The sequence below is a fragment of the Mytilus edulis genome, chromosome 5 (genome assembly GCF_963676685.1).
Source record: "Mytilus edulis chromosome 5, xbMytEdul2.2, whole genome shotgun sequence".
Classification (NCBI taxonomy): domain Eukaryota; kingdom Metazoa; phylum Mollusca; class Bivalvia; order Mytilida; family Mytilidae; genus Mytilus; species Mytilus edulis.
In genome coordinates, this window is record NC_092348.1 from 10,351,345 (window position 1) to 10,423,433 (window position 72,089).

A 72,089-nucleotide genomic window follows, 5' to 3' on the forward strand; every position below is an offset into this window, starting at 1 on the left:
AACGTGAATAGAGGAATTTAAGGGAGTATTGCAATGAAACAGCAGCCAACCGAACAAAACAAAACAAAAACCAAACATCTAGAGGTCAACATATGGTATAGAATAATACATAAATTAATACACGAGTGTGTACAGTACATGTACCTGTATGTCATGTTCTAAATTACCGAGTCTTTAATTTTAAAAGCCGTAAAAATTATCAACAGTCCGTATAAATCACTTTTCTTGAGATATTTCTTACTTAGACCACACACAAAGAGATGTATTTATGATTTACATAATTTTATTTCAAAAAACAAAATTACCTATTTATAGGTAGCTCTTTACAAACAATATTTATACATCTGAAAAATGTAGCCGGAAAGCAGCGATAACGTCGAAAAAGTCTGCCAGCGACGTCGTGCAATTTAGCGCAATCGTTGAGATCACAAAGGGGGACGTAATTTTTAGGATAAATCGCGTTTATCATAGAATCCAGCACGGTGACATATAATTTTTATTTGAGATTTGGAGTAAAAATGACATTTTCAGAAACACTTTATTTCCATATTTTTTTAATTAAGAAAATACCATTTTGAGCATCTGGTCCGCAAGATCAAGCAAGGCTTGAACAATTGCATAGTCATTCGTGTAGGTATTATTTTTTTTACTTATTGTCACTTATCACAACTTCAAATTGAACCCGATCTTAATAATTTACGACGAAGAATATTTGATCCCACAATTTTATAACATTGCCTACCTTTTTTACAAAATTGCACAAATCCCCAATTTTCAGCCTCAATTTTCTCGAAAACGAGCAAGGTGACCTATGTTTTATTTTGTGTTTTATTTTATAACTCGCCAAGGCCTACAACATATTTCAAAACTATAAGAATGACATTATATCGAAAAACTGTATCGGATGCCCTTAAGGTAAGGTTTTGTACGTTAAGTTTATTCTATGCAGTTTACATGTCCTACGATGTGATCATTGACCTATAAAACGGCGTCTTTAAATAATAAATTTCAGAAAAAGAAAGAGATGCAGAGAGGGGTCAAAGTAATTCCAAAAAGTCAAGGGGGAAAAGCTTCGCTTTTAGAGATGTGCGATCGATTCAGTAGATTTGCAAACACAATATGCGTTATTTTCGGAACGCCTTATTAAAAGGGATATTAAAATATGAAATTAAAACTGTAATGCAGGAAGTGACTGTACAACAAAGAAATGACACATTAATGGTTAAACCAATATCTGTATTAAAAAAAAGATTTCCTTAGTATCCTCCACGGTGTTTGATATTTGTGTTTGCTCTTCAACTTTGTATTTATTTGGCTTTTTAACTATTTTGATCTGAGCGTCACTGATGAGTCTTATGTAGACGAAACGCGCGTCTGGCGTATAAAATTATAATCCTGGTACTTTTGATAACTATTTACACCACTGGGTCGATGCCACTGCTGGTGGACGTTTCGCGAGGGTATCACCAGCCCAGTAGTCAGCACTTCGGTGTTGACATGAATATCAATTATATGGTCATTTTATAAATTTTCTGTTTACAAAACTTTGAATTTTTCGAAAAACTAAGGATTTTCTTACCCCAGGAGTAGATTACCTAAGCCATATTTGGCACAACTTTTAGGAATTTTTGATCCTCAATGCTCTTCAACTTTGTATTTATTTGGCTTTTTAACTATTTTGATCTGAGCGTCACTGGTGAGTCTTATGTAGACGAAACGCGCGTCTGGCGTATAAAATTATAATCCTGGTACTTTTGATAACTATTTACACCACTGGGTCGATGCCACTGCTGGTGGACGTTTCGTCCCCGAGGGTATCACCAGCCCAGTAGTCAGCACTTCGGTGTTGACATGAATATCAATTATATGGTCATTTTATAAATTTTCTGTTTAAAAAACTTTGAATTTTTTGAAAAACTAAGGATTTTCTTACCCCAGGAGTAGATTACCTTAGCCATATTTGGCACAACTTTTAGGAATTTTTGATCCTCAATGCTCTTCAACTTTGTATTTATTTGGCTTTTTAACTATTTTGATCTGAGCGTCACTGATGAGTCTTATGTAGACGAAACGCGCGTCTGGCGTATAAAATTATAATCCTGGTACTTTTGATAACTATTTACACCACTGGGTCGATGCCACTGCTGGTGGACGTTTCGTCCCCGAGGGTATCACCAGCCCAGTAGTCAGCACTTCGGTGTTGACATGAATATCAATTATATGGTCATTTTATAAATTTTCTGTTTACAAAACTTTGAATTTTTCGAAAAACTAAGGATTTTCTTACCCCAGGAGTAGATTACCTTAGCCATATTTGGCACAACTTTTAGGAATTTTTGATCCTCAATGCTCTTCAACTTTGTATTTATTTGGCTTTTTAACTATTTTGATCTGATCGTCACTGATGAGTCTTATGTAGACGAAACGCGCGTCTGGCGTATAAAATTATAATCCTGGTACTTTTGATAACTATTTACACCACTGGGTCGATGCCACTGCTGGTGGACGTTTCGTCCCCGAGGGTATCACCAGCCCAGTAGTCAGCACTTCGGTGTTGACATGAATATCAATTATATGGTCATTTTATAAATTTTCTGTTTACAAAACTTTGAATTTTTCGAAAAACTAAGGATTTTCTTACCCCAGGAGTAGATTACCTTAGCCATATTTGGCACAACTTTTAGGAATTTTTGATCCTCAATGCTCTTCAACTTTGTATTTATTTGGCTTTTTAACTATTTTGATCTGAGCGTCACTGATGAGTCTTATGTAGACGAAACGCGCGTCTGGCGTATAAAATTATAATCCTGGTACTTTTGATAACTATATGCTAATAGTCTTGTCAAAATAGCATTTGACCTAAAAAAAAATTGCATCAGAATTTGTTTTTGTATTTTTCGATTCCAAATGGCTTTCTTTGTAACATACTAAAAGTGTACCAAGATATCTGAGTGGGAACATGGATTTTTTTGGTGAAAAATAGCAAAATTTGACAAAAATAGCAAAAAACTGGGAAAAGTTTGTTTAACATTCATTTTTTATGATAATCATTTCAAATAAAAAGTTTTACAACTGTTTATTCAGTGTTTATGAAATGAAATAAAAAAAAACGTTTTTTTTTTTTCATAAACATGAAGTTTTAGGTAAAAACATCCGACTTTTGTTGGAATTTGAGATTCACATAGAGTGAATTGATTACCAAAACAGACAGGAAAAATATAAAAATGGTAATAGAAGTTTATTTGATTTTTCAATAAAGACAAAAACCTTTATTTTAATCATTCCAAAACTTTACATCAATTCCTTATTGTGTAAATAATGAGTTTGGGTACAATATAGCAAAATCAATCAAAAGTCGATAAAAAATGGAAAAACACCAATTTGGAGTTTAAACTGCTTTTGAACCACTCCAAAATAGAAAAAGGGAAATCTTGATATAATTATAATCAGATCAAACAAAATTTATTGTAAAACAAATGGTAAAATGACTGATTTTAGGTGAAAAAAGCTAAATTTGTCAAAAAATCGTCAAAAACTGGAAAAAACTACTATGCATATTTTTCAGAAACCATTTTTTTCGACAGACTCATGGTTTGGTGTCGCAGTTTTGTTTACAGTTGCATCTAATAATGTCAAGGAGCTTATCAGGTGTGTGGAAGTTACATCAAAATTGGATAAAGTTTTCTATGTTTGATTTCCCAACCATAGTCTGTAGAATGTACATGATGTATGTCAACTTCTTCTGATAACACACTCGAAGACTATGAAATTGCCCTGAAACTGATGTTGGTGGTAAACTTTTCACCGAAACCAATATGTTTCCAGTAATTACTATGGATTTTAATTTTATCCAGAGAAGAATGTCAAGTCCTTCGAGAGGAAGTCCTCCATGTTAACATGTTAGAGCTTCTTCTCCTGCTTTGGTGGATCTGCTTTAATGAAGCCTTATTCATGAACACTTGATCTTGATATTTTTGGTTAAGTTTTTTAAATAGAAGTCCTTTGCCTATTTCAAAAATCCTAGATGATGAGTTACAACCTGTTATAGAATTACAAACATCCTCCCAAAGATATATGTTCCATATTTTTATTTTGTCAGATTTAAAAATAACCTGTTTGCACTGTTGATTAACATGATGAATAAGTAACACTAGTAGATCCGTATCTTCACCATTTACTATGACTACTAAAGACAAAGCACACTCCAAAGCTGTTTGCACAATAAGAAGATCTGCATCATCAGTCACATTCTATTTAGTGTTATTAATTAAATTTATCATTTGATTTTATAAACACTGTATAACCTGTTGTAAAACTTTTTATTTGAAATGATTATCATAAAAAATGAATGTTTAACAAGCTTTTCCAAGTTTTTCACTATTTTTGTCAAATTTTGCTATTTTTCACCTAAAAATCCCTTTTCCCACTCAGATATCTAGGTAGACTTTTAGTATGTTACAAAGAAAGCCTTTTATAATTGAAAAATATCAAAAATAATTCTGTTGCATTTTTTTTGTGGTTGGACACATTTTTCATCTATTTTGACTAGACTATAATGTTTGTTGTATTGTATTGATAAATTAACAAAACTTCATTTTATATTTGTTTCTAAGATTATAATGCGAGCAAAGACAATTTCTTTTACACCTATCATCGATTGAACTTTACAAAATAAATTCCCACATCGGCAACAAAAAATAATCAGACGCATATAATTTTGAAGTAAGTTATAGATTGCATTTTTATCAAGGAAAATAATGAACTCACACAGGTCATTATTTTATGCCTTGGAGCATATTTCATTGAAACATGGTATCGTCTGGGTTGATTCTGAAAAAGAATGACCTATGGTTCTGAAAGAAAATAACTCCATATAGGTATATAAGAAGTATGTACTAAATTCCGACTCAATTGGTGGATCCATGTCAAACGAGTGACGCCGCCATATCAACGTCGGTTTTGCAAAATAAACAGTTTGACTCGGCAATTTCTCTTTTTGATTTAATTAAAATTTTATATTATTATTCAAAGCCTGCCATGCTTCAGGTGATTTTTTTTTTTATATAATCTTAAAATATTTATATTTTTGTCCAAAATTGTTGTCCCAAAATTCTGATGTTGTTTAATATTGTCACTTGATATTTTCTCTTTTTCGTCCATTACTGACGTTATGTTCAACTCGGCTTTTCATATCTAAGTGAACATTGCTGAAAAAAATATAAAATTACTAGTCAAGTAGATAAATTTTTGTGAAAACAATTGATTTGATATTTGCCTACAGGTTTCAGCAATATTCAGTTGAAAATGAATCGTCCAGATGATTTGTGATCAAATGACATTTGAAATATCTTCTTGATTTCGTCGAATTGACAATGTCTGAAACCGTTGATTGGTGTGTTCAATTTGAAATAATAAATGACCAAGTTTATTTGTTCCATTCACGTTGATTTACATTTCGTCGTTTTTTAGTCGTCATTTCGTCTAATAAGTATGATGGCTTTCTTCCTCTGATATTTTTTTAATAGAGATATTAACCTTGACCTGAAATTTAGAATCGATTCTGTTAACCTTATCGATCCTTTAAATAAAGTTATTCTTAAAGGTTACCAATTCAACACTGTCGTTACATCTTTGAATATTGTTTTTAATGGTATTAATATTGATTTTGTTATCAGTAAATTAAAAGCAAACTAAATATTAATGTTATATACAAATGCACTTTCATGGATCTATATTTTTCTCTGACTGTTAAGGACGTCTTAACACTGAATCCATTGGATGTTACTGTGTCCTGATTGATAATTTAGTCTTAGATGCGTGATGTTTTTAATCAGTTGTTGTTGAATTTGAACTAGCTGCCAGTAACTGCAAGCAAATCTTTACCTAGTTTTTTGTTGTTGTAGGGATGTACAAGTACCCGGTCATGTTCACATGTTATTGTTATATGTCTTTGTTTCAATCTTATTTTTATAGTTCATTCTTATGTTGTACTGTTTCACCACTGTCCCAGGTAAGGGGGGAATTTGGAATCCTGCCACATTCTGTTTAATGTCCGAAGTCATGAGCCCCTTTTTGTAGTGCTTGTTGTTTGTTGCTGTGTTACAAATTTGGTTTTTGTTCATTTTTTTGTACATTAATCAGGCCGTTAGTTTTCTTGTTTGGATTGTTTTACATGTCTCATTTGCAGGACTTTTAGAACTGACTATGCGGTATGGGATTTGCAGATTAATGAAGGCTTGGTGAACTAGGTGACCTATAGCTGTTATTTGGTTTGAGTCATTTGGTCTATTATGGAGAGTTGTACATAAGTGGGATATAATTACGAAAAAATTAACCTTATTACCCATTTTGAAATCATTTCTGTAAATCTTTCGTGTCAGTGTCAATACCTATTCCGTTAACAGAATTATGTTGAACACAATGTGATTCAGATATCTCCTTAATATTTATCTCTCAAATAAGTTATGATGGGCTAAGAAAAAAGGTATTTGTTAGCAAAATTGGTACATAAATGTTTTCTTTCTCTCCTTCATGGAATAAATGATTTGTTTTGATCTGAAGAGTTAATCCTTTTAAACTGATTTTTATAGTTTGTTCTTTTGTTGTACCGTCATTAACACAAACAACCATAGAAAAAACATGACATTGTACCATGCCAAAATAAAGGTAACAACAGGTTGTAGAACCGTTAATGTGCCTATGTATGTGTATATAACAATTAATTAGTATGATTTGATTTATTGATTACACAATCTTGCATATCAATAAAAAGAGCATGAAAGAGAAGCATAGGATATCAAAGGTACATTTGAACTCATAAGTAGAAAATAAACTCACAACGTCAAGGCTAAAAGAAACAAAAAACAAACAGACAAACAACAGTATAAAATACACAAAAAAGCAAATATTAAGCAAAATGAACCTACCAAAAAACTGGGGTTAGCAGAATCTGCTTCAATTGTGTATGCCTTGTTTTAAGGTCATGTTACTATTAAGCCAGTGATTCGGTTGGTCACATTTGGAAAAAAAGGGACAGGATTGTAGATTGACATTAAGAGCATATCAGTTGTCAGCTGTGAAACGACTGTTCCTAAACGGTCAACCAACTCGTGATGGCGTCCGTACAAATAAAAAAACGACTATTTCAACTTCTGCACAAAACATTACTGAAACAATATTTAAAGATTTAACTACAGTTTCGAATTAATAACAATTTAGAAAAAGTGTATGAAAATAGTTATCAAAAGTACCAGGGTTATAATTTAGTACGCCAGACGCGCTTTTCGTCTACATAAGACTCATCAGTGACGCTCATATCAAAATAGTTATAAACCAAACAAATACAAAGTTGACGAGCATTCTGGATCCAAAATTCCAAAACGTTGTGCCAAATACGGCTAAGGTAATCTACTCCTGGGATAAGAAAATCCTTAGTTTTTCGAAAAATTCAAAGTTTTGTAAACAGGAAATTTATCAAAATGACCACATAATTGATATTCATGTCAACACCGAAGTGCTGACTACTGGGCTGGTGATACCCTCAGGGACGAAACGTCCACCAGCAGACGCATCGACCCAGTGGTGTAAATAGTAAGTAATGGATTAATAGTTCACCCAGATTGCACCTAAAAGTTCGGTGTCAGTAAACCAGTTTCTGAAAAAAATAAAAGTGTGCTATCCTGTGTAAAATGAGTTTGCAACCAAACAAGCACACCAAATTGTAGTATATATCGCAAGTAAAAGTTATAAGTAACTTCTGATAACGAAATACCTTTATAGTTTACCAGAAAAACATAGATTATATACATCGAAATCCAAACAAATCACCAAAGCTGTCTGTGATATTAGTTTTTGACTTGTTTAAATCGAGAAGGATGTTCTGTTCCTACTGCTGACATTTTTCACTTTAGATGGTTATGTACATGTGTTTATATTTATTTTTAAGTCGCTGTATCTGTTTTGATTTGCCAGCGACTGTTATACCGTTTATGTTATTTTAATGAATATAGCTAATGTTATCTTAATAATAGAAAATCCTGGTATTTTTACTTTGTTGGTGTCGTCGGGTTGCTGTCTCGCAGTTGCCAATATTTGTAAGGTACATTATTAAAGAGAAGGAATATGTATTTATAATTTCGCATTATTTGAATAAAATTCTTAACAGCCTTAGCCGATCCCACTAAACTGCTACATTGGTTTGCTGTAAGAATCGACCTCTTCATCCTATCGATTCGCTATATGGGTATCAATGTGATGTATATCATTAAAATACTCAACGCTGAAATAGCCATCAAACTGATGCCGACAAACAAACGATCACAACAGTTACCACAAGGATCATTGTAAGGGAAAGGTTGACTTATAACAACTTATTCTATAGTTATGTATTTTAATGTGTCTATACAAATCTATCTATATATATATATATATATCTTCATGTCTTATATATCATGTACTGTAGTACGCCGCTAGATTAAAACTGACGAGGAAAGGTAACACACGGCCAGCGAAAGCTCTTTTTTGAGCCAAGGTGGTCGTGTGGTCTAGTGGGACGGCTGCAGTGCAGGCGATTTGGTGTCACGATATCACAGTAGCATGGGTTCGAATCCCGGCGAGGGAAGAACCAAAAAATTTGCGAAAGCAAATTTACAGATCTAACATTGTTGGGTTGATGTTTAGACGAGTTATATATATATATATATATATATATATATATATATATATATATATATACAACTCGTCTAAACATCAACCCAACAATATAAGATCTGCTTTCGCAAATTTTTGGTTCTTCCCTCGCCGGGATTCGAACCCATGCTACTGTGATGTAATATAGGATGAACGGATCATATAAACCGGAGGGAAAATATGATACAAGCCCAAACGAAAAAATATAAACGAGTCTAAATTGAAAACTACGTTCAAGCCTATGATTGCGTTGGATAAAAACAGCAATTTTTATACGTGTGAATGTAAAACAAATTTCGTTGTAGAAGGGTCTAAAAACAGCACAAACAACATTTTCCAAAAGACCAAAAAAGTGAAAAAGTATATTCAAACAAAACTCATTTGACTAACAGGTCGAACAACTGATGTTCTTTAACCCTGCTGACTGCCATTGGCGATTGCCAAATAAAATTGATCACAAGATGTAACAAAATGGATCTTAATATAAATTTAATACTAAACAGAATAAAAATTAACTTGTAGCCACGATGTTATGCCACAAACATACGGTGTCAATATTTTTTTAGTACACAAGATCCGGATTTCGACAATAAATGTCTCTTCAGTGATGTTAGGGATCGCAACGGTATTTGGAAGGCCATATAAAAAGTACCCTCATTTTTAGAAAAAGTACCCTCATTTTTAAATAGACTCTTGAATTTTAAGAATCAATATAGGATGAACGGATCATATAAACCGGAGGGAAAATATGATACAAGCCCAAACGAAAAAATATAAACGAGTCCAAATTGAAAACTACGTTCAAACCTATGATTGCGTTGGATAAAAACAGCAATTTTTATACGTGTGCATGTAAAACAAATTTCGTTGTTCTAAAAACAGCACAAACAACATTTTCCAAAAGACCAAAAAAGTGAAAAAGTATATTTAAACAAAACTCATTTGACTAACAGGTCGAACAACTGATGTTCTTTAACCCTGCTGACTGCCATTGGCGATTGCCAAATAAAATTGATCACAAGATGTAACAAAATGGATCTTAATATAAATTTAATACTAAACAGAAAAGAATTAACTCGTGGCCACGATGTTATGCCACAAACATATATATATATATATATATGTATTTTAGCATTGGTTTCATATCAGACCTCTTTTTGGCCCTAGGTTATGATTTTGACCATGGGCTGAAATGGGGTCTAATATGAAAAATGACATTTTATGTTTTGTTTTATCGTATTCTTCAGCAAAAGCTATACAGACTAGAAAAACGTTTTCAAAAATTTATATAATTCATTTTTTGCATATTTACCGGAAGCAGGTAATATATAAACTGGAAGCAGTTGATATATACTGGAAGCAGTTGATAAGAAAAGTCATAACACAAGGCTTTGATAACTCTTCAAATTAAATGAATAAAGATATATATACAAATTTGTTTTTTTTCAAGGGGTACAATTATACCATTGTTTTCTACAAGTATATGATAAATAATAGTACAACGCAGAGGCTTACTTACGTATTGGTATGTGTTGTAAGAAATACTTGTTGCTTTATTCGTTTATATCATATGTTTCCTAATGCAGCTTATAAACAACATATTCGTCTCATGCATATTATAATAGGAAATTCTTTAGTTAAAATCACTCTTGAATTAGACGTTTTTAAATAGAATAATGGTAACAGGATAAATATGAAAGAGAAAACAAAATGATATCTACTCTGCAGAAGTTAATTGTTTCATTTGTGTAAAAGTAATAAGCTAAAGTCGTCTGATCATCATGGTTGTCTTCCGACCAATATACCCGTGGTTCGCCCAGTAATTTTCTATTTGATCATCGTTCAACCAAGTATTTGAACCTTTTTTGTACCACCATGGTCCGTTGGATATTGCATGATTATAACCACCACTGTTGTCACGATCTGTTGCTGAGAATTTTCCAGATGACTGTCGTTGTAAAGCGTCACCTTGTATGAAAATAAAATGGGATTGTACACATAATTCTGTTACATGGCGAACAAAATTTATTGTTTTGCTTGACGTTTAGTGTGAAATATTTTATGCATATTCAGAACGATATAAAACTAGAGGCTTTTAAGAGCCTGTGTCGCTCACCGTGATCTATGAGCATATAGAACAAAAGGACATACATGAATTCATGAAAAAAGTGTTTTGGTGATGGTGATGTGTATGTAGATCTTACTGAACATTCTTGCTGCTTACATTTATATTTGTCTAAAATGAACTTGGCCCAGTAGTTTCAGGAAAAATTTACCAAAACTTGTCAATTTTACGAAACTAAAGATTGACTAGGAAGGGCAATAACTCCATAAGGGGTCAACTGACAATTTTGGTCATGGTGAATTATTTGTAGATCTTACTGTGCTGAACTATATTGCAGTTAACAGTTTATCTCTATATAGAATTATCAATTCAGGGGCAGCAACCCAACAACGGGTCGTCTGATTCATCTAAAAATTCCAGGGCAGATAGATGTTGACCTGATGAACATTTTAATTCATGTCAGATTTGCTCTAAATGCTTTGGTTTCAGAGGTATTAGCCCAAAACTGCATTTTACCCCTATGTTATATGTCAAGCCATGTCGGTCATCTTGGTTGGCAGGTGGGGTCATCGGACACCTTTTGTAAACCAGGTTACCTTAGTGATGATCGTACCCAAGTTTGGTTAAATTTGGCTTAGTAGTTTCAGAGGTGAAGATTTTTGTAAAAATTTAACGGACGACAACGAACGAAGGACGACGGACACCAAATGATGAGAAAAGCTCACTTGGCCCTTTGGTCCAGGTGAGCTAAAATGACAACAGAAGACAAGTTTTACAAGATAGGTACACCTGGATGAAAGGACATAACCTTGAAGAAGATCTTATTTAGGAAGAAGATACCAAGTGAACAACATTTAACGTATGTCAAAAACAATATCATGGCCAAAGAAGCATTAAAATGTCTGCATAACAGTACTACATAGGTATATGAAGATTCAGCTACAAGAACCCTTCTAAAATAAGGAAAGAAATCAGGAAGGGTATGTAACTTAGGTCAACCAGTGGACTCGTCATGTTACGCCTGGCAAGTACTGTGACTGACAAGTTGTTAGACACAACTCATCTTCAAGGCGTAATAAATTTATTGTTAATGAAAACAAATCAAAGTTTGTTATCTTGTCAGTTTCAGAGAGTTTTTTGTTTAAATAAATAACGGTTTTTAACAAAGTATGATTGGTCACTTCCGGAAACAAGATATACGTTTCTGTATGGATCAGTAGTTTTTATAAAGCAAAGTGGTTCTAACTATTTCAATCTGTCTTTAATTTAGACGGGATTACGTGCGTAAAGAATAGAGAAGTCAAATATTTTGATACTATTACAGGAGAGGGATCCTTGTAACTGTAAAGTATCAACATTTGCTCCACACATCCTCTAAATTATGTTGTATAGATAGATTTCAAAGATAAAACGTATTTTTAGCAAAATAGTTCCTACTCAAAGCTGCAACTTTTCAATATGTAAAATATTTGGGTAGTTTTGGTATCAAATGAAGCTTAAAGTAGTATGGGAATCTAAAATTAAAATGATAGAATTTGTTCATACTTTGCCAAAACGTAGTATCTATTGATACATGGTCAAAAATATAATAAAAATGATAGGTCACCTTGAATTTTCTTAAGCTACAGGTTGTGATAAAATGACACATTTTGTATGGATTATACAGGAAAAAACATAATTTTGTGATTAGAAACTAAACAAAATGATAAAACTGTGAAATGAATTAGGAAAAGATAGCTTTCAGACAATGCTTTGAGAATATCTACAGAAAAGATAGGATCACCGTAAGTTTTTTTTCCGGCTATAATAAAAGATAGGAAAATTTCATGAAGATTCCTTCAACAAATGCATTGATTTAGAGTTAACTCCCCTTAAAATACCAATTTGAAAAAAAATTAAAATCACAAAAGATAATGTACACTTGTACAAATATTAATACTTATAAGTTGTATTCCTATAAAAGGTTCTTTAAAATGAAATTCGAATGAGATATCTGGGACAAGACCCCTAAAGGACCTTGAGATGAGGAACACAGATTTTTGACTCTCATTAAAAAATTAGTCCGCCATGCATATGTGGGAGCTGTGATTTTAAAAATTGACATAAATAAACTAGGACTGGTGTTTTATAGAGCTGATGTGATGTGAAAAAAAGTATACAAAAATAAACCTGATCAAAAAATTACAAAGGACATATTTTTTAATGATTTTTATGGTCAGAATTTTGGGATTATTTCCTGTGGAGAGTGACATTTTTCACTATCTTTCGGGGTTGGGCACTTGACGGGAAAACGAATCACACTTGCCACCCCGAAAATCGCACCACATGTGTCCAAGTGTCTCAGCTTCAAAACGAGCTATCATACATATCCAAGTTTACGATATGGCCTGAGCAACAGAAGAAAACGTTAACATTATGGCCTATGGAGAATCTAATGCGCATATTGACCCATCTTGTGACCTTTAATTTCAAAGGTGATGGAGTGTTTCATGGCTCAGTGACTACAATATTAGGATGAAAGCTGCTGAAATCAAGGTCAGTTACACTCTTTTAGTGCTAATTAATCAAAACAATACAAAATGGCTTCTCAAACTTTTGATTTTTATCAAAAATATACCAATATTCTGTTGTTAAATTGCATTGATGCAGAAAATGGGTCGTGTAAAATCTGGACAGGGGCCATTCAGAGGAAAAGAAATTATATGTTAGGGATGCTAAATGTGGCTTATCCAAATGGAAAAAGGACAAAAATGAATGTTGCACGCTTGTCAAAAATGTTACAGCTAAAAACAATTGATATTGATAGAAATTTAGATGCCTCCCATCTCTGTCATAATGCCTTGTGTGTTAATGCTGACCATATAAGTTTTGAGCCCCATGATTTAAATAACCACCGTAAGGTCTGTGTAGCTTCACAAAAATGCACCACTCATGAACTGCATGGCACAACATATCCTAACTGCATGCTGCATCTTAAACTGTGGTTTGTTATATTTTTAATTCTAAAATTAAGTCTCCCCGAGGTGACAACTGCACATTTCATTATGCACGAATCATTTACTCAAATACAAGTTTCTTACACTGCTAAAAAAAATGAAAATGGGATAAAAGCCCTCCCTCTTACCCTCCAAGACACTGAAACAAACATGCATGTTTATTAACCTGAGGTAAAACATTTACGGCTGGTTTCACGAGTGTTTACATTTTACTTTACATAGAAGGGGGAGTAACTCTTGTTGTTTACAAATGTATTTTTACCTGTGTCAGGAAATTGGGACAATCAAACCACATGAACCAACTGAAGTAAGCACGAGTGAAAAGAAATCCTCAATATAAAAACCAAACAAATCAAACAAAAACTACAAAATTATAAAATTAGGATATCAAAAAGTAAAAGAAAAAGCCTACAGAACTAAAATAGTTGCAAAACAGAATGGAAGTAAATATGGACATGATTTTATTTTATTTTATTTTATTTTATTTCCTTGTATGTTCAGTTTCAACTAATGTGTGCAGTATAGGAAACACAAATTTTTATGCAATATATACATGTGTCTAAATTTGCATGTATGATGCTGTGTGTGGTATGTGTAAGTTGTGTACAACTCTAAATTATGATGTCATAATGCAATGACGTCACAAAAACCATGACGTCACAATGTACTCTTCACCAAAAAAATAACCCATTTTTCCCACTTTCATGACACATACAAAGAAAACCTCTAAAATTCTTATTACTTGATGGATTTTAAAAACAAGACTAGTTTTGGAAAGGTCTATGACTAATCTTGACAGTAATGCAAAGATATGAGAGCTTTTTATTCAATAAAAAAAATATAATAGAAAACAAGACTCTCAGGGTGGAAAAATTTCTTAAATCTGATAGTTTTTAAGTGAAAAACACTATATTTTCATGATTTATCAACAAAAAAAGATGATTTGTAGAAAGTCTGTAAGGTAAAAGAGGCTTATGAATTGCAGTTATACCAAAAAAAGTTAAAACAAATGTTTAAAATGAAAATTTATAACATATGCTTATTGTGTTTTTTTCTTTCTTAAAAATGATATTAAACAGTTATAAACATTGCTACCTAAAAGTATTAAAATGACCTTATTTTATTTCAGATATGGCTAAAACTTCACAGAATTGTTCAGAAATGTGTACTGAAGGGATACAAACTGCAAAATAAGTGGAATCTGACATTAGCTGATCTAATATGGGACAAGACCCCTAAAGGACCTTGAGATGAGGAACACAGATTTTTGACTCTCATTAAAAAATTAGTCCGCCATGCATATGTGGGAGCTGTGATTTTAAAAATTGACATAAATGAACTAGGACTGGTGTTTTATAGAGCTGATGTGATGTGAAAAAAAGTATACAAAAATAAACCTGATCAAAAAATTACAAAGGACATATTTTTTAATGATTTTTATGGTCAGAATTTTGGGATTATTTCCTGTGGAGAGTGACATTTTTCACTATCTTTCGGGGTTAAGCACTTGACGGGAAAACGAATCACACTTGCCACCCCGAAAATCGCACCACATGTGTCCAAGTGTCTCAGCTTCAAAACGAGCTATCATACATATCCAAGTTTACGATATGGCCTGAGCAACAGAAGAAAACGTTAACATTATGGCCTATGGAGAATCTAATGCGCATATTGACCCATCTGCATTCCTGCATCAAATTTTGCTACATTGATTGAAAATCTGAACCTTAGGTTCTACGTTTTTTACAATCCAAGATGGCGAAAGACACCCATACCACCTGAAGGACTTGGAATCACTGTAGAAGCCATGATGAATTTTTTAATAATAAAAAACAAAGGTGAAACTTAAATAGAACCACATATGTCACTGTTGCTCAGATAAGAATTACTTTTTTGTACCATCAAACGAAATTTGGGTCTTTTAAGTTGTATGTAGCACTGGTGTGCAAAAGAAGGGAGAAAGATCCCCGAGGGACAATCAAACTCACAGATAAAATAAACTGACAACGCCATGGCTAAAAAGGAAAAGACAAACAGACAAATAATAATACACAAGACACAACATAGAAAACGAAAGACTAAGTAACATGAACTGGGGTGATCTCAGGTGCTGCGGAAGGGATAGTAGATTCTGCTCCACATGTGGCATCCGTCGTTTTACTCATGTTATTACAAACCCGTTAAATAGCCTAATTCGGTAGGTCACATTCGTGAAAAGAGAAGGGGATTGTAGTTACGACAAACACAAACATGCATTACGTTTTATATTCGTATCACATACTATATTCACCTATTTTATTCATCATAAAATAATTCTTGTGCAATTTGGGTAAGTAAGTCAAGTCTCTACATGCTAAATGGACAACGTGAGAGGGAATCTAATTATTTTAATTGTAACAACAGATCAAAAAACATGAAACGCCTATGTGAATACACAATATATGTACCTGCTGTTCCGCTGTAACCACTGACTGTAAGCTGGTACTGGGATGCAGCATCACCAAGCTTGAATGACTTGTATACAGCATAGATATCTTGGCCACCTTTTGTTTCCATATTCACTCGCAGTTCAAATTGTCCGTTATTCGTAAGAAGATGGATATATTTATTGCCTATAATGTAGATATACATATATGTATGTATTTATACATAATAAAAATCAACATTTAATTTTTACACAAAATTCCAATTCTGGTATTTCTGATGCATTTATTTTCTACCAAATACCGCAATAACAATACACAATATACTACCGAAACAAATAATCCATTGGAGGAAAAATTAGAATTTCCCTTTTATTTTTCAAGTGCGCACCTCGAGAAATGAAAATAAATGTAAGACTTCCTTTTCCAAGGACAAAAAATTTCAAATCCCTAAAACAAAACTTAATACTCATGAATACAATTTCTATATCTATCATTATATTACTATCGTTAAAAAATTTAATTTTGGATGTAACGCTTCTTCTTTGGTTCTTGTCGCTCAAACTTTAAATACATATGTAGTGATTTGTAAACTGTTTCTGTCCTATTCTTCGTTTATCTTTTTGGCCATGATATTGTCGGGTATGTCCCTTCATACCAGTAATCCTTATCTTCTTTTATTATTTTCTTCTGATCCTCAATATGCATGACATATTTGACTTTGGACGTCTAGTTTGACAATCGATATTGCTTGTTATGTTTAAAATGTATAAAATCATAACTTTTTTTATAAGGTGACTATTTTACACGCCAGTCATCTGGAAAATTCTCAGCAATAGATCGCGACAAGATGACGAGTATAGAAATTTGGCTAAAGAATATGGACCATGGTGGTTTAAAAACGGCACGAATTATTGGTTAAACGATGACCAAAAAGATAATTACTGGGGGAAAGATATTGGTCCGAAGACAGCCATGATGATTAGACGACTTTAGTTTGCTATGGTTCACTAACATATCCATACACAAATGGATTGAACAATAAACTTCTGCTGAGTAGATATCAACATTTTTTCTTTTTCATATTTATATTAATATCTGTAACCAATATTTGAATGCCAAATTCAAGAATTTTCTATTATGATATGCAAAAAGAATGAGTCTTATTTGGTGTTTATTGTTGCATTAGGAAACAAATTAACATGTTAATTGTTTATGAAAATTAAGCGGTCTTTCCTTTTCGTTATGTAAAAGATATGTTCAGATAGAAAATGCATTGAAAAGCATTAAATACACATACAACCCTTAAAATATGGTCAAAAACGTTTTGACCTTTGGCAAGGTCATTGGTTCCCGTGTGCTTCCTAAAAGGACCATGGGTCTAGGAACTATGGTTGGGGAGTTAACTCTGGCTTCAAAAGGTCTTTAGATCTAACGCTAATATCTTGGTTTGTTAGATGTTTTTATTTGCTTTGTATCGATTTGTACGAGCTAGTGTTTATTTGTCAAATAAATATATTATGCTTCAATGACATTTTTGTCCAATATCCGTACTGTACCTTTGATATTCGTTCACTTAGATACATGAATTTAGCTGAAACTCGTAAATCAATAAATTATCTAAAAATTCAACATGAGCTTGTACTGCATTATATATTACAGTATTCATTCAAACCAATTTTAAATAAATTTAGTCATCTCACAAACCTCCAGATTTTTTGGAAAATTAAGTGTTCACCCCCAAAACCGGTTTGGCCACATCATTAAAATTTCAAGTTTATTTACAAATTTCACTTAATACTGTAAGAGACTACGAACTTTTAGATAAATGGATTGGTGTTTAACGTCGAGTATCAAAGTTTAAAAAAATAACAACTATATTAGTACGAGAATATATTAATGTGATATAAATTTGAAACTAACACCCTAAACGACAAGACTGAAATTCTGAGCCGGATCTTCAACTTGCTAGTACAAAGATACCCTGCAAAGGTAACAGTAAAGACATGTCGTCCTTCCTGGCATACTATTTGTTCTAGAGAATCGACCTTACGCACTCAAATCGATCACGCTAACACAAATAAAATTGCCGAATCCAAATCATAGTACATTTTAAGATAAGCACTTACCAAGCCAATGTTCTCCGGCGACCTCTCCAAAACCATTTTCATATTCGTTCCAAATTCTCTCGAATTTCACCTTGCGTTCAGCACGTTTTTGTATTACCTTTTAAAATCAAAAGTACATTGTATCAATTATTTCCTTACGTTTGTGTGAATAGTGCTTGAAACCATTTTTTTCTACTCTGTCTTATGATTTTATCTGGGTTTACATGATGTTTTAATATGTAGAGGCATTCTATGATTTTCAGTTTAGTTAACTTTCTTTCAAATTTAAACATACATACATACTAATATAAATAACCTATCAAAGTTGTTTTAGAAGCAGTCAATGCAGACAATATCACTAAAGGTGGATTGTTGTTTTGATAATGCAGTTTCGTTGAGTCGTTTTAAGTGAATGTGCATTATCTTCTGATTTTATAAGCACGTTTGCTGTAACGTTTCAAATGTGGCCTTACTGTAGATGTCTATCAGCTGAGAAACAGACTTCGTAAATAGGGAAATTTTATTTGTAAATATTTGTTTTTAAAAAAGACCTTTGCTTGTTTCTGTTTACGTCATTCCCAACCTTTTGATAAAGAATCAAGACGATTTATAGCTTATAATAATGTATCTAAACATGTCAATTGTTGAATAGCATTCTAAAAGTCTTTTTTTTTATTTCATAATACGTGTATATCGCATTTCTTTTAATTGTCAATATCTGACTGTATAGACGATTATAATTAAGCGGTTAACCCTTAGATACTAACTATTTGAAAATAGCTGAACGTTTTAATCCCTTACTACTGTACAGAAATCAAGTTTATCAATGATCAAATTGTGTGATCTTCCAACTGCTATATGTCCTATGAAATTATTTCTGTAAATTATGTGGTTCAAATTTCTTGAAATTTTTATATTGTTTTAAACAGGTTAAGGCATTCTTTTGTGTAAATCTCTTTTTCAGTCATTTTATTGGGTAGTAAATAAACCAATAAACTTACGATCCATCCACCGCCATCCACATCCATGTCACAATAGACTTGTTTTCCACCAACAGTATCTATATATATTTTATAAACGCCACTCTTCGTATTACTTTCTTTTATGTCAGTACAGTCTCTTGGTAAATTGATAGGTCTGTATTTCTCTGTTGGAAAAATAAAATTATCAAATTTGGCGACAAATATCCATTTGAATATTGGTAACTTAAGTATAAAAGTACCTTAAAGTGAAAATGCGAGATTTACAGTAAAAAAGTAAAATAACAAAAATTCCGAGCTCGAAGGAAAATTTAAAACAGAAAGTCGTTTATCAAATGGAAAAATCAAAAGCTCAAACACATTAAACGAAAAAGTAAAAGTAACGCAAAAATGTAAACATAAGTAAAATTTTGATTTGGAAATTTTAGTATTAACCTTATTTACAATATATAGGAAATTGATTTATGAACTTCATTTGATTTGAAGATGTGAAAATAACCTAAATCCAAGGAATTTAAAAAAAAAAGAGGTCCATACAACTGAAAATAGTTTTTTTCAGTAAAACATTATGTTGGTTTAAGGTGGCTAGGGGATGGGGGTCTTAATTAAAATTCACAGAATGCTTTAACAGTCCCAGGTGTTAATGATATGCCAAAATAAAGTTTTTATCATGCTTTTTTTAAAAATATAATAATATTAAGTATGGGTCACCAGACTTTTTTGTCACGATACAGGTTGTGCAAAATTGTCAGATTGTGTATAGATTATGCATGGAAAATCCAACTTTGTGTGATAAAAAGAAATCTACACCATAAAATTCTAAGAGAAAATGTGAGAAGATAGTTTTTATAAAATACTTTCAGATAAAAAAAAATGGGGTCACCGAACTTGTTTTCTTGCTTCATATTGAAATAGGTACCAACACATTCTTGTAAAAAGTGACTTTATCTGGGTTATCTCCCCTACGTTTTGAGTTATCTTCCCTTATTTTGCAAATTTGAGAAAAAATACAGCCGTAAATACAATAAAACAAATAGTTTTATATAACCATTAAAAGTTTTAAGATGGAGGGAGATACCCGAGCTTTAATAAACCTTTAAATTATATGATGTTTTTTTTTAAATAACTTCTCTTGAGATATCTACGGAGATATTTCAACTTATTGTACAAATAATTCTGATGACGCTGTGGTGGAGATGCCTTTAGTAACGAATAACCTGAAAGCACCGTTAGTGGCGGATCTCGATGTTTCTGCTTTAAACATTATATAGATACAGCTATTTCTAAGACATTTACTGGTAAAGTTAATGACATTGTTGAACATAGCCAAGATGAACTTAAAACTACAATGTTGAACACCTATAAGGAAAGGTTACATGAATCAAAGGCTGTGTATGAGGAGAATTTAGCTCATTTGGTTGGCGGATTTAAATCTCGCTTCAAAAGTCTATTCAGTAAATTGACAGAAAACGTTACAGATTTGATAGATAATTTAGAAGAATGAATGAAAGGTTATACTCAAACAATTTCAGGTAAAGTCTTTTTTTCGTTAAATTTTACGCTATTTAAAATTTTTACCCCATCTATTTCTAAAAGTATCAAATGTAGATATATGCTACATATTTGATTAAACTAGGTGAAATATAGTTTGTTTGCAAAATTGAAAATTGTCAGCAGTTATAATTTATGTAGGTAATGGCGGCAATATTTATAATTTTTTTGGGGAACGACAGAAATTGAAATCATAGAACTCCTTTTAGGTTAAGTTTGACCATTTATACAATGATACCCTGTGAACGCACCTATTCTGAGACCATTTCACAGAATGCCATCATAACGGTTTAAACATTTTTACCGGAGATATAGGACTTTTATGTTTTTGTTTTGGACTATCCAAACTTAATGGACCATGTGAAAGCAACTTCACTGAGAAATTTGACAAAGAGATCTCAAACTTGATAAGATTGCTTTTCATCATATCAAGTTGATTTTTAAACCATCATTCGATGGTAAGGTATTGGAATTTACTCTGGTCATTGTTGAAGGCCGTACAATGGCCTATATGAACTTCTATGTCATTTGATCTCTGGCAAAGAGTTGTATCATTTGCAATTATACCGCATCTTCTTATTTTTATACGTATATACATTAGTGATTATTTTTCCATCAAATCAGTAAATTGTTTTATTTTATTTTAGTTACCAATGTTTGGCAAATCATGGTTATTAACAGAGATCTGGTATTGTTTATCGTACATGACCTCGTGATCATATTCAATTGTTGACAAATCAATCAGTAAATTTTTATAAAACGTCTGAAAGACATGAGCTGAGGGAGCCTTAAAAACAATGATCATTCAAAGTTAATTTTTACTAACATTACAAATGCATTACTCTGCATTCAATGTAATCGTGTTTTTGGTTATGGGTTTCGGGTTTATTTTGGCTTCACGAATCATTATAGCATTAACACCCTGCAGAACGCCACATATGGTTATGAAGCGGTTAAAAATGATTAAGGTAAGTTCAAATATTAAAATTTCGTTTTTATGAATTGTTAGTACCAATTAATGTATTGCACAGAAGGAACCGAACCATAATATCAAGCACATCTACTTTGTTTTCCGTTTGAGAAAACAGAGCACTGAAAGTTTGTTACCCGGATTTGTTTTTTTCTCAATCGATTTATGAACTTCGGACAGTGGTATACTACTGTTGACTTTATTTGATTGCTGTAAATAGATTATGGGTTATTAAACACTCGAGCAATTGGACGTTTCTAGGTCTGTTTAATTTCATATTATAGGTTAGACATATATGCTAATAATCCTTTTTACCTGTATAAGAATGACTTTTTGTGAATCGAATCAATCAATTACATGATTTACCATTGTTTTATTTTCAAAGTTTATATTCTTTTCCTTTTAATAACGAAACACACATAATTCATGTGTAATCCATTTCTAGCTAATGTGTTTAATTGGAGGTCACATGAATACGGATCCAATGAGCTCGAATCATTCACAGGTAAAAAATTTATCATCGATGTCTCTTAGTTTATTTTGATAAAATTGAAACACACTGGCTGCTAAAAGCAAATTATTGTTTCACTATTTCTCTTTCATAATTGATGTAATACAAATAATTCATAATTTTTTTTTATATATATTTCGTAGGTAGTGTCCCTTTAAATTTCAAAGCAACAAACGACTAGATAAATTAAGCCTATCATGCTAGAATTCTTATCATTATCTGTATCCGGGATAACTCACGCTCTATTAATCATATAGTACAATAGTTCATTTGTCAAGGTCTGTTGTTTTCTCTCTTTCGTGGAATTAGATAATTGTCATAAATACCCTTAGGCATATAAGTGTTGCGTCAAATAGGACAAATTACCAAAACTCTGGAGTGACAATCCAGAATATGTTTCTGAATCTTTACAATAGTGTTACATTTTTGTAATGTTTTGCTAGACTAGTGCATGCTAGGTATTAAAAAATAATTACAGTTTTCCTTTTATGTTTAGCATAATTGATAGTACATGTACATAGAAAATACAAGACGAACGTATAGACAGTATTGTGCCATTTTTGTTGTTTGAAAAGGAATTTACATACCCTGCTATCTAATGAGGAAGATAACTTTCTATTAATCTATAATTTCAAATGTGATCAAAGTCGACAGGTCACATGCAAAATAGTAAACTTGTTCTGGTAAATATTCCGTGCCTTTATGATAAGATTTGACAAGAAATGACAAAATCAAAAGAATCAATCTTTTAGCAATTTTACCCCAATAGATAGCTTTGATCTTTTTTTTTATGTGTACATTTTGGTCATATTAATCTTCATTTTCATATATTTATACAGGCTTTCAATATTCAGTTTTCAGCGTTCATGATAAAGTTAAACCCAGAAAAGCGTCATGTGAGTACTCCGGTCGTGCGTTTTGACTACAAAAAACTTATATGGGGGTATGCAAAACAAAACAAAACAGTTGAAAGACCATTTCAAATAAAAACTATTAAAACCGGAAATTACAAAAAGTGGTCCTCAATCTTGTTAAGGTTTCACGTGAATGGGAAAAAAATAGTGGGTTCCTAATGATTTTAATATTTAATGAACCGTAATTCTACAGAAATTACATCTTGATAGTTAATGTTAACACTTAAGAGTTGCTTTCTTGTCTAGAACAGGATGAAAAGTAGATTAATAAAATCCTATTTTCACCAGAGATTTCAATTAGGTGATATTTTAGTTTTGATTACGACAAATATATGCTTGCATTCAATAAAATGGAAGTTGCACATTAAAAACCTAGTAAACATGGTAAACAGGAAAAGCAAATGCAGAATATAGATTTTATATTTTGAAAGATAATTTTTGAAAATATTACCTACTTATCATCATAACACTGTGATAAAACTTTTGCGGAAAACATTTACAACTGTCTGTGTAATGTGTTTTTATCAAATGAGAGTACACAGCTGTTCCGTAATGTTTTCATTTATCATTACCTCAAGTTTGTTTACACCATAACTATTCTTATTTTGTTATATGATTTTTGGAAACTTTGTGCATATGTTATGAACGAAACAAACGATTTGTATGTATCATTAAACGTAATTCAAGTATATAGTTATCAGAATTTAGAAATTTTACCTATCGCGTCTCATCAAATGTCGGATTTGACTTATCCGTCACTTGTGAAGATGGTATCATACACTTTACTTGGACGTTCAGCGCAGACAAACTACATAGAATTTATATCAAAGACTGCAGAATTAAGGACCACCACACTGAATTCAAGAATCCATTGATAGACTGCATTGCCGACACAATAACATATCTACAAATGGATAACGTAACAACTATCTTAATACGATTGCAAGAAGTATTCTGTCAAAAGCTAACTCTCTTATAACAAGAGCTGCAGAATGTGGACCAGAGAATGATTTCGTCATAAATCGAAGAGGGACAAAGGCGACATTTGAAGATATGCAAAACAATGGTTTGTTTAACTTCAGCACTGCATTGACGAATGATAAACAATACTTTGACATTCAAAAGAGAACCTGTTTGTATAACAACCGTGAGGTTTTTCAATTAAGCGGAATGAACGGTGTTACTAGACCTACTATTAGTAAAATAGTCCATACAGAAAAATGAACTCATATTGCACAAAATCTCAAAATTTTAAACTTTTCTGGAAATGGTATGTCTGATACTCTTTATAAACTACTGGCGAGTACGATTTCCAGTGATGGAATATATAGACCTCTCAGATAACAACATAAGAGACCTTCCAATGATACAAGATTTTGGAATGACCATAACAGAGACAAAATCAGTTGTAATTATAGATATAAGGCGTAATAAGATCGCTCCATTAACAAAAGGTATGATTGACTCGTTCTCAACTCACGAATTTGTTAAAGTCGATATCACTGAAAATCCGTTCTTATGTGATTGTGGAATAATTGAAGTAATGGAATATCTATCTTCAAAGATTATGCAAAAAGCTTATGATGACCTGAAATTTCTAGAGTGTGCAGATCCCTCAAATGTCCATGGGCATAAGCTGATAAGTCTGTCTCCTGCAGACCTAAACTGTAACAAGGAAACCATCTTTTTATCTGTTAATTTATTTCAGAAAATGATCAAGGTAAATTAATTGTCTAGACCAAATAAAAACGTGACACTAACGATAACGTAACGATATGTTCTGTTCACTTTAATGCATTTCAATGTATGCTGGTATAGTTATGTGTATGAAATAAATAAAAATGCAACTTCAAAACCTTCAAAACCTTTAAAAATAAACAATGATACAATATTGCACACAGATTTTTTTTTAATTTACAATGACAGTTCTGCACATCTAGTATAATCGGTTTAGTACAATCAAAAACGAGAAACGCCGCAATGTGCATGTCGGTTTTAAATACAAAACCAGTTCGACTCTGAAGTTCCACTTTTTGAAGTTATACTAGCATTCAATGCATGTCATGCTCAGAGAAAAAAGGCTTTTGATTTCTTAAATCTTTATATTTGTCTACAAAATTTGTCGGAAACATCTGATGTAGTTTTATGTTGTCATTTTATTTCCCGTCAAGTACTGATGTAACATTCAACTCTGTTTTTTATATCCAACTACGAGTAAAAAGGTAACATAAGTATACCGCTGTTTAATATTCACATTACAGAATTATTTTCTAAATTGTAAATCGCCAGTTTCTCCGTGTATTTTAATTATTTTTGTCTTTAAAAATCTGAAACAACAAAATAATTATCAAAGGTACCAGACTTACAATTTAATACACCAGACGCGCGTTTCAACTAATCAGTGACGCTCAGATCAAAATAGTTATAAAACCAAACTAGTACAAAGTTGAAGAGCATTGAGGACCCAAAATTCCAAAAAGGTGTCCCAAATACTGGTTAGGTATCTATATAACCGTGTTTTTTTTTTACATTTTGCATACACAAGATGTGTATTTTGGAAAATGTGTATGTGGTAGTTGTTTCACATATATCATGTGCTTGAAAGTCGAAAGATCAGTTATTACCCAAATAAGAAGATGCTCAACCGAGGCGAGAAACACATTTAAATTGCTTTGTTGGATCAGTGTATAACAAAATTAGTTTTTGTCATGAACTCTTAGTCGGATTATCTGTTAAAAATGTGTAGTCTCATTATTTCTGTTAGCAAAGTGTATAATATTAATATTTCTTTGATAATGATGGTATCTGACAATCGACAAGACCCTTATATAACTCGTCTTTGAAAGGCTACACTAATAAACTGTTGTTTTCATCAAATAGTAAAACATGCTTCACACTAGGAAACTATGTACATTGACCTCAGATATACCTCAATCTCTTGGTCATTGTTTGCGAATCCGGCAAAAGTAGGAGCATGCGTCAACGCATTGGCACCATAATCTGAAGACATTACAGAAAGGAATCTACAACCGTATTTATTATTATTATTTATCGTCCCTGTTTGAATAAGAACATCATATTCATAGATACCCATCAGACGCACGTTTTCTTTACAAAAACACATCAGTTCCTCGCGAATGAAATACCTTAAATATAGAACGAAGTTGAAGAGCATTTAGGAGCTAAAATTCTGATAGATTTTCCGGAAATCAGCTTCAGTTATCTACGAAACCACAGTTCCTGACCGTTTTTCATTGAGGATGCATATTTAGAAATGCACACAAAGAATGGAACAGGCATTTGACCTGTTTGACCGTTCTTGTTTTGTCTTCCAATCTCTCTGTCATGTTTGTGCTTCTTTGTTACTTGTGTATTTGTTAGATAGACCATAGACCATGTATATGTAGATGGATCTATGGTCGGTTACCCGAAGATAATATGGCAACCAGGTAGATAGATAGATGTGAAGATAGATATATATGAAAATGTAAAGATGCACCGTGGGATACACTGGTGCTTTAAATTTAGAAAACACCGTGGGATACACAAGTGTAGTCTGTATTATCCAAAAACCTAAAATTTCATAGTTAACATTAAGATTCTATGCAGCGAATTCTGCCATTTACGGGAATATATTTATGATGCTCAAAGTTCAAATAAAAGTCACTTTTCTCAACAGCAAACGAGTTAACATCATCAGTCAAATCTGTATCACCACTATCACCGACACAAACCTGAAAAATAAATGCAAAAGAGCAGTATCTTGTTCAATAAAAAGGAGTGGGAGGGCGGGTTTTCAAGTTTACCGCTTACAAAATTTAAACAGCTTGCTTGCTGCGATGAAATTCTAAAAAGGACTAAATGACGTCACAGAATATATCGTCACACATGTTGGGTAAATCTAAAACATGAAACACAATCCGTGAGTGGCCCCGGCGGTAACTGAATTTAAGTCTATTAACTTAAATTCCATTATGTCTGCTCGTTTGGTTCACACATCGGTATCAATATAATTGAATTTTATGCGAATGTCATACAAGTGAGAGGTTTATATATATATAAAACCATATTAAATCCACCCTTTTCTACATTAAAAAAATGGCTGTACCAAGTTAGGAATATAACAGTTTTCATTTACTCGTTTTATGTGTTTGAGCTTTTTATTTTGCCATTCGATTTGGGACTTTCCATTTTGAATTTTTCTCGGAATTCAGTATTAGTGATTTTACTTTACACCAAACATGATACGCAGAACCATTTGGTATTTGTCTTTTCGCATGTTTTGACTTCATCAAGAATGCAAAGGCATTTTCCAGTCTGATATGGATCGACCATCTATTTCGTATAAAAATACAGTTTTTCTAAAATTTGCTAAAAATCGTTGGTCTTTTTTTGGACAGATTAGTACAAAGTTTGATATCGTATCCACCAAAACCAGCCACATCTAATTGTTCAGATGTTGATCAGTGATTTGAGATGAAACTTTACAGCAATATAATTTGGCAATCGCTGGTGAGTTTGATATGTTCTTCATCTCATCGTAAGACATAATGACTAGTTTCATCATGAAAGTTTCATTTCCATTCAACATTTAACTCTGCTCGAATGCAGATTGATTGCTCTTGTGACAAACATGTCACACGATTCATATTTCTAACTCACCCACATTTGTTCCCTTTTTTGAATATTAAACTTAACCGGACAACCGTAAGTAGCTTTTATCCAAAGGGTTCGGTTAACTATTATAAAAAGTCAAAATGTAAGTCTAACGACTCTGGACATTTGTTGACATCTGAACCGGTAGTTTTGGCAAATACCTTTTATAAGCATGATTTATTTGTTTACAAGCGGGACGAAAAAAGTAAAATCACAAAAATACTGAACTCCGTGGAAAATTCAAAACGGAAAGTCCCTAATCAAATGGCAAAATCAAATGATAAAACACATCAAACGAATGGACAACAACTGTCATATTTCTGACTTGGTACAGTCATTTTCAAATGTAGAAAATGAACAAAAGATACCAGAGGGACAGTCAAACTCATAGATTGAAAATAAACTGACAACGCCATGGCTAAAAATAAAAAGACAAACAGACAAATCATACTACAGAAGACACAACACAAAAAACTAAAGACAAAGGATCACGAACCCCACCAAAACCTGGGGGTGATCTCAGGTGCTCCGGAAGAGTAAGCAGATCCTGCTCCACATATGGTACTCGTCGCGTTGCTTTTGTTATAACAAATCCAGTAAATAGTCTTATTCGGTAAGTCACAGTCGTGAAGAGGGAAGAGTATTGTAGAAACGACATAAAGAACATATCTGATGTCAGTTGTGAATCGGTTATTCCATAACGGTCAACCAACTCCTGATGGCGTCCGTAAAATTTACGAAGAGATGATTTCAACTTCACCATTTGGAACTCTTGGTTTAATATAACACACCAGCCAAAGTGATGCAATTATTGTCTATCGATTTAACGTTTGATTCGTCATCTTTAAATAACTATCCTCCCCTTTCCCGCCGTTGTATTTATCATGAAAAATTATAGGAAACACATCTGATGAATACATTATGATTGGGATCCAATAATTCTTAGTCTTTTGATTCTAGTCTACATTCTTCGAAAGATTTAGACATATTGCTAATGCCATGCATTTACCTTTTTTGTCTGTTTATTTTGCTCATAAGTTGTTCTCATTATAATTCATTTTATGCAACTGTCATACAAGTGAAAAGTTTAGCTACGTATAAATCCAGGGTTAATTCCCCTTTTTCTAAATAAGGAAATACCTGTACCAATTAAGTCAGGATATGACAGTTGTTTTCTATTCGTTTGATGTCCTTTTGAAATTGCCATTATGTAAAGGACTTTCCGTTTTAATATTCCCGTGGAATTTTATTTTTTTGGTATCCTGTTTAGTAATATTGCTAACCGATAAACAAATATTTGAAAGTATGACTGTATGAATATTCATTCATATACAATATTGATGTCGTTTTTTATCGGTAAAATTCAGCAAACAAGGTTTTTTTTGTAAAGAAATAGGGTGTTGTTTCTCTGCATGACCTCGTGATTATATCTTTGAGGAAACACCTTGTTTTACATGCTGCACGTCTTCCATTGTTGACAAAATATTGAGTAAATGAATATCAATAGAATTGAGAATATAAATGGGGAATGTGTCAAAGAGACAACAACCCGACCACAGAGCCGACAACAACAGAAGGTCTCCAATAGGAATTCAATGCGGCGAGAAATTCCTGCACCCGGAGGCGTCTTTAAGCTGGACCCTAAACAAATATATATACTAGTTCAGTGATAATGGACGTCATACTAAACTTCAAATTATACACAAGAAAATAAAAGTTAAAAGAATACAAGACTAACAAAGGCCAATTGAAGGGACTAGTTATAAAAGTCAAACTTAAAAAATAATTCAAAATTGAATTTTATGACTGTGTATTTAATCTATTTATGTTACTAGAAGCGATTTTGCTCGTTACCAGTATATTTTGGTTAGAACTCTCCAACGTTGATCATGGTTTTATGTTCCGAATATTTTGGCTTCGAAAATCACTGCATTATTAGGTCGGAATACGAATGTTATCTGTGCTTTTATAATGTTATTAGTTCCATACACTTTAAAGCAGGTCAATCACCATTAACAGTTTATTTATTTATTTAGTTTTATTGATAAAGAAGGATCACAAATAAAAGATAAATGTGTTCAAAAATATATTAAATGTAACAGCTTGAAAAATGTCATAAAATATAAACCAACTAAGGTTATTATTTCAAGGATGTTGAAATCAAAAAAATAATTAAATAAACTAAATTAAGTAAACATAGCATTCCGACACTGTTAAAATTCAAATCAACAAGCAACAAGATTAATTATACCTATCATGTAATAGTTCTTGGAATCATCTGTATAAAAACCCGGGACAACTCTTCATGCGTTGTAAATTATGAAAATTATGATATACAAGAAATTATTTGTCAAGGTCTATTGTTGCACTCTTTTGCAGAATATCATTATTGTAAAGTTTTAGAAAATAAATTACTGCACTTTTTGGGAGCAAATGCAAAAGGTCAAAGATGTCTCTATTAAGCGACGGCCAATTTCGATAATTTGAAGCTAAAACTAGTTTTCTATATTTTTCAACATGTCATTTTAAATTGTTTTTTCTCCAAATGGTCAGACTAAGCTGATAATTCTAATAAAATCCAACATTCACATTTTCCATGTAAACCATTATCAAAGGTACCCGAATTATAATTTATTACGCCAGATGCGCTTTTCGTCTACATAAGACTCAACTCATCAGTGACGCTCATATCAAAATAGTTATAAAAGCCAAACAAGTACGAAGTTGATGAGCATTGAAGACCCCAAATTCCAAAATGCCAAATACGGCTAAGCTAATCTATTCCTTGGATAAGAAAATCCTAAGTTTTTCGAAAAATTATATGTTTTGTTAATAGAAAAAGGCAACAGTAGTATACCGCTGTTCAAAACTCATAAATCCATGGACAAAAAACAAAATCGGGGTAACAAACTAAAACTGAGGGAAACGCATTAAATATAAGAGGAGAAAAAGGACACAACATTAAAATGTAACACACACAGAAACGGACTAAGCATTAGACAAAATCCTATGAGAATAACAAATATAACATCAAAACCAAATACATGAATTTGGGAAAAAAATAAAAAAACACAAAAATACTGAACTCCGAGGAAAATTCAAAAAGAAAAATCCAAAATCAAAATGGTGGATTGAACCTGGTTTTAATGGATTGAACCTGGTTTTAATGGATTGAACCTGGTTTTAATGGATTGAACCTGGTTTTAATGGATTGAACCTGGTTTGGGATAGATAAGTACCGTGACACGTCTTATAGTAATGTGAATTCACACTCAAAAATAAGAGAAAACAAACGACACAACGGAAACACAATTTTTTTAAAATGTAACACACACAGAAACGAACTATAATATAACAATGGCCATATTCCTGACTTGGTACAGGACATTTTTAAAGGAAAAAATGGTGGGTTGAACCTGGTTTTGCCAAACCTCGCACTTTAATGGCAATGTTAAATATAACATTAAAATGACAACATAATATTACAGGACTACAATACAAATAAATAGGAGAACGTATTATGCAAAGAAACACATGAATAATAGATAAAAAAAGGCATCAGGTTTAAAATTCATTGCGCCAAAAAACGCGCCTCGTCCACATAAGATTTACTAGTGACGCCTAGATATAAAAGTTCGAAAGTAAAAAATAATTATATAAAAATGACAACATAATTGATATTCATGTCAACACCGAAGTGCTGACTACTGAGCTGGTGATACACTCGGGGACGAAACGTTCATTAGCATTGGCATCGACCCAGTGGTGTGAATAGTTATCAAAGGTACCAGAATTATAATCTAGTACGCCAGACGCGCGTTTCGTCTAAATAAGACTCATCAGTGACGCTTATATAAAAAAAGTAATATAAGCCAAACAAGTACGAAGTTGATGAGCATTGAGGATCCAAAATTCGCGAAAATTGTGCCAAATACGGCTAATGTAATTTATGCCTGGGATAAGAAAATTCTTAGTTTTTCGAAAAATTAAACGTTCAGTTAACAGGAAATTTATAAAATGACCACATAATTGATATTCATGTCAACACCGACTTGCTGACTACTGGGCTGGTGATACCCTCGGGGACGAAACGTCAACCAGCAATGGCATCGACCCAGTGGGGTTTATAGTTATCAAAAGAGGGACGAAAGATACCAAAGGGACAGTCAAACTCATAAATCTAAAACAAACTGACAACGCCATGGCTAAAAATGAAAAAGACAAACAGAAACACAATAGTACACTTGACACAACATAGAAAACTAAAGAATAAACAACACGAACCCCACCAAAAATTAGGGGTGATCTCAGGTGCTCCGGAAGGGTAAGCAGATCCTGCTCCACATGTGGCACCCGTCGTGTTGCTTATGTGATTACAAATCCGGTAAATAGTCTAATTCGGTAGGTCACATTCATGAAAGGGAAGGGGATTGTAGTTACGACGTAGGGAACATATCCGATATCATTTGTGAAACGGTTATTCCATAACGGTCAACCAACTCGTGATGGCGTCCGTAAAATTTACGAAGGGATGATTTCAACTTCACCATTTGGAACTCTTGGTTTAATAGCTTCCTTGTGAGCAGCAACCCTCTATCAAGAAAATCATGATAGGAAATGCAAGCACGGGAATATCGTATTAATTGGGAGATATATACCCCGTATGCAGGTGCTGCTGGAATGTTGCTACTTAGAAATGGAAAGTTCACAATTGGAAAGCTGAAATCATCTCTTTTGTCGTAAAGTTTTGTTTTCAACCGACCCTCATTGTCAATTTCTAGATGTAAGTCAAGATATGAAGCCGACTTAACTGTATCTGTAGTATCCTTTATCTCCAATTCGATGGGATAGATGCGTTCCACATAGTCACCAAATTTTGAATTGTTTAGTGAAAGAACGTCATCTATATAGTGGAAAGTAGAGTTAAAGGATATTGCTAACTTCTTATCTTTCTTCCTATCAAAGGTATCCAGGTGTGTGGATAAGTCGTTATCCTAAGGCTATTTTTTTCTTATTTTTTCTGTAGACTTAGCTTTAATTTTTTATTACCATGCATTGTCAAGCTTGGTAACTCATAATTGTTTCTCAGTAACTCAATGTACAATGCTGTCCCATACTGAACCTTGTGACCTTGTTTGTTTACATTCAAATTTCAATGGCGTCAAAATCACGTGATGTCAAATCGTTATACCCAATCAAATTGCTCTACTGTCACTTAGGGGATTTTTCAGTCTACGGCAATTACGTTATTTCTCTGTGGGACATTGCTTTAAAATAGTTTGCAATAATTTGGGGTTTTATTCAACAGGAAATCTCATGTTTTGCCATCCCTTTCGACATCAATGGAATTTTGTATAAATATTTACCTACAGTCATGATGGTCAGAATATCGATCTTTTTATAATGAATAAAAAAAAAAATTCTATGAAAAATATTGTAAATTGTTCTTTATTAAGGGCATATCCAACAGTTTCAGGGGAGGTAATAACAAACGTAAACGTCGTCTATTGTTTCCCGTAATTTAACGTTGTTTCAACGACGTCATAACGGAATCACCATTGGAATTGCTATGGCCCTCTGGAAAGGGAGGGTTCTTTCATCAAAGGAAAGAGCACGGCGGGAATCGGCAAAAAAACTCATACAGAATATTAACGGAAATTAGAACTCAAATCTTTAAAGATATTTTTGTCCTCTTGGTCTATCATAAAAGAAATGCACTTATCTTGATCATTATAGAAAGTTTCCGTTTTATTGAAATTATCGTCAACACATTCAGTAAGGAACAACGAGAAAAAATGCGTAATGATTTATTATTGCATTAGAATGCAAATTGTAATTAATTCTTTACCAAACTTTTCCGAGATTTTGTCATTCAGAATAGAAAACTCAAAGTTTAGTTTTACTTGAGAAAGATGGAAAAAAAGGTTTCTTGAGAAAAATAAAATACGGCGTAAACTAACATTTATCAAGCTTTGCGTTGAAGTGCTATTAATGTACAGTAGCTTTTTAAATGAATACGACCTTTAACTCGTAAACAATGTAAAACAAAAGATGACATTGTAATAATTTAAAAAAAAAATGAAATAGGAAAACATTGTAATATTATATACACTGACATACAAGTTGAAAATATCAGACGATTTTGGTGTTTTAAGGTGTTTGAGGAAACAAATATAATTTAGCAAAAAAAAGGCGGTGTAGGTCTTCATGTAGGTCTTGACTAATTAGACACGCCATCACAAAATCAGCGGATCCATAATAGGATAGGACTAAAAAAAAAAACAGCCATCAAAATACCATAATTCAAAATTGGGGAGGGGGGAGGGGGCTAATAGCTTAACTCAAGATTTTGATCTTATTCAACTTTATTCTAGTACGGCATACGTTTTACCGCTAGCAAACTCTTTATCATAATAATGTATCAATGATTTACTTCAGATCCACTTTCGCCTCGTCGTAAATATGCGTGATATATTTGCCACTGGAGCACGGGAGCAATCAATTTATCAGTTTCATATAGTGATGCATAATCATTAGTTCTCAACTGATAATTGTCTCAAACAGTTTTTCAGTTTTGGTATTTTGTTTTTATTTATATTTTATTTTTAAACGAAAATTTTAGACTTTCTTTCCGCATTTTTTTCTTTCAATTCATTTGTTTGAATAATCAATAATAAATAGAACTCAACATCAGTAGTTACATTGTATGCAGCCAAACTAGGTGGAGGGCAGTAGAACAGAAAATAATCTCCATTGTGTATATGCAATAACTCATATATTGAAGCGTAAAACAATGACAGTCATGCTCGCTTTTCGGCCCTTTCGTTTTTTCTCAATTTATTGTTTTACTGATCTCTTTTGTTAAATAAAATTTTTTTTCATCTACAACTGCAAAAGGCGCAGCATATGTGTGAAAATCAGCAATGTGACTTATTTGAAGATTCATGTAACCTTTGTTGTTGTTTAGATATTTTATTCAAAGTTCGTATATCCTTTCAACCATTCATTTAGATGTTTGTTTAACGTATAGATAGCGCGAAACTCTCACTGCACTATACATCGGATATACGACATTTTTATTTCGACTAAACGAGGCTGCAAATTTATACTAGCTAAACGGTCGCACCCAATTTTAGCAAAAATATTCTGTCGGACGGGAGAAGTCCAGAGATGTGAATATTTCCATACCCACATCAATCCTTTTGTTTTGAAAATGATTTAAAGGTATACATTAATACGACAGCAACCCAACGACCCATATAATTCAAAACACTAAGAGTCAACATACAGATTTTTGTTATAGCTAGAAGCCTATAAAGAATAAAAAGCCAGAAACTGCAAAATGAATAAATAATACGGAGTCAGTGAGTTTTTAGACAAGTGTTTGGTTGCAAAATTTCACGAGCTCTTTGTTAATGTCGTTATAAGCAAAACACTTCATTGTAAAGTAACGATAAAATAAATAATGATTATGGATGACGGACGTCAGTGGCATACTAAATGAATATTCAGAACAAAAATATCAAATGGAAATAGAATATGAAAATTAACCCTGCTTTGGTACTATAGACCGAGACACAGAAACGGATTTCTAACGTGTAATACTTTTGTTTTTAAAAGAGATACCAGAGGGACTATTTAAATAGTCTGTAATTCCACAGTTTGTATGTTTCACACCCGGGTTTCACAATTTTGACGAGCACAATAGTAAAACTAACTGAATTGTTATCTCGTCCAGATACTGGTTCATTATAAATAAGAAGATGCGATATGAGAGCTATCGAGACAACTACCCAACAAAGTCACAGTGTAAATACATTTGTCTGCCACACCGTCGCACTGCCTTTGAAAAATTAGAGGGGAAATATAACGTTATTTTCGGAAAACGTCTTAATTTTTGGCGCAATTTGTGAGGCTTACGGGAGGGATTGAGTAAACAATATTATATTTCTCAATTTTCCTCAAAAACGAGTATGGTAACAAATATTTTTCAAAACGTTATGACGTTCCATTTTTTTCAAAGAATAACATATCTTACTTTGGCCAAATCGACACCGTTAGAAATATTTAAAAAAATCAAAAATGTGCATTTCAAATGTTCATTTCTGGCCGTTGTCTGGGTTCACCATGACGTTTTTGGCTTTATGTGAGTGAGAATTAATGCTTTAAATGGTAAAGTTAGATTTTTCTTACCATCTTAAATTATTTAGCTTCAATTTGAGTCCAATTATATAAGTTTATGTTGATTAAAAAATCATTATTAATTTTTTTAAATAAAAAACGTTTTTTATCCCAAAATTGCAAAAATGTTCAATTTTCAGAAGCATTTTTTGCAAAAACGAAATCGACAACATATATTTTTTTTGGCAAAATTTGATTCTCTGTCAATTGAAGAATAAAATATCTTAAAGGGAAAAAATTCTCACCGTTAGAAATAAACTGTTGGATATGCCCTTAACCTACTCTATATGCCTGTACAAAATTATGGCATGGACATCGTTTTTTCATATAGTTTTCCTTTCATTTTGGTTGGGCTTTTTTCGCGGGAAAATCGCGAAAGACGTAAGGAGCATGTCATTTTAAAATTCCAAAAAATACGATTTGCTTGACCTGTATTGCCTGCCACAAGATTGATGACGCTGAATGGAATGTACACAAAGCAATGGAGGCCGGAAGTGGGATTTTGTGAAGTTCTAGAATGTTTTTAGACATTCGGCAGTCGGGATTGAAACGGGCATTAGAAAATTGGCATTTTTTTAGCAATAATTGAGAACAACAATGAAAACTTACCTTTAGAAATGATTTTTTTTATTCAAAAGTGCAGAAAAAACGTATTCTGCACTGTTTTCCTACGCCGGAAGTAGCGTAGTGACGTCAACGCGTATAAAAGAGAAGAGTATGATACCAAAGATACATTCAAACTCATAAGTAGAAAATACAATAAAATCGTCAAGGCTAAAAAAGAAAACAAACAAACAGACAGACAAACAACAGTATAAAAAACCATGAAGAAGCAAAGATTAAGCAACCCACCAAAAACTTGGGATAAGCGGATTCTTCTTCATATGTGTCGCGCTTTGTGTTAAGCTCATGTTACTATTAACCCAGTGATAAATCTTATTTGTTAAGTCACATTCAGGGAAAGGGGACGGGACTGTAGTTACGACATTATGAACGTATCAGTTGTCAGCTATGAAACAATTATTCCATAACGGTCAACCAACTCGTGATAGCGTCTGTAAAATTAGTTAAGGGAAAATGTCAACTTTTGCACAATACATCATTTAAAACAATATTTCAAGAACTAATTACAGTATTTAGTTAGTAACATTTTAGAATAAGTGTATTTAAAGAATGGATTAGTGCAACCGGATTGCAGTAAAATAGCAGTATCGGTAAAACATTCTCTGTAAAAGTAAGTGTGTGCTGTTTTCCTTAAAATGATTTTTCAAATAAACACGCAAACCAAATTTTAGTTTGTATGGCAGGTAAAGGTAATAAGTAACTTCCTTTATAAGTTACCAGTACAACATAGATTACGTTCACCGAAATCCAAAACATTTCCAAAAAGTTCTTTGTGGTATATGCATTCGACTTGTTTTAATCGAGAAACATTTTCTTAATAGATGTTATTATCCTACTGCTGACATCAATCTATTATCTATTACTTAATCAGTTTGAATGGTGATGTACATGTGTTTATATTTATTTTAAGTAGCAGTCTCTGTTTTGTTTTGCCAGCAACTTTAATACCGTTTATGATATTATAATGAATATAGCTAATGTTATCCCAATAAATATTCAAAATAAGGTCAATGTCTGAAAAATATAAAAATTTTGGTATGAGGCTGAAAAAATGGAGAATGGCGAGGTTTTACCGAGTCTTTCCCCAGTTTTGTGCCAAATGCAAAATAGTTTATACTTTTATGACATTGACCTGGATATATAAGTATACCATGATGAAATTGGCATTGCACAAAAAGGTGTGTTACTATGATTAGGAAATACACACAACTAGTTGCAGCATAATATAAAATTCTGTTGTTTATACTTTTTTGGTGCCGTTTTGTTGCTGTCTCACAATTGTGTAAATTTGTTAGGTATATTATTAGAGAGATTAAAGATATATTGAATTCAACTGCTACAATGATTTGTAGAAAGAATATATGTGATGTATATCAGATTAAACGCCAACAAATCCATCAAACTGATGCCGACAAACAAACGATCACAACAGTAGCCACAGGGATCACTGTAAGAGAAGGTCGATTTATAGCACCTAATTCTATTGTAAAAAACAAATGAATGTGTTCATGATATTTGATAGCACAATGCAGAGGCTAAGTAACAAATGAGAATGTATTATAAGAAATTTGAATTTGCTTTATTCGTTTTAAATATTTGTTTTATAATGCAGGTAATAAACAACAAATACAGGATAAAAATGAAAGAGATATTAAATTGATATATTCTCTGCAGAAGTTTATTGTTCTGTTTATGTAAAGATACTTATGTAAAAAGTAACAAACTATAGTCGTCTGATCATCATGGTTGTCTTTCGACCAATAGACCCGTGTTTCCCCTAGTAATTGTCTCTTTGATCATCGTTTAACCAAGTATTGGAACCACTTGAGTACCACCATGGCCCGTGTCCTACGGCATAATTTTTTCCTCCATCGTTGTCGCGATCTATTGCTGAGAATTTTCCAGAAGATTGTAGTTGTAAAGCGTCACCTTATATAAAGAAAAGCGTTTATACATTATTTTGTAACATGTCGAACAAAATTTATTGTTTTGCTTGCTTTTAAGTGTGAAATATTTCATGCATGTAAAAACCGATATAAAAAAAAAAAGAAGATAATTTTAGCAATGTAGGTACACCTGGATGAAGGGACATAACCTTGAAGAATAACCTATAGAGGAAGAATATACCAAGTGAACAATAACAACCAACATAACAATACAATGGCCGAAGAGGCATACAATTGTCCGCAAAACATACACATGTATCTTAAGATTCAGCAACAACTCTACTGAAATAAGGAAGGACATCAGGAAGGGTAAGTTGTCTAGGTCCAACGATGGGCTTGTTATGTTACAAATGGCACAAATGATGACAAGTCGCTTTCAGGGATGTCACAATAGAAAGAAAAGGAAAAGGAAAATAGCACCAAGTATGTCAATAAATCCAAATAAATTCAACTGATAGAGGAGATGTCAAATTTACTACCAGTACATTTTATCTGGATCTCTTTGTTAAAAAGCTTCTCCTTACTCCGTACTAATTTAACTCTACAAAGGATATCATGGATCACAAGCTCCTGATATTGTATCCAATGTGAGATATACATTCCGGACGAGGGCTCTGCTGAAATTTTTTCATGAAAATATGATCAGTTTGCAATAGCAGAATTGAAATCATCTCTTTGCAGTTCAGTCCTCAGACCTATCATCATAGTTTCTAATTTCTATATGTAAGTCCAAGAACATATCAATAGCGGTAAGAAGATTGGCACAGTCTATTCCAATAATAGTGCAGATTGTTTGTAGACAAAACTCATCCTCAATGCGTAATAGATTTATTTTTAATGAAAGAAATCAAATTTGTCATTATTTCAGTTTCAGAGGAGCTTTTTTTTTTACATAAAGAGCGGTTTTTAAAATAGTATGATTGGTCATTTCCTGGAACAAGATGTACGTTTCTGCGTGGGTCAATCGTTTTTATGAAACAAAGGGAACTCATTCTTTCAGTCTGTCTTAAATTTGTGTGTAAAAAAAAAGAAGTCAAATATGTTGATACTATTACAGGAGAAGAGGGACTTATATTGTATTTTCCCTTACAGATCTTTTAATTGTTAAGTATCAACATTTTATTTACACCGCCTACAAGAAAAAGACAAACAGACAAATAATTGTACACAAGACACAAATAGAACACGACAGACTAAGCAATAGGGACCCCACCAAAAACTGGGGTGATCTCAGGTTCTGCGGAAGGGTAAGCAGATACTGCTCCACATGTGGCACCCGTCGTGTTGTTCCTATTATTACAAACCAAGTAAAAAGTCTAATTCGGTAGGTCACGTTCGTGAAAAGGGAAGGTTTTTTTTCTATACACCTATTTTATTTATCATCAAATAGTTCTTGTGCATTTTGAGTTTACAACAATAAGTCAGTTATCTACATGTTAAATGGACAACGTGAGAGGGAATCTAATTATTTTAATTGTAACACAGAACAAAAAAATGAAACGCTTATGAAAATTGTAAATATTTGTACCTGCTGTCCCACTGTAATCGTTGACTGTAAGCTGGTACTGGGATGCAGCATCACCTAGTTTGAATGACTTGTATACAGCATAGATGTCTTTGCCATCTTTTGTTTCCATATTCAATCGCAGTTCAAATTTTACGGTATTCGTAAGAAGATGGATATATTTATTGCCTATAATGTAGATATTTGTATGTATTAAAACATAATAAAAATTAGCAGTTAATTTTTATACAAAACTATAATCCTGGTATCTTTGATGGGATTATTTTCTACCCAATACCGCAATACCAATACACAACATATTACCGAAACAAATAACCCATTGAAGGAAACATTATATTTTCTCTTTTATTTTTTCAGTCCGCATCTCGAGGAAGGAAAATACAGTCAAGAATCCCCTTCCAAAGACTTGAAAATTTCAAACCCTCTTCCAAAACAAATAAATAAACAAAACTCAACACTTCTATTCTATATAACAACAAACAGCTGCGCCACGAGAACATGATACGCCCTTTGTCTTGTATGTGAAGTTTTATGCAATAATCATAAATAGTTTCTTTTTTTTCACAAAAAACTCAACAACTCTAAAAATAGATTTTTAATCATTACCAAAAAGTATACTGATCTTAGGATTAATATAACTAATAAGTGTGTAAAGTTTTAAGCAATAATCATAAATCGTTTTTGAGATACAGTGCGACATGTGAAAAAAAACACACCCTTGTTTTAGTTATAAAGTCCTGTAACTCAAAAACTTTAAATCTTATTTTCACCAAAAATTATATTTTCCATTTATACTTAAATAATGTTTAGTGGAATCTAAACCAACTACAGACACAGGCATAGTGAGAAAGTTGTGAAATATATTATGACACCGTCAGAAGGGGCTAAAGGATTATGCTTCTTATGGTCATACCTTCATTCATATCAGCGTATATATCATATATATCTATAATTGAAGACGATTGTAAATTTACTTAAGATAACAAATACATTACTGAGAAAAAGATGTTAAAACTTCGGATTTGAATCTTACGAATTGAACACAACGGAGCGAGACGAATGAAACGTGTTTTGTACCAAAAGATTATCCCCTTTTCATTCCCAAATATGTGCAAGCCCCCCTTCCTTATTTTCCTCTCACATCCGTCGGGTAAAATATGACCAGTTCCTTATCATGTAATATTTTGTACTAACATAATCAGCGTTATCAAAGATTTCTATTTCTATCAGAATAACACATACTTCTTTAGCCCCTCCCCCCCCCAAAAAAAAGATATTCACCAACTAGGACGTACGTGCGTCAGACCCGTATCACGTTATATTTTATGATTTTGACCCGTACTCTGCGGTTCACTGATCACGTTAAAGTTCCAGTCTAATGTGTTTAGCCATAGAGTTGTGGTCATTCCATTTTTTTCAGTTTGAAACTTAGTGCAAATACTCATTGAAATAAAACCTTAAAACTATTATGCCAAAGAAGGGGTTTGATCGTGATTTCGCTGTTAATTGAAAATAATTATGTGAGGATGTGACGGGGCATGTGCTGTATAGACACATTCTTGATTTCTATTTCTGAGACAATGAGTTTTCTATCTGTATATTACTCCATATTATCAATTATAGGTTGTCTTCTTAAATTTTGACGATTCTTCGACCATAACATTTTGAAGTTTCTTCCATTTATATTGAATTAAAACCTCTTGATTGCTAAAATATAAACAATTTTCTCTACTGAGACTTCCTTTTTGTCGACTTATTGAAAAAGCATTGTATTGATACCCTGGTGATAGGATAAAGCTGTATTTAAAAGTATATGCCACAGCTAACTCTGAAAAAAAGTCTGCGAATCCGTCTAATACCCACGAAATAAAATCTTTATACAGTGGTAAATCCTATACAAATGTACATCTGTATGTAAATATCGTTATAACAGTTATAAACACGTACTATTTAAAACGAAAGAGATCTTGCTTTACTGAAACAAATTAAATGGGAATTATTCTATAAAACAAAATAAGTCTTACCCGTAACAATGATGGATGAATTAAAACAAGGATAGATGGATGGATTGGTGTCAAATATCAACGACGAACACATTTAAAGAGGTGCGAAAGATACCAGAGGAACAGTCAAACTCATAAATCGAAAATAAACTGAAAACGTCATGGCTAAAAATGAAAAAGACAAACAGACAAATAATAGTACACAAGAAACAATATAGAAAACTAAAGACTGAGCCGCATCTTAAACTTGCAAGTACAAATATAACTGTCCGGAGACAACATTCGAGCAGGCGAACACCAACAATTAAAATATTTAATCCAAAAAAAGACACCAATTTAAAGATAAGCACTTACCAAGCCAATGTTCTCCGGCGACCTCTCCAAAACCATTTTCATATTCGTTCCAAGTTCTCTCAAATTTTACCTTGCGTTCTGAGCGTCTTTCGATTACCTTTTAAAAATATAATGTATTAAACAATGAATTAACAAACATGCCGAACTCCTAGGAATATTCTAAACGTAAGTCCCTAAGCCAATGACAAAATTAAAAGCTAAAACACATAAAACGAAATGATATAAACTGTCGGTTTATTCCCGATTGGCTCACTTTTTAAAATTTTAGAGTTTTGATTGTCCCACATGAAAGGTTCTGATTGTCCCACATTATTTTATGAAGTAAAATGTTCTTAGATAAACAAGGTAACTGTTGTTTATTTTGCTAAATAAACAAGAATTAATTATTGCACATTTAATATCAAATTTTTAAAACAGTATGAAATAATGTTTATTAAATCATCATAAATGCTTATATTTCATATTTATGAAATATATCAACAATTTTACGTTATTTATAAAAACAAATGTCAATAATGTAATTACAATTACATTTTTCTCTATAGAGTTTTTATTTTTTTAGAAATAAAACATGCGATTAAAAAAAAAGAAGTATAAACTCATTTACATTCTACATTGAACACGAGCTTGTTGATTGAGAGATGTTTCCATTAGTCTTTTGCAATTTTACGAGGGAAGTCAGAGGACACTTATACCACATTCTTCGCACTCAACGTCAGATACATCTGAACCCAACAACTTTCTTTATTGATAACGAAGCTGATGTCTAGAATTCTGCCATATTAGCCTTTCCAAGAATCACTATTAAAAGTGATTTTTTCCAATATTCCCAGTGTCTGCAAAAAAAGTGCAGTCAACAGTGCTCGTCAACCAAGAAATCCAGACTTCCAAAAAAAAAAAAAAAGAATATGTGGTATGATTGCCAATGAGACAGTTGTACAAGAGACCAAATGGCACAGAAATAAACAACTCTATGTCACAATATGGCCTTCAACAATTACAAATGCCCATACCGCATATTCAGCTATTATAAAAGGCCCGATAGGAAAAATGTGAAACAATTCAAACTTGAAAATCTGTTTTTTTATGTACAAAACAATGAAGAAAAACAAACATGTTGCACAGCAACAAACGACAACAAATACATTACAGGTTACTGACTTGAGACAGAAACATGAAGAATGTGGCGGGGTTAAACTTATTTGAAGGCGCCAACCCACCCAATAATCTGGGACAGTATTGTAACAGTATACCATTAGAATAAACTATAAAAACTAGTTGAAAAAGGCTTATCTCATCATATGGGTACAGACAGAAATACATCTAACAAAAACAGGTAGACGGCTACTTATGCATCCCCACATCAAAGACACTATGTACAGACCTGAGAGTACTCGTAGTTACTGACAGCTAGTTCAAAGCCAATAATAAAAACTAATTAAATAATCATGCATCTAGCGCTAAAATTTTACGACTTCATATCATATTCAATGTTTGATGGTACTTTAAATGTACCTACTATGTGCAAAATAAAATATGTAAATATTATAGTTTTTTCGTGTTTTTTTCTTCTTCGTATTTTAAGTTACACTACTTAGTAACCTGTAATCAACTGCTACACACTATAAACACAAATTAATCACTATCAAAACAATTCCACATTTAAACTTCCCAATTGTCCCACAAATATGTTCCCAATCGTCCCACAAAATTTTATTACTTTTTTACCTGTAATTTCAAAAAGTGGGACAATCGGGAAGACACCAAACTTTGATATTCCTGATTTCATATCTAATGTAAACAAGGTGAATTAAACTTGGGTTTATAGCTAGCTAAACCTTTCACTTAATCGGTTTTTTTTAAATTTTGTGTTTAAATGTCGAATGATGAAAAACCAATATCAATCTGTCTTATGATGTCATCTTGGTTTACGTTTTTATTAAAATTTGAATGCTTTCCATAGTTTCAGTTTAGTTATATTTTTTTCCTAATTTAGATAAATATAAATATACATAATCATTAATAGAAAGCACTCAATGAATATAATAAAATTAGCAGTGCCAATTGATTTGCATTGATGCGCGTTTTGACAACTTTTGTCACTTCGGTTATTTTCGTGAACAAAATATTTGAAAATCAAAAATCTAATACCTATATTGACAATATCTAACTGTTGAAATAATATCCAAATTATGAGGATACAGAACGCCTAAGGGAGTTAACTCATTGAAATAGCTCAACGCTTTAATGCCTTAAAGTTAGTAAAGAGAAATAAAGATTCTCAATGACAGTTTTAGTGTTTGTCAAACTGCTACACATATCATGAAATTATTCCTGTAAATTGTGTGGTCAAATCTCTTGAAATGTTTATATTAGACCAAAGTACACATTTTGTCAAAATTTTATGAAAATTAAACGCGTCAAATCTATATTAGTCACAGTATGTTGTACGCCCCTTAAAACAGGAAATCTTAAGAATATAAACCAATCAACTTACGATCCAACCTCCACCATCCGCATCCATGTCACAATAGACTTGTTTACCTCCAACAGTATCTATATATATTGTATATACGCCACTCTTCGTATTACTTTCTTTTATGTCAGAACAGTCTCTTGGTAAATTGATAGGTCTGTATTTCTCTGTTGGAAAAATAAAGTTATTGAATTTGGCGACATATATCCATATAACTATTGAAACTTTAGTACAAATGTACATTAAGGAAATAAGAAAAATCAAGAATTTAAAATTGATACTATAACTCCGATGAACATTAGTTAAGAAACAAAATAAGCTAAAAATATCTATAGATCATGGAGCGCCTTTTCGAGATATTTAATTTTTTAAATATGGCGGGAAAAGGTTGACTCGGACTATGAACTTATATTTGCATGGGTATAATAGGGTCTAACATAAAAAGAAAAAAAATTAAGAATCTGCTTAAATTTTGGCAAATGTCCTTTTATGAGCTGTTAAGTCTTATATGATCAACAATTTGGTTAGCTTGCCTGCTTTTTTTGTATATTTTGTATAATTTTATTTTGATAATGTCCAATTGAACTTAAATATCATATATACAGGTTTACATACCTATATATGAAGATGTCAATCTTAATTACAAAGCTTGAATAAACATTTATACAAATCAAGCAAGGAAGCCAACCAAAATTTTACCCTACATGCATTAGGATATTAGCTGTAAGGCAAAACAAATTTTAATACTCAGCAAATGTGAATTAAAATGAAAATTGTCGGTGCTTAGAACTAAATTGTTATAAATTTAACTTAATATGACAAAAACAACTGCTCCAAGAATAATATAATACCACATAAAATCTCTCCCTTTCATTTAGCTACAACTATGACCGGAAAGATTGAAAACAAATTTAGATCTTTAATGCCGGCAACAACCTTATCTTCGTTTTTTAATTTCCAAAATGAGCCCTTTAGATTTATAATATTTTATTCTGTTGGAGAAATCTTACATTGTAGTTTTCAACGGATAATTATTTCTAAATTAATTTTTGAATTAAAAACATTTTGGATTTTATATTTACTGTCTCATTTATTCAAAACACGTGAGGTATTCATAACAGGGATTGTATTTTATGATAGATGTATAAAGTTTTAGAATCAAAAACTTTAATTCATATATCATACCTATAATTTTAATTTCCTTATATATCTTAGATATTCAGAAATATTGAATTTACAAACTAAATGGAATAATTTCTATACGTTCGTCTTAGTCGGAAAAAATAATGGTATAAAGCAGTCCGTCCATGCTTTTGTATGTCCGTCTGTCAACAGTAGCGAATGAGTTTGTTACGGCAAACTTCTGAAATTGAAGCAAAAACAAAACCCACACATCTAGTCTGATATAGTTAAATACTCTGTAGGTTAGCCAGTGCCATCTTTCATTTCTTTTTTTTATTTTCAATAATTTTGCTAACGAGGGGCAATGGACAAAAACAGACTTGGACAAAAGCGACGTGAAAGGTCATTTCAAACATTTTTCCATTCCGACGGATGGTATTTCTGAAGGTTAATATTGTGCGGGAACAACATCATAAGATCTGATATACTGATACATGCGTCTCGTCCTTTTTCCTAAAAAAGTTCATCGGAAGGTACCTAGAACTTGTTGATCAATATTCCGTATCAACTTCACAAATAATACACGATGGTCTTGAAGTATAGATTTTGCGTACTGACGTTGTTTATCATCTTAATAACGTGTTATATTATTCTTTTATTTGTCTTTATTGATATTACTTTTACTGGTAAGTCTGTTTTTTGAGATATCCTTTTGACGTTACTCTGTGCTTATGTATCCCATCATACTTTGAACGACAAAATTATTTTATCATGTGACTCTGTACCTATTTTGTCATACTTTGAATGACAAAATTATTTTATTTATTAATAATTTTACTGTTAACCCACTTTTTTGTGATATACATTTGACGTGAACTCTGTACTTATGTATCCCGTCATACTTTGAACCACACTATTATTTTATTTATCATTTTTACTTTAACTGTTAAGTCCGTTTTTGTTATATCTATTTTGCGTGACTGTATTTATGCATCCCGTCATATTTTGAACGACAAAATTATTTCATGTCTACCTGTGCGAATTTCAAACGCGCAATTTTACACCAGTACTCAAAACCCTCCTTCCTTGATGGGTGCATTTTACGTAGACAGATAAAATCGTATAATATAATCAAAATGAGGATGTTCATTTGATGTATGCCTTATTGTCCTTCTTAATTCTTTACATTTGTTGTTTTTATAGTGATAAAGATGATAACACAATGTTGACTGCTGTACCCCTAATTTTGACATTTTCAAAAAAAATAATAAAAATACCAACCTCCAAGGAAAATATTAATTAACTCCAAGGCATTTTAAAAAAGATCTTTAAAACTTAAAAAATTGTCGTTTTTTTAGAAAACATTCCTTGGTTTAATAAACTTTTAAATTGTTTACATAATTTCACTTTTTTTTTTTAATTATGAAATTCATGAAATTTTCAATAAATACAATAGCTTTCACGATATCTTCGGAGAAATTTCAATTTATTGTGTCTATTCTGACAAATTAGCGATAAAACTGTACCTGAAATTGTTTGAGTATAGCCTTTCTTCCATTCTTCTAAATTATCTACCAAATCTGTAACGTTCTCCATCAAATCGCTGAATAGACTTTCGAAGCGAGATTTAAATCCACCAACCAAATGAGCTAAATCCTCCTCATACAAAGTCTTTGATTCCTGTAACCTTTCCTTATAGGCGGTCAACATTGTAGTTTTTAGTTCATCTTGGCTATGTTCAACAATGTCCTTAATTTTACCAGTAAATGTCTTAGAAATAGCTGTATCTATATAATGCTTAAGTTGTGTGTTTAAAGAAGAAACATCAAGATCCGCAACTAACGGTGCTTTCAAGTTATTTGTTACTAAAGGCATTTCAACTACAGCGTCATCTGAATTATTTAATGGTATTGTCCAAACAAAATGAAGTGTCGTTAGATAAAAGAAGAAAATCAGCAATAACGAGAAAGTCTTTTCCATCATTTTCTGTTCGAATAAGAAAATACTTCTGTAGTAACGTTGCGATCAACTGTTATTATTTTCTGCTGTAACACTAGTTTCAGCTGAAGAATTTATGTGATGCACATTGTTTTGGCTAATAATCATTAGAATTTCAATGAAATGACATAATTCTTTATCTCTTTCCGCTTGTTGAGTGCGTATAGTATCCAGCATAAACGTCTTTGAAGATTTATTTTTGAAGCAATGATACACATTCCTTAAGTTGTTTGATTAAAAATCAAAAAGTTCAAAGCAATAACAGAGTAATTAGGTAATTACTTAAATGTTTATTCATAACACATTTGCATTCCCAAAGTGAAAAGATCCTTAATTGTGTTGTTTAATGTATATTGGTTTTGATATAATGCTATACGTTTTCGACTGTTGTTAGCTGCATGCTTAGTGGTTAATATTTCCTGCATGTTCAGGACGACAAAAAGTTGAGTTTGGCTTGATTATGTATAAAGATTATTTGTTTCAATTTTATGAAAAATATCACCGATTGAAATTTTATAAATAAGATACATTCCAAAAATGCTGTTTTTTAAATCATCAATTATGAAATTAAAGTTGTTTAAATAATTTCCAAAGAATAGTTGCATAAATTTAAAGCGAACTGAAGTAAACAGGATATTCCAAATGGTTTAACAAAACTCCTTTTGTTTTTATCTTCTGAATCCCCCAAAAATAGGAGGCATGTCTATCTAATGGATAGAATTATCAGAAAAACCGAAAGTTATAGGTAATGTCTAAAATTTTGACCCAATTTATTAAAGGTAGCAAATGTAGATATATGTTACATACTAGTATTTGAATTAACTAGGTGAAATATAGTTTGAATGCAAATGTCCGTGAAAATTGTCATGTTATAGTTTATGTAAATAATGGCGGCAGTATTTATATTTTTTGGGGAAAGCCAGACAGAAAGAGCTGGAAGTAGAATTTTGAAATTGAAATCATAAAACTCCCTTTAGGTAAAAATTATGCTTAGAGCCTTGACAACGAGCGCGAAATATGCCAGCAACTCATTGTAGGCCTTTAGTGAGGTAATAAGTGTATTAATAAATGTACTGCTTTGATGTCACCTGCCACTCACGCATTTAGTAGTATAATATTATTAATATTCGTTTGTGCGCCGATATGACAAACCACAACAATACTCGGAGACTGCATGATGGATAACTAGCATATTTAGTAGAGCTATTTCTCATTATAATTTTCTTACTATTTGACTGGTATAATGGTACTCTGACCATTTTTACGAAGATATTTGCGAACACATCTCTTCTGAGATAATTTAACAGAAAGTGTTTGTGTAGTTTTTTTCAAACATATACACTTGACTGTATAGCCTGTATTTGTGTTTTGACCGTTTAATACATTTATGGGACAAGTAGTATTTTTGGACAATGTTAGATGTATGTCTCCTTGTGAACACAATATTGTCGTTATTACGCCATCATTACGATTTAAACATACTTACCGGAGATATAGGACTCTATTTTTGTTTTGTTTTGGACTATCCAACCTTTATGGACCTTTTCAAAGCAACTTCACTGAGAAATTTGACAGAAATTGATTTTTATCAGATGAAGGTGACCTTTTGAAACAATCATTTCGATTTAAACATTTACGAGAGCCATGGTAAATACTTTTTGTTCATTGTTGAAGTTTGTACAATGACCATTCTGAACTTCTATGTCATTTGATCTCTGGCGAAGAGTTGTATCATTGGCAAACATACCACATCTTCTTATTAGTATATGTTTAAACAATAATGATTTATTTTCCATAAAATAAGAAAATTAAATGTTTTATTCTATTTTAGTTACCAATGTTAGGCAAATCAGGGTTATTAACAGATATTTGGTATTGTTTATCGTACATGACCTGGTGATTATATTCAATCGTTGACAAAACAATTGGTTAAATGTATATAAAACGTCTGAAAGACACGAACTGAGGGAGCCTTAAAAATAATGATAATTCAAAGTTACAAATGTATACTCTAAATGTGTTTCTGGTTTTTGGTTCGGGTTTCTGTATATTTTGGCTTCGAGAATCAATATAGTATAAACACCATGCAGAACGCCATATACGGGGTGTCGGCTATGAGTGACACGTAGTGGCGGATTTGATGCGGAGAAAAACGATCAAAGAAAAGCCCCAGTCACACTGTCACGTTTCGACAGCTAGGTTTTAGTACGTTTAGAAATGCTACGTTTCATGTATATTTTCGTAATGTGTTAACGGTCCGTACGTTTTACTAGAGATTTCCAATAAAATGACATACGTACCTAACTCGACGTACGCACGTAACGGGACTGGTTATTGCTAACCAATTAATTTTGTTAAATGCGTTACTCAAGTTTTAACTAAGTATTCCTAAACTATGAAACCCATTCATAATAAATGTTATCAATATCAAATATTTCTAAGATGATGAAAAACGAAAGAAATCATGATTTTTATATATCACGTGATAATTGAGATTCCCGCCTAAATTTCACTGTCATAAGACCACGTATATATACGTATCTTTACCTATCATACGATTCATTGGAGTTGTCTTTCATGGTTTTGACAATGACTTTGATTTTCAGATATAATTGCAAAATTTAATGAACCTATTATTTGATATTTGTATTGATTTTGTTTGTCGTTATCAGATAGATTCTTCTTTTCGATTTTTAATGTTTTATAATATTTAATTTCCGTGGGTATTAATTTATATAGATTTTGTCGTAATTTCAGAAAAAAATGAACTCAAAATGTTAATCAGAACGTGTCTCAGTTAAAGTTGAAAACTGGGATTGCATCATACTTTATTAAGTATCATTTCAAACGTTCTCTTCTTCTGCACTTAATCTCCTCAATTTACAATCTTCTAAAAACAAATTCAACAGGGAATACGTACGTCAACGGGAAGTGAATATTTAAAAAAACCCATTACAGGTCATGTACTTCTTTAAATTTTAGTAGTTGGCATATACTTTTCTTTCAAATGAAAGTCAACGAACATTAAAAAAAGAAAATTGTAGCTGATAGTAATGTGTGTAAATAAATGTGTACACCAATTCGTTATATAGATTTTAATTTAGAAGGTGTACTTGATTATCAATTGATGACTAATAGCCTGCATTGACCACTGTGGATAGTAAACTATCAACTTATTATAGTAATTGGCCAGAAATATCCTGTCCCCAAGTTTTTCTAATTAAAAGTGGATGAGAATGTCAATTTATATAGTTGTTACATTTTTAAGACAACTATAATTTTACTTCAGTCTTTACGGGAAGTTTCTTTTACTCGTATTTATTCAATTAGAAGTAGATTCTAAAGCTATCGCATATATTGATTGAGTTAGCGAAAATTTTAAGTTTCAACTTTTGTCTCGCTTTGGAGATATATATATATATATATATATATATATATATATATAAAAGTGACAACTATGCGACAGATCCAATGACAGGATCACCAGTGAAGGTGTTACACGACTGAAAAAAACTAGCCTCGAATAAAAATTCAATTATTCTGTTGGAACCCCTGATCGAATGACTTAAAGACCGTATTTTTCGGCTTATGCACCAAGCATGATGCATTCACGAACAAGAGCAGGTATTGGTTTACTCGTAGAAAGACAAGTGTTTCTTTATAGTGTTTACGCTCTCTTGTTAGCTAGCATATGAAAATGCGATTCTTAATTGTCGGGCATGTTTAAAAAGGTATATGTATTTATCATTATAATTAATTTTCATCATCCTCAATATATATGTAATATTTGTCGCTGGATATAAGACATACATCCGTATCATCATCATCATAAGTGCTATAGCTTGAAGCATAATCTTCGTCGTAAGTACATGTATTATATATAGCTTGAGACTTCTTCGTCGTAAGTAGAGCGTGAGGTTTAATTCTTATTTTATATTTAAGCCAGTTTATGTCGAGAACTTATTTTACGCATGCATATCTATGATACATAGTTTTTATAAATATCCAAGTTATAGCCAATGGAGATCATAGAAGTATGTTTATCAAATGATCATGATCACAATTAAAACAGATAGAAAGGGATTGACTCGTGAGACTGAAACGAAGCATAAAAACAGCTAGCCATTTCTAGTATTTCCAAATAAGCTCCATGTACCGAAATGGTAGTATCCACAGCTGCTGAACACTATCTTTAAAACAAATACAACTGATAAATAAAGAATAATTATCCCGTTTATAATATTGATTTCGTACTGTTACACCATTGTCCTAGTACGGATGTGACTGTCCCAAGTCAGAAGCTTTTAATTCAGTGCTTATCGTTTGTTGTTGTGTTTTCGTTGATTTTTTTTAAATTAATTTGGCTGTTAGTTTTTATTGTTTTACATTTGTCATTTTGGAGCCTCTTATAGCTGACTATGCTGTATGGGCTTTGCTCATTGTTGAAACCCCTTCGTTGGACTATAGTTGTTAAAATTTCTGTGTCATTTGTTCTCTTGTGAAGAGTTGTTTCATTGAAAATCATACTACACCTTGATTTTAGTATACATCACAAATTAAGAATAAAAAAATCATAGACAGTCTAGAAAAGCGAGACCCTTTGTCATGTCAAAAGTACAGAGTATCTAGGATCATTAGTGGTCATAATTGTATAGCAGATTTTATGTAGTGCCCATGTGTCCATTAGATTACACGTCAGTATCACATTTCTGTATTCAGTGAGCTACTAAATCACGGGAAAAAATCTAATTCAGTTTATAGTCTTAAACTTTTAAATCACATGCGAGATGCCTAATGTTCAGAAATTGTTGTTTTTAAAAAGTATTTATCAAAGTCAAACGACAATCATTTAAGGTTTTTTTTCGTGCAATACAGTTCGTGATTATGGCCGGATACAAGATATTTGAAAGAGGGTGTAGTTTTCGATAATTGAATTTATACTGACGAGCCAAGCGATGCAAAACACAATTTGGACAATTATACGCTAAAAATGATATTGTGGAAAACATGAGATTTTAAAACTTATTTAGCGATCGAAAAGGGGGAGTACGCCCTCTACCCATGTATCCTCGGATGCAAGTTTAGGTATACTTAAACAAAAACCTCGCCCCATAATTTGGTATAGGTTAAGACGAGAAAGAACTTTTGAAAAATATATCATTGATATGAATTTCTGCCCACATCAAATTATCTTCAATTAAATTATAGAAAAATATTATTTTGTTTTAAAAGTCGAGTACACCTTTTACATTCGGGTGTGTTGGAATTTACTAGCAACAATGCGTGTAAAAAGAGCAAAACATGCATGCAGTGTATGCTCCCCTCCGTCATGCTTCAATGCAGTAGAACGAAATACGTTGAGTTAGGTCGGTTATGTCGAGTAAAGTCATTTTATTGGAAATCTCTACTAGGCTAGGTTACGTTTTGATCCGTTCGTCTACGTATTGTTACGTTTTGTTACGTTTTTCGATAAATACACGGGGCACGATATACTAAGTTTTAATACATACGTTTTATTACGTATAAACTACGTTGTACTACGTTTCTAATTCGATTCACTATGTTGAACTACGTTGTACTACGTTGTACTACGTTTCTAATTCGATTCACTACGTTTAAAGTACGGTTTTGCACGTTTTCCTACGGTTTTATCTGTTTATTCTACTACGATGTGATCATTGACCTATACAACGGCGTCTTTAAATAATAAAATTCAGAAAAGAAAGAGATGCAGATAGGGGGCAAAGTAATTTCAAAAAGTCTAGGGGAAAAGCTTTGCTTTAAAAGATATACGCTCGATCTAGTAGATGTGCAAACACAATATGCGTTATGTTCTGAACGCCTTATTAATAGGGATATTAAAAAATGAAATTAAAACTGTAATGCAGGAAGTGACTGTACAACAAAGAAATGACACATTAATGGTTAAACCAATATCTGTATTAAAAAAGGATTTCCTTAGTATTCTCCAAGGTGTTTGAAGGAAAGAATACACACTAGAAAAATGTATTTTAAAATCCTTGGATAAATTTAAAGATGACTAAAAGGAAAAACTTTTATTTGATAAAATGACCTCTTTTCGCTTTCCGTTAGCATAAAAACTTGAAGGACACAGTACTCTGGGCAATTTTAAAAAAGTTTCAAACTATAAAAACATACTTTATACTGTGTTAGTTAAATTGATAGACATGAAAAACTGAAAAACAGAGAGAAAAGTATAAAAAAAAGTATTAGTCAAACAAATCACGAGATCTCAGTAAAAAAAATATAGAATTTTTAAAATAAGTGTCACCATACAATGGCTTGGGCTTCTGGCTATGGACATGGCACGGTCAATTAGTTTATTGGTCTAAATACTAGTAGATGTTCTAAACATCTAGTGATCTATAGAGTTGGGGTGCTGGGATAGATTTTACAACAACTTATTGACACAACAATAATCCACAATTTGTTCATCTGTTGTCTGTTCATCTTGCCCTTAGACTGAGGAAATATTTCAGCGATTGGCGGAAATACGGATACACCTGGTTTGATTATACGTAGAATAAGTTTTCTGTTTTCTGAGAAAACGGAACACTGAAAATGAAATCTTTTGGTTGCTGGAAATATATTATGATTCCTTAAAACACTTGTGCAATTGGATGTTTCTAGGTCTGTTTAATTTCAAAGTTTATTACATATTAATAACCGTTTTTATCTGTATAAGAATAAATTTTGGGGGATCGAATTAAGCAAATACACGATTTACCTTTGTTTTACTTTCACAGTTTACATTCGTTTCCTTTTAATAAATGAACACGCATAAAAGAGTTACGAAAGATACCAGAGGGACAGTCAAACTCATAGATCGAAAATAAACTGAAAACGCCATGGCAAAACATAAAAAGACAAACAGACAAATAATAGTACAGAAGACACAACATAGAAAACTAAAGACTAAGCAACACGAACCTCACCAATAACTGGGGGTGATCTCAGGTGCTCTTGAAGGGTAAGCAGATCCTGCTCCATATGTAACATCCGTCGTGTTGCTTATGTTATTACAAATCCAATAAATAGTCTAATTCGGTAGGTCGCATTGGTGGCAAAGGGAAGGGTATTGTTGTTACGACATAAGAAACATATCCGATATCATGCCATGTCATGTGTGAAACGGTTATTCTAAAGCGGTCAACCAACTCGTGAAGACGTTCGTAAATTTTACGAAGGAATTATTTTAACTTCACCACATGGAACTCTTGGTTAAATAGTTGCCTTGTGAGCAGCAATCCATAATCCATGCATAATCCATTTCTATTTAATGCGTTAAATTAGAGGTCACATGAATATGGATTCAATGAGGTCAAAAAGTTGTTGTCCATTCGTTTTTTTGTGTTTTATCATTAGATTTTGCCATTTGATTAGGAACATTCCGATTTGAATTTTCCTCGGAGTGCAGTATTTTTGTGATTTTACTTTTCACAGGTAAATAATCGATGTTTCTTAGTTAATTTTGATAAAATTGAAGTATACTGGCTGCTAAAGACAGTTCTTATTTCACTATTTCACTTCCATAAATGATTGAAAAAAAAATCATATATTTTTTTATATATATTTCGTAGCTAGTTCCCTTTTAAAACTCAAAGCAACAAACAACCAGGTTAATTTAGCCTATCATGTTAAAATTTGTCTTACTATCTGTATCCGGGATAACTCGCGCACTATTAATCATATTGTACAAAAGTTCATCTGTCAAGGTCTGTTGTTTTCCTCTTTCGTGGAATTAGATAATTGTCATAAATACCACTAGTGTTGCGTCAAACAGGACTGTAAAAATTCCCAAAACTCTGGGGTGACAAACCAGAATTTGTTTTGAATCTTTACAATAGTTTTACGTTTGTAGTAATTTGATCGAAACAAACTCGAGTTAGTGAATGATATAAAAATGACAAAAACAAATAAAAAACCGGGTATCATATAAAGGCAACAGTAGTATACCGCTGTTTAAAACTCATAAATCCAGGGACAAAAAACAAAATCGGAGTAACAAACTAAAACCGAGGGAAACGCATTAAATATAAGAGGAGAACAACGACATAACACCGAAACGTAGCACACACAGAAACGGACCAAGCATCAGACAAAACACCACGAGAATAACAAATATAACAAGAAAACCAAATACATGAATTTGGGATAGACAAGTACCGTGCCACGTCTGATCTCAATATCTCAAAAATAAGAGAAAACACAAACGACTCAACGTTAAAATGCAACACACACAGAAACGAACAATAATATAACAATGGCCATCTTCCTGGTTCAGGACACTTTTAAAGGGGAATAAAAGTGGTGGGTTGAACCTGGTTTTGTGGTATGCCAAACCTCGCACGTTAATGGCAAAGTTAAATATAACATTGAAATGACAACATAATATTACAGGACTACAATACAAATAAATAGGAGAACATATTAGACAAAGAAAAACATGATTAATAGATAACAAAAAGCATCAGGTTTAAAATTCAATACGCCAAAAACGCGCCTTGTCCACACAGAACTTACAAGTGACGCCCAGATATAAAAGATCGAAAGTGAAAAAAGTACAAAGTTTTACAGCACTGGAGATAAAAAGTTGAAAAGGTTTCGCCAAATACGGCATTGTTTTTATGCCCGGGATAAGAACATTTTTATTATATAGAACAATTCATGCTATTGCAAACAGTAAATTTTATCAAATGAATATGAAAGAGATATACATAAAGAAACTGAAGTATTAACTAATTACAGAAAACTAAACCCGAATACATAACGCCCAGATATAAAAGATCGAAAGTGAAAAAGGTACAAAGTTGTACAGCACTGAAGATCAAAAGTTGAAAAGGTTTTGCCAAATGCGGCATTGTTTTTATGCCCGGGATAAGAACATTCTTATTATATAGAACAATTCATGCTATTGCAAACAGTAAATTTTAACAAATGAATATGAAAGAGATATACATAATGAAACTGAAGTATTAACTAATTACAGAAAACTAAACCCGAATACATAATGCTATTAAAGTTTAACACAGAATAGACACACCCGAATCAGTCCAGGCGTCAACGTAATTACAAAAATGTGACGTCACATACGATGGCGAAAAGGTACAAACGTTATGCCACATTTGAATTTATGAAATTTAGAAACAGCATGACGTCACATATGAAAAACTATCAATAGAATATACTCCTTTAGAAATTTGACCCCAATAGATACACGCAGTTATGAACGTATTTTTTTTGTATTTTTTTGTCATATTGCTCTTCATTTTCATATATTTATGCAGGCTTTCAATATTCAGATTTAAGCGTTCTTAATAATGTGAATTAGAGAAAAGCGTCTATAGGACGAACGAATTTTTGTAACTGTTGAGTACTCCGGGTGCGCGTTTTGTCTACACAAGACGTATATGTGGTTTGCAAAACAGTTGATAGACCAAATCAAATAAAAAGTTAAAAAGTATTTAACACAAGAAATTTGAAAATTTGTCCTCAATCTATGGTTTCACATGGATGGAAAACAATAAAAAGTTCTGATTTTGATATTTAATGAACCGTAATTTTACAGAAAACAACCCCATCTTGATAGTTTATGTTTGCACTGAAGAGTTGTCTTCTTGTCTAGAACGGGAACGAAACACGGATTAATACAATCATATTCAGTTTTACCAAGAATGTCAACTAGGGGATATTTATGAATTATTTATTACAAATATTTACCTGCATTCACTAAAAAGGGAGATGCCCGTTAAAAATCTAGTTAATTTGAAGGTTTAATGCAGACTGGCTATTATGTAACCTATTTATCGTAATAAATCTGATAAAACTTTGGCACAAAACATTTACAACTGTCTGTGTAATATGTTTTTTGGTTTTTTTTTTTTTTTATTAAATGACAGTACACAGTTCCGTAAACTTTTCAATTATCATTATTTCAAGTTTGTTTACACCATAACCATTTATTTTTTGTTATATTATGTAGAAAACAATCAAAGTAAAGCAGTCTATTCGTTGAAAAAGATAATAGTCTTCTTCATTTTAACTCATAAGGATTTAGGTAACATCCGGTATCCAATATATATAGTAATAACATTCATGGAGCAAGGGCTCAGAATGAAAACGTGTCGAACATTTTTTTTTATATTTATCCCTTGTTTGGACTTGGACTTGGACTAAAATTATTTGCTGTTGCAACTGAAAGGAATAATGATTTGCTGACAAACCAACCGCTAATGAATAACTTAGATGTTATGAACGAGTTTACAAGGCTTTAGAACTGGAGTAACTTATGTAATATATCACAAACTGGACATAATGACTTTAAGATTGTATGTATCATTAAACGTAATTCAAGTATAAAGTTATCAGAATTTAGAAATTTTACCTATCTAGTCTCATCAAATATCAGATTTGACTTATCCGTCACTTGTGATTACGGTATCATACACTTTCCTTAGCCGTTCAGAGCAGACAACTACATATAATTTATATCAAAGACTGCAGAATTATGGATTACAACACTGAATTCAAGATTCAAATGATAGACCGCATTCCAGACACAATAACATATCTACAAATGGATAACGTAACAACTATCTTACGAATGGAAGATGTATACGATTCACTGTCAAAAGCTAACTCCCCTATAACAAGAGCTGCAGAATGTGGACCAGAGAATGCTTTTGCTATAATTCGGAGATGGACAAAGGCTACATTTAAAGATATGCAAAACAATGGTTTGTTCAACTTCAACACTGATTACCTCGGGTCGCTTAAGTGTGCAAATCCCTCCAACGTCCGTGGGCGTAAGCTGAAAAGTCTGTCTCCTACAGAATTCAACTTTAACAAGGAAACCATCTTTTTATCTGTTAATTTATGTCAGAAATATAATCAAGGTAAATTCATTTTCTAGACTAAATAAAAACGTTACACTCAAAAACGAATAAACGGAACAATTGTTATGTTGGAGACAATGTAGATTGGAATAGGAACCCATTTACTACAACCGTTACAATAACTTTCTGTTTACGGTAATAACAAGTTCTGATCACGTTAATGCCACACAATGTATGCTGGGAATAGTTATATAGTATGTCCCATATGTATGAAAAAATTAAAATACAATTTCAAAACCTTTATTCTTATAAAACAAAAACAAAATCAATGATACGATATTGCACACAGATTTTATAGTTAATTTACAATGACACTGTCTGCACAACTAGTATAAATGGTTAAGTACAATAAAAAAAAAAGAGAAACGCCCCATGTTCATGTCGTTTTTTTCAAAATAAACAGTTCGACTCTGTAATAAATTTACAGTTTTGCTAAAATTTGCTAAAAATCGTTGGTCTTTTTTTGGACAGAATAGTACAAAGTTTGATATCGTATTCACCAAAAACAGCAACATCTAATTGTTCAGATGTTGATCAGTGATTTGAGATGAAACTTTAAAGCAATAGAATTTGTCAGTCTCTGGTGAGTTTGAAATGTTTTTCATCTAATCGTAAGGCATAATGACTAGCTTCATCATGAAAGTTTTTTTAGGAAGCAGTTTCATTTTTATTCAGCTTTAAACTCTGCTCGAATGCAGATTGATTGCTCTCGGGATAAACATTGACACATGATGCATATTTCTAACTCAACACATTCCCTGTTTTGAATATCAAACTTTACCGGACAACCCAAAGCAGGGGTTGAATTTAAGATTTTTTGTGTACTGGCCAGCCGGACCAGTAGACTAAAAACTCTATTGGTCCGGCTCCAAATCTACTGGTCCTGCAAACAAACTGCGAATTTTTCAAATGTTGTACAGTACATTAAATTCCGATCTTTAATAGTTATCCCACAAGGACACGGTGTGTCAGTGTAAGATCACCCCGATGGCCGGAGGCCAGAGAGTGATCAAACACTGACACCCCAAGTCCGAGTGGGATAACTATTTTACATCCCAGCTGTTCAAGTTCAGATAAGACGAAAAAAACATTTACAATTCATAAAATCTAGTTTAGAACCCCACACATCCATTAAAATATACTTTATATATTACTATATGATGTATACCCTTTATGAATCTCGAACACGATGAGTAGATATCAAACAACGTCAACTCGACCCACTTGCCAATCGGCTCATATTATATCGCCACTTTACAAAAAATCGCCCCACTCTTGTTAACCGACTCGCCCCACTTTCGAAAAAGTGTAAAATCAAATTGAACAATCAGTCTGACAACTCACTTATTAACGAAAAAGGTTTAAACCCCAATGAATAAAGGTCTGTCAACTCGCCCCACTTATAAAAAGATCTTGCTTCCTTTTAGTATGTTAAATAACTGTTAGTTCGTATCCTGTCGTCCTGGTGTAGTGTTGTGTGTCGTGGCTTGATATGCTAAAGGTCTTGAGTTCGAATCCCAGCATATACACTGGATTTTTTCTACGTGAATTTTGATAGATAGTCTTCTCCGTATAATAACTTAAGTTTTATAGTGGATTTGACATCCCCGCCGAAATGTTATAGAACAAAGGAAAGCTGCATAACAAAGAAACTCAAACTGAGTGATCTGAAAGGGGTGATCCGGGTCAGATCACCCCTGTAAGAACAAAGGAGCTGGGATGTAAACTATATAATTCAACCATTCACGTTAATGCCATACAATGTATGCTGGGAATAGTTATATAGTATGTACCATATGTATGAAAAAAATTAAAATACAACTTCAAAACCTTTATTCTTAAAAAACAAAAAAAAATCAATGATACAATATTGCATACAGATTTTATAGTTACACTTTCTGCACATCTAGTATAAATGGTTAAGTGCAATCAAAAAAGAGAAACGCCCCATGTTCATGTCGGTTTTTCAAAATAAACAGTTCGACTCTGTAGTTCCACTTTGTGTGAAGTTATGCCAGCATTCAATACCTGCCATGCTCAGAGAAAAAAATGTTTGTGATTCCTTCAATATTTATATTATGTCCCAAACTTTTGTTGGAAATATTTTATGTAATTTTATGTTGTCATTTAATATGATCTCTTCTCTGATCCGAAATGGGAAAAAATAAAACATAAAAATACGAGTAGATGATTAATTGTGAAGGCAACTGATGTTGGTATTTGCCGACATGTGTCAACAAAATAAAGCTAGAAATGAATCGATTTCATTGTCATCGTACATATGGTTTTTTTTCTGTATCATAATTTCGATTTAATAGACAATAATACGTTCACATTAGAACAGTTCATAAAAAAATCAAGATTCTAGTCAATACACTCTGTTTCAACAGCATATATATTCATTTTCATTTTATCTACATTAAACCATTGATAATAGTATAGTAGCCTGAATTCATTTTTTTTAAACTGTAATGTACCAGAAAAGCACCATTCTATACTGTATATCGATGGATAAGAAATGTGTGCGCAAAAAAGACATAGAATGGTCACATTGTTGCAAAAGAGGGACGAAAGATACCAGAGGAACAGTCAAACTCATAAATCAAAAATAAACTGACAGCGCCATGGCTAAAAATGAAAAAGACAAACAAACAAACAATAGTACACATGACACAACATAGAAAACTAAAAATTAAGCAACACGAACCCCACCTAAAATTAAGGGGGGGGGGGATCTCAGGTGCTCCTTAAATAGGGTTTAAAAGGGCAAACCTGAAACATATAAAAAAAGAAAAAATAAGAAAAAATGGGAATTTACTGAGATATTTTCAGTAGAATGATAAAAAGACGATTTATCCAAAAGGGAGAGCAAAAAAGATGCCATACACGACAAGTAAAGTGATTCGTATAAACAGTTGCTATTACAAAATTGCGTCAATCATGAATCTTCTGATTTAAGTCCATTTTATGACAACGAAAATGTAGATTTTACACCGCAGCTGATATAAAGGCAAAAACAATCATAAGTAAACCCCTGATTAATATTCACATAACAGATTTATTTTCTAAATTGTAAATCACCAGCTTTTCGGTGTATTCTAATTATTTTCTTCTTTAAAAAACTCAAATTGAAACACTGAAATAGTAATCAAAGGAATCAGGCTTATAATTCATTACGCCAGACGAGCGTTTTGTCTACATTAGACTAACCAATGACGCGCAGATCAAAACAGTTATAAAACCAAACAAGTACAAAATTGAAGAGCATTGAGGACCCAAAATTCCAAAAAGTTGTTCCAAATACAGCTAAGGTAATCTATCAAACCGTGTTGTTTTTTACAAATTGCTTACACAAGATGTATATTTTGGAGAATGTGTATGCGGTAATAATTTCACATAAAGTCTTTGCTTGATGTCAAAAGAGCAGTTATAACCCAAATTAAAAAGATACACAACCGACGCTAAAACAAGTGTAAATTGCTTTTTGGATTAGTGTAAAACAAAGTTAGTTTTATGTCATGAATTCTTTGTTGGATTACCTGTTACAAATGTATAGTCTTATTTTTGTTAGCAAAGTGATTAATTATAAATATTTCTTTGGTAATGATATTATTTGACAATCGTCAAGACCCTTTTATAACTCGTCTACACTAATTAGCTCTTGTTTTCATCAAAGAGTAATTCATGCTTTACACTAGGAAGTTATATACAAGAACCTCGGCTATACGTAAATCTCTTGGTCCTTGCAACATCTAATTGTTCAGATGTTGATCAGTGATTTGAGATGAAACTTTACATCAATAGAATTTGTCAGTCGCTGGTGAGTTTGATATGTTCTTCATCACATCGTAAGGCATAATGACTAGTTTCATCATGAAAGGTTTTTTTAGGAAGCAGTTTCATTTCCATTCAGCATTTAACTCTGCTCGAATGCAGATTGATTGTTCTTGTAACAAACATTGACACACGAAAGTTCAAACCCATCCTCATTCGTTCCCTTTTTTGAATATCAAACTTTACCGGACAACCCAAAGTAGCTTTTATCCAAATGGTTCGGTTATCTATTATAAAAAGTCAAAATTTAAGTCTAACAACTCTGGACATTTGTTGACATCTCAACCGATATTTTTGGCAAATACCTTTTATAAGCATGATTTATTTGTTTAAAAATAGTACGAAAAAAGTAAAATTACAAAAATACTGAACTCCGAGGAAAATTTAAAATGGAAAGACCCGAATCAAATGGCAAAATCAAATGATAAAACACATCAACTGAATGGACAACAACTGTCATATTCCTGACTTGGTAAAGTCGTTTTCAAATGTAGAAAATGAACGCAAGATACCAGAGGGACAGTCAAACTCATAGATTATAAATAAAATGACAATGCCATGGCTAAAAATAAAAAGACAAACAGACAAATCATAGTACAGAAGACACAACATAGAAAACTAAAAGCAAAGGATCACGAACCCCACCAAAACGTGGGGTGATCTCAGGTGCTCCAGAAGAGTAAGCAGTTCCTGCTCCACATATGGTACTCGTCGCGTTATAACAAATCCGGTAAATAGTCTCATTCGGTAGGTCACATTCGTGAAGAGGGAAGAGTATTGTAGAAACTACATAAGGAACATATCCGATGTCATCTGTGAATCGGTTATTCCATAACGGTCAACCAACTCCTGATGGCGTCCGTAAAATTTACGAAGAGATGATTTCAACTTCACCATTTGGAACTCTTGGTTTAATATTACACACCAGCCAAAGCGATGCAATTATTGTCTATCGATTTAACGTTTGATTCGTCATCTTTAAATACTAGTAACTATTCTCCCCATTCCCGTCGTTGTATTTGTCATGACAAATTATAGGAAACACATCTGATGAATACATTATGATTGGGATCCAATAATTCTTAGTCTTTTGATTCTAGTCTACATTCTTCGAAAGATTTAGAAATATTGCTAATGCCATGCATTTACCTTTTTTGTCTGTTTATTTTGCTCATAAGTTGTTCTCATTATAATTCATTTTATGCAACTGTCATACAAGTGAAAAGTTTAGCTACGTATAAATCCAGGGTTGATTCCCCTCTTTCTAAATAAGGAAATACCTGCACCAATTAAGTCAGGATATCACAGTTGCTTTCTATTTGTTTGATGTCCTTTTGATTTTGCAATTATGTAAAGGACTTTCCGTTTTGAAATTCCCTTGGCATTTTATTGTTGTGATATCCTACTTTTAATAGTGATATTGTTAACCGATAAACAAATATTTGAAAGTATGACTATAAATATTCATTCATATACAATATTAATGTCGTTTTTTATCGGAAAAGTTCAGCAAACCAGTTTTGTTTAAAGAAATAGGGTGTTGTTTCTCGTGCATGACTTCGTGATTACATCTTAGAGGAAACCCGTTGTTTTACATGCTGCACGTCTTCCGTTGTTGACAAAAAATTAAGTAAATGAATATCAATAGAATTGAGATTGGAAATAGGGAATGTGTCAAAGAGACAACAACCAGACCACAGAACAGACAACAACAGAAGGTCACCAATAGGTCTTCAATGAGGCGAGAAATTCCCGCAACCGGAGGCGTCTTTAAGCTGGCCCCTACACAGATATGTATACTAGTTCAGTGATAATGGACGTCATTCTAAACTCCAAATTATACACAAGAAAATAAAAGTTAAAAGAATACAAGACTAACAACGGCCAATTGAGGGGACTAGTTAAAAAAGTCAAACTTTAAACCAAAATCTAAATTAAATTTTATGACTGTGCATGTAATCTATTTATGTTACTAGAAGCGATTTTGCTCGTTACCAGTATATTTTGGTTAGAACTTTACAACGTTGATTTTGGCTTCATGTTCCGAATATTTTGGCTTCGAAAATCACTGCATTACAAGGTCGGAATGCGAATGTTATCTGTGCTTTTATAATGTTATTAGTTCCATACACTTTAAAACAGGTCAATCACCATTAACAGTTTATTTATTTATTTAGTTTTATTGATAAAGAAGGATCACAAATAAAAAATAAATGTGTGTTAAAAAATATATTAAATGTAAGAGCTTGAAAAATATCATAAGCAACTAAGCTTACTATTTCAAGGATGTTGAAATTAAAGAAATAATTAAATAAACTCTTAGGTAAACATATCACTCCTACAATGTTAAAATTCAAATAAACAAGCAACATGATTAATTATTCCTATTATGTTATAATTCTTGGAATCTTCTGTATCAAAATCCGGGACAACCTTTCATGCGCTGTAAATTATGAAAATTATGTTAGACAATAGTTTATTTGTCAAGGTCTATTGCTGCACTCTTTCATATAAAAACAGTATTGTAAAGTTTTAGAAAATAACTTACTGCACTTTTTAGGAGCAAATAAAAAAGTTAAAGTTGTCTCTTATAAGGTTTTATTATAAATTTTAATCAAAATTGTTATTAAGTAAAATTGAGAATGGAAATGGGGAATGTGTCAAAGAGACAACAACCCGATCAAATAAAAAACAACAGCAGAGGGTCACCAACAGGTCTTCAATGTAGCGAGAAATTCCCGCACCCGGAGGCGTCCTTCAGCTGGCCCCTAAACAAATATATACTAGTCCAGTGATAATGAACGCCATACTTATTTACATAATTAAGCGCTGAGCAATTTTGTTCCTTGAACTTTATTTCGATACATAGATGCTAAAATATATAGATTCAAAAACTGCAACACGAGGATTGCGAGCTTTTTAAATAAGTAAAATTTAACTGTCAAGAGCGGAGATATATCGTAACACACGAGTTATAGTGTTGGAATCTGTTTCTACAATGATTTTTATCCTTCCTTTTCAAAGATATGAAGAAAGTTGTGTACTTTTTATGTGACATCATCAGACATGGTGGCCTTTTTTCATGACGTCACAATAGGAAATCTCAGAAGAAAAAAAAAATATTTCGACCAATCTTTAGCAGAGAACAGATTTTTCACAAGCGAAAAGCAATATTTTTCTCACACCGATCACGAAATGTGAAAAAAGCGCAAAAATTAGAGAACTCCATATGGTCAGACTATGCTGATATTTCTTATAACTTCCAACATTAACAGTTTCCATGTAAAACGCAGCTTTAATTGAGTTAACAGAATGTAACCCTGTCATTTTTCTCCAGGGCCTATCGACAACACCTGGTATAGTGGGTAGTCAATCCCTCTCATGGAAGGGTGCTACGAAACGGGGTTGAAATGACGGTGTGAATAGATGAGAAGTAGTTAATTATCTGGGTATAAGGAGAAAATTAACCAGTGGTGAACTTCGTAATAATCCAAAGTAATTGAATAAGAAAGTTGTTGTTAATGGGTGAACATTTATTTTGTAACACCTTGGACACCTTCAATAATTCACTGATAATGAAAGATAGAAAAAATGAAACATATAGTTAATCACATGAATCATTTTTTTTTTAAATAAAGCAAGCAAATACATGATTTTTTTAACTACATAAATGTTTAATCTACAGGTATGTACACTATAGAATATAAAATAAGAATAATAGCAAACATTATAGTACACACAATATCAAATAAAGGATAAATACAAGTATTATGATGATACATTATGTTATGCCTTTTTAATTACATTTTACTATTCATTTATAATGAAGTTAGTTAACGCCATGATCATCACTTAGTTTAACTTAATTTTATACTTAATGTATTTGTTATGCAGGAAACAAACAAACTAAAGATTTCTATTCGTAGAAAATATAACGGTCGTTCTGCTATTTTAGCTCATAAGGATTTAGATAACATCCGGTATCCCATATATATAGTAATAGCATTCCTGGAAAACTGTTCAGAATGAAAACGTATCTAATGTTTCTTTATTTGTACTCCTTGCTTGGAATTGGACTTGCATTTATCGTTACAACTGAAAGGAATAATGATTTGGTGCCAAAACAAACGCAAATAAATAAATCGGTAGACACATTCAACCATTTTTCCGATGTTATGAATGAGTTTGAAAAACTGGAGAACTGGAGTAGGCTATGTAATATATCACAAACTGCTCATACTGACTTTAACGTTGTATGTATCATTAAAGGTAATTCCAGTATAAAGTTTTCCGAATTTAGAAATTTTACCGATAAAGTATCATCAAATATCAGATTTGATTATCCGTCACTTGTGAAGAGGGTATCATACACTTTCCCTGGCCGTTCAGAGCAGACAAGCTACACAGTATTTATATAAAAGACTGCCGAATCAAGGATTACAGAACTGATTACAAGAATCAGTTGATAAACAGCATTCCCGACACAATAAAACATCTTCAAATGGACAACGTCACCATTATTCTAAGGAGTGAGGAATTTTATGACTAAATTTCAAAAGCTAACTCTACTATAACAAGAGCTGCAGAATGTGGACCGGAGAATGCATTTTTCATTATTCGGAGGGGAACAAAGGTGAAATTTGAAGATTTCCAAAACTATCAGTTGTATGACTTCACCACTGCATTCGCGCAGTCAAATCATTACTTCAACATTCAGAAGAGAACCTGTTTGTATAACAACCTTGAGGTTTTTAAATAAGCGGAATGAAAGATATTACTAGATCTACTATTAGTAAAATAGTTCATACAGACATTGCACAAAATCTCAAAATCTTAAACTTTTCTGGAAACGGTATGTCTGATACTATTTATAAACTACAAGGCTGGCGACTACGATTTCCAGTGATGGAATATATAGACTTTTCCAATAATCACATCAAAGTTATTCCAATGATACGAGATTACGGAATGACCGTTAAAAAGACAACACCAGTCGGAATAATAGATATTAGGCGTAATGAGATAACTTCTTAAATTTATTCTTACATACTTTTGATTTTTTAACCCTGTATGCTAACATTCCTATGAAAATTTTAAAATTGTTTGTACGCACATTGAACGACAAATTTATGTGACGTATAAAATTTTCTGACGTCAGACACTCAATAAATGTGTTCGTAGATAGTAGATGTTTTTGTGTTCTGTTAAATTGTTCCTTTTAAAATTGTTAAACGATGATGACTGATGTACCCATATTTTGACTATTATATTTATTGTGTCTGTTTATTTAACGCATCAATGTAAAAATATCGGAAATTGATGAGACTGTCATTACAAAAGTGAGAGGGTTAGCGCTATAGAACCAGGTTTAATCCACCATTTTCTACATTTGAAAATGCCTGTACCAAGTCAGGAATATGACAGTTCTTGTCCATTCGTTTTTGATGCGTTTTGTTATTTGATTTTGCCATGTGATTATGGACTTTCCCAATTGATCTTCCTCTAAGTTCAGTATTTTGTGATTTTACTTTTCATTAACAAAAGGTATAATTGACTCGTTCTCGACTCACGAATTTGTTAAAGTCGATATCACTGAAAATCCGTTATTATGTGACTGTGGAATAATTGAGGTAATGGAATATCTATCTTCAAAGACTATGCCAAAAGCTTATGATTACCTAGGGTCGCTAGAGTGTGCAAATCCCTCAAACGTCCGTGGACGTAAGCTTATAAGTCTGTCTCCTACAGAATTAAATTGTAACAAGGATACAGTCGTGAATATTCCAGTAGTTGTTTTGATCATCATAACAATAACATTGGTCATCATAACTTTGTTGACATTTATCTATTTCAGAAACAAGATCAAGGTAAATTTATTTTCTAGACTAAATAAAAAACGTGGCAAAGTAACAATGGCTTCAGTGTATCCTTATTGCTGAAATGCTTGTTTGATTAGGAACACTGATTTATTACGAACGTAACAATAAATTTGTGTCTACAGTAATGTAGTGTTATTGTTACGTTAATGCATTTCAATGATGCTTGGAATAGTAAAATAACATGTCCCGTATTTATGTAATAAGTTAAAATACAAAATGAAAACTTTTATTCTTAAAAAATTCAATGTAACAATATTATATACAGATAACAGTAACATATTATATATTTAAATTGTAATGGCTGCTTCTGTATATGAAGTATGCACTCAATTCCGACTCATTTTGGTCGAGCCATGGCATACGAGTGACGCCACCATATGCATATCGGTTTTGCAAAATAAACAGTTGGACTGGGCAATTTCTCTATTTGAAGTTATATAATTATTGAAAGCCTGCATTGCTCAAATGTTGCTTCAGGTGAATTTTTTGTTTTATGTTCTTGAAATAATTTATATTTTTGTCTAAAATTCTTGTCAGAAACATCTGATGTTGTATTATGTTTTTTCTTTTTATATTATCTCTTTTTTGTCCATTACTGACGTTAGGTTCAACTCGGCTTTTCATATCTAAGTGAACATTGCTGAAATGAAAAAAATAAATAGAACATAAAATAACTAGTCAAGTACATGACTTTTTGTCAAGGCAATTGATTTTGATATTTGCCGACAGGTTTCAGCAATATTCAGCTGAAAATGAACCGTCCAGATGATTTGTGATCAAATGACTTTTGAAATTCCGTCGAATTGACAATGTCTGAAACCGTTGATTGTTTCATTTTCTCTGATGTCTCAAAAATGACGTGGAGTGTTCAATTTGAAATAATAAATGACCCAGTAGTCATTTTTTCCATTCACGTTGATTTGCATTTCATCATTTTGTTTAGTCTCGTCTAAAGTATGATGGCCTTCGTCCGGATATTTTTTTATTGAGATGTTGTTAACAGTGACCGGAAATTAAGATACGATCTTGGTAATCGATCCTTTAAATAAACGTATTCTTAATACAGGTTACCAATTTAACACTGTCATTACATCTTTGAAAAATATTTTTATTGGTATTAATATTGATTTTGTTATCAGTAAAAAGGTACCAGGATTATAATTTAGTACACAAGACGCGCGTTTTGTCTACATAAGACTCATCAGTGACGCTCATATGAAAATATTTATAAAGCCAAACAAGTACAAAGTTGAAGAGCATTGATGATCTAATATTCAAAAAAGTTGTGCCAAATACGGCTAAAGTAATCCATGCCTGGGATAAGAAAATCCTTAGTTTTATCGAAAAATTCAAAGTTTTGTAAACTGGAAATTTATAAAAATGACCACATTATTGATATTCATGTCAACACCGAAGTGTTGACTACAAGGCTGGTGATACCCTCGGGGATGAAACGTCCACCAGCATTGGCATCGACCCAGTGGTGTAAATAGTTATCAAGGGTACCAGGATTATAATCTAGTACGCCAGATGCGCGTTTCGTCTACATAAGACTCATTAGTGACGCTCAAATGAAAATATTTATAAAGCCAAACAAGTACAAAGTTGAAGAGTAAATTATAAGCTCACTTAATATTATTGTTATATACAAATACACTTTTAAGAATCTACAATCTACGTTTTCTCTAAAATTGAGAATAGAAATGGGGAATGTGTTAAAGCGACAACAACCAGACCATAGAGCAGACAACAGCCGAAGGGCACCAATGGGTCTTCAATGTAGCGAGAAACTCTCGCACCCAGAGGCGTCCTTCAGCTGGCCCCTAAACAAATATGTATACTAGTTCAGTGATAATGGCTGACTGTTTAGGACGTCTTTACACTAAATTCATGGGGTGTTTGATGTGTACTGATTGATAATTTAGTCTTAGATGCGTGATGTTTTTTTTAATTAGTTGTTATTGAAATTGAACTAGCTGTCAGTAACTGTGAGCTTTCTCATATCTGTATGTCTTTTTGTTGTTGGGATGTACAAGTACAGTCACGTTCACATGTTATTGTTATATGTATTTGTTTCCATCTGATTGCCCTTTTCAACTGATTTTTATAGTTTGTTCTTATGTTGTACTGTTTCACCACTGTCCCAGGTAAGGGGGTAAAGTGAGTATCCCGCCACATTCTGTATGTAGGTCCCAAGTCATGAGCCTGTTTGTCAGTGGTTGTTGTTTGTTGCTGTGTTATACATTTGGTTTTCGACAAACAAACGATCACAACAGTAAACACAAAGATCATTGCTGGGAAAAGGTTGATTTATAACACCACCTTATTTCATAGTTATGTATTTTGATGTGTCCATAATATATGTATATAACAGTACAATGCAAATGCTTACTTATAAATGAGTGTGTGTTGAACGAAATGTTAATTGCTTTATTCGTTTATAATATTTGTTTCTTAATGCAGCTAATAAACAACAAATTCGTCTCATCATTTTTTATATATTGTAATAAGAATTGCTTTAGCCAAAAGAAACTCTTGAATTAGGCATTTTGAAATAGATTAATTGTTACTGGATCAATGTGAAAGAGAAAACAAGTTGATATCTACTCTGCAAAATTTTATAGCAACATTTGTGTAAAGATACTTGGGTGAAAAGTAAGAAACTAAATTCGTCTGATCATCATGGTTGTCTTCGGGCCAATATATTCCAGTCAGTAATTGTCTCTTTAATCATCGTTTAGCAAGGCATTGGAACCATCCTTGTACCACCATGGTCCATGGCTTTCGGAATAATTTTATCCTCTATCGTTGTCGCGATCTATTGCTGAGAATTTGACAAATCACTGTCGTTGTAAAGTGTCACCTTATATGAGAAAAAGTGATTATACATTACTTTGTAATATGTTGAACAAAATTTGTTGTTTTGGAGGACTTTTAGTTTGAAATATTCCATGCATATTTAGAACGATATAAAAATAAAACAACAAATAATTTTTGCAAGGTAGGTACACCTGCTTGAAAGGACATACCTTGATGAATAATCTACAGAGGAAGAAGATACCAAGTAAACAGCACATACATAAGTAAAAAAACAATATCATGACCAAAGAAACATACAATAGTCCACAAAACAATACACAGGTATCTAACAGGGTTTCAGCAACAAGAACCCTACTAAAATAAGGAGTGAAATCAGGGAAGGTATGTATCTAAGATCCAACGGTGGACTCGTCATGTTACGAATGACAAGAATGGTAAAAAATCGCATTCAGGGATGTTACAATAGAAAGAAAAGAGTATATAGCAACACTCTATGAAGTATATCATGAAACGCAAACACTTTATATTGTATCAAATGTGAGATATACA

General features: G+C 32.4%; 3 protein-coding genes and 1 long non-coding RNA gene across 4 annotated transcripts; 2 read left to right on the forward strand and 2 right to left on the reverse strand.

Annotated features, from left to right (window-relative positions):
• The first annotated feature begins 12,746 nt into the window (after positions 1-12,746).
• LOC139522928 (uncharacterized) lies at positions 12,747-15,165 on the forward strand. Its single transcript, XR_011664527.1, has 2 exons — positions 12,747-13,288; positions 14,879-15,165. It is a non-coding gene; the product is annotated as an uncharacterized lncRNA (long non-coding RNA).
• Positions 15,166-15,492: 327 nt separating this feature from the next.
• LOC139522576 (angiopoietin-4-like) lies at positions 15,493-19,447 on the reverse strand. The gene is made up of 4 exons (XM_071316042.1): positions 19,282-19,447; positions 18,302-18,398; positions 16,197-16,361; positions 15,493-15,545 (listed from the first exon to the last, which is right to left on the reverse strand). The coding sequence occupies exons 1-4, from the start codon at positions 19,306-19,308 to the stop codon at positions 15,493-15,495; spliced, it is 342 nt and encodes a 113-aa protein (XP_071172143.1). The 5' UTR covers positions 19,309-19,447.
• Positions 19,448-38,250: 18,803 nt separating this feature from the next.
• LOC139522937 (fibrinogen-like protein A) lies at positions 38,251-48,204 on the reverse strand. The gene is made up of 5 exons (XM_071316608.1): positions 47,620-48,204; positions 44,993-45,138; positions 42,496-42,592; positions 40,142-40,306; positions 38,251-38,596 (listed from the first exon to the last, which is right to left on the reverse strand). Exons 1-5 carry the CDS (start codon positions 48,074-48,076, stop codon positions 38,445-38,447), a joined length of 1,017 nt encoding a protein of 338 aa, XP_071172709.1. The 5' UTR covers positions 48,077-48,204; the 3' UTR covers positions 38,251-38,444.
• A 19,401-nt stretch (positions 48,205-67,605) lies between these two features.
• On the forward strand, positions 67,606-68,780 carry LOC139522577 (trophoblast glycoprotein-like). Its single transcript, XM_071316043.1, has 2 exons — positions 67,606-67,867; positions 68,371-68,780. Exons 1-2 carry the CDS (start codon positions 67,606-67,608, stop codon positions 68,778-68,780), a joined length of 672 nt encoding a protein of 223 aa, XP_071172144.1.
• The last annotated feature ends 3,309 nt before the right edge of the window (positions 68,781-72,089 follow it).

Excerpts from the sequence above, each read along its gene's own strand:
- LOC139522576 (XM_071316042.1), bottom strand. The coding sequence starts at position 19,308 with ATGGATGTGGATGGCGGTGGATGGATC. Across the intron at positions 16,362-18,301 it reads CGCCGGAGAACATTGGCTTG|GCAATAAATATATCCATCTT; the intron begins GTAAGTGCTTAT and ends TCTACATTATAG. Across the intron at positions 15,546-16,196 it reads TGGTTACAGCGGAACAGCAG|TGATTCCAAGTCCTTCAGGT; the intron begins GTACATATATTG and ends TGGCTTCTACAG.
- LOC139522937 (XM_071316608.1), bottom strand. The coding sequence starts at position 48,076 with ATGATGGAAAAGACTTTCTCGTTATTGCTGATTTTCTTCTTTTATCTA. Across the intron at positions 45,139-47,619 it reads CTATACTCAAACAATTTCAG|AGAAATACAGACCTATCAAT; the intron begins GTACAGTTTTAT and ends TTTTTCCAACAG. Across the intron at positions 38,597-40,141 it reads CGATTACAGTGGGACAGCAG|GTGACGCTTTACAACTACAA; the intron begins GTACAAATATTT and ends TCTTTATATAAG.
- LOC139522577 (XM_071316043.1), top strand. The coding sequence starts at position 67,606 with ATGAAAGATATTACTAGATCTACTATTAGTAAAATAGTTCATACAGAC. Across the intron at positions 67,868-68,370 it reads TATTAGGCGTAATGAGATAA|TTTCATTAACAAAAGGTATA; the intron begins CTTCTTAAATTT and ends TGTGATTTTACT.